The sequence below is a fragment of the Hetaerina americana genome, unplaced genomic scaffold, assembly GCF_022747635.1.
Source record: "Hetaerina americana unplaced genomic scaffold, ioHetAmer1.1.p SCAF_24, whole genome shotgun sequence".
NCBI lineage: Eukaryota > Metazoa > Arthropoda > Insecta > Odonata > Calopterygidae > Hetaerina > Hetaerina americana.
The window spans coordinates 7,282,805-7,354,893 of record NW_027286808.1 but is presented as its reverse complement, the minus strand read 5'-3'; the positions used below and the strand labels follow the sequence as shown (position 1 = coordinate 7,354,893).

Sequence of the window (72,089 nt, the reverse complement as noted above, 5' to 3'; positions counted from 1 at the left end):
GCCACTATTCGTAAATGTGCGTATTAATTCGTGTGATTTCTCCGCATTGAACGCAGTGTGATTCAGGATATTTTTGAAAATGGTATAACATTTTAACAACCACATGGTAAAGGAATTCTTACGCAAAGCTAGACAGCGGCATCCCTCTACTCGCTTCATGGGGAAATGATTAAAAATTCATGTCAGCACTATATTAGTAAGTCCTTGACATGTCCTTGATTATTTCCCCTAGGTTGGGCGCGGGGAAACCTTATGGCAAAACGGCTAAATCATGACATACATTTTATGAGACGGACCAGATGTAATGTGGGAAGTCTGTACACAGTTCTACACATAAATGAATTTTTTTTCGAAGTGGACCGTTTAGTGATGCTATTGCTGGGTAGTTAAAATAATCGTTGTATGTAATTTCCTCACAATTTCTCTAGGGAAGTCAACAAAATGATATGTACATACATGTATTAAATAGAACTTTTAGCTATGCTGAACAATCATTAACATCTCGTACTAATTTCAGAATTGGGTTTTCCAACATTTCCAAACTAGTGTCTTCGTTATTCTAACATGCGTGCAATGAAGAAGAACACGACAGCTGCTTAGTGTGATAGTTCATGGTCGGGATCCTCTTCAGTGGCGGTTAACAATGTGTTCATGCCGTATGTTTCACGCTGAATCTAGAAATGCACTCCGAACTGAGGCCACCAGCGATAGAGTCGAATAGAAACTTTACCGCTGAAGATCAGCACGACTCATCGCAATTCCCACCAAATAGCAAAGTTGGCAATTTATCCACTTCTAGTATATACTTTTTTTGCAATTACCTTCATGCTTGTCCATAAATTCCATGTTGTAACTTCAGATTCCGTTTTTTTACTTCACGTTTCATTTCACCATTTGTATTAACAGCAAACTTTCGTACACTTTGCCTACTGTGCAGTGAAAAAGATCAAAAAGATCAAAGAATAACGTGCTTACGCTTTTTTCAGGAATGTGACAATGTGTGAAGAGTAGATAACTGCTTTTTCGGCCTTGGGGAATTTATGGGAAAAAAGTTTTTAATATTTTTCACAAGTCGATAGAAAATCCTTTCAAGAGCGTGATGCAGGAGACTGGGTCAAGCTAGAAAGGCGATATCACGAGTTCATCGGAAGCCGTATTGCAGCAGGAAAGGAGAATGCAGATAACATGGGAAGCTGTAAAGGTGCTCCTCCACGCTCACGACCGCCTGCGTACCTTAGAATGTCGAGCACTTTCAGGATGAATAGACATTTTTTCGCTGGGGAAATACTTTAATTTGATCATCCGCTCCAAATAAATAAATTAATTCTCATAAAGGTGACACAAAATATATCAATCTGACTAAATGGTCGAAAGTGTAACAAATTAATTGAATTTTATTTAAGGGTATCCTCGCATATAAGGATATCGCCCGTATCCCAGCATTCAAAAGTATTTTCTCGACTATTTTGTTTCAAGTACCTTATGAGTATTAAAGACTGAGCTCTCTGATTCTTGTTACCTATCTGCCTCGCATCCCTTACATTCTCCAAATTTCTGTCGATCCCTACGCCGGGCACGACAAAACACGTTCTCCGAGAATATTATGTAAAACTCGGTTTCAATTTTTGAACGTGGTATCAGTACATTTACATGCTGAGAGAACGTCCATTTTAAAATATCAACACGTTTTTATATGAAAATATCAATTTCCTCAACCGAATTTGCTTTATACAGTCAATCACAAACTATTAGTATATAGTAATGAGACTATTTGGAGTATATGCCTTTCTGTTGCACTCGTACGTTGGATGCGCAGATTTTACGATCGAAAATCGCATGTCAGCGCCGATATACGACGCCGCCGTGTGCTATGGCCGTGAGAAGGAAAAAAACAGTTGCACCGGCTAATCGTTTCCTGGATTGATATTTTGCTGAAATTCGCGGGAACGCCTGTTAGCTGTTAGTTTCTTTCCTTTTACTTCTGCGCTCCTACTCAAACTGTCGCAAACACGCACTACAGCCATTATGTCCATCCAAGCGTTTCACCCTTAGAGAATTGAATTTCTCCAAACAACCGCACTCAATTTCCCGTTTTCGTTGCAAATATTCTCGGTAGTTGTTTTATCGTAGGGAGAACGCACGCATAGGGTCCATAACATAACGAGTGAATAAGAAAAAGCCTTAAAATACCTTTTTACTATTATTTTTAGATTCATTGGTTATATTTTTGAGTCAAACGCACGACCCATATTTACAGGTAATTGAAGTGTATATCATTTTTACGAGTGCATATCAACAAAGTAATAACATTGGTCAGAAAACGTGTGCGGAGTCTAAACACAGGGACGTGCAAGGAAGTGTTTTCCCTGTATAGGAGGAATTCCGAATCCGAACAGATCAGAAAAACAAAGCGCGTTGTTTGACTCTCAATCAGGGAACTCTTCCATCTTTAGTTCCATACCCGTCGCAGAATAGATTCACGTCCGGGTATATATGTGGTTCTTACCAAATATTCCACCCATTCCGTCAATAAGCCGCCATGGTAATGTATTCGAGTTCACAGAATCCACACCAGACATACAGCTCGAGCGAAATACTGGTCTCGGAATGGGCACGGAAGAAAATAAATAACTCCCCGGACCAGGTTGAGTTGGGTATAAGATTTTAATTGAGCCCACTTCCCGTTTTTGGATGTGAAGAGATCACCCGTTGCGCGGATATTTGTGTCTCTCAGCGCGGACTACTTCGTTCCTAAGTTCTTGCGTAAAAGGATTGAAGCATGAAAGGAAAAACGCAATAATTTCTCTTAATATGGGAAAGTTAATGAAAACCATCGTTTTCAATGGGAAATCCCTTTGGCAAAAGTGAGCAAAGATATTCAGACTCCGGCATTCCAGTTCTCCTTATACTTCCTGCTGTGTACGTGATCTAATGCGAATCAGTTGATCGTCGTTCATTCTGTGAAACCTTTCTTTTAGCCCAACCATGTTCAAGCTAAAATAACGCTTTTGAAAGATGCCTAATTTCGGAGGATAATGAGAAGATAAAAGTTTAGAAATACGAAGAAAAAACTGTAAATAATCATGAAAACTAGTTTCTTACATCTAGATGTTTTCATCTGTACGAATGCGGTACTTTATCAAGTACGTAGTTCCGACTGGTTATTTGCTGAATTGTTTTAATATTCTTCAACAAGGGTATTTTTATTTTATTTTTCATTGAAAGCCCATAGGTTTCCGATAGTTATAACATCTTATGTGCGTGATGAGATTGTTATTATTATTTATTTTATGAGTTTTTGGGAACTTAAAATTAAGACTATTTTGCAATATCAAGAGAAAGAGGGAAACCATGCATTAATCCCAAAATATTGTCAAGATGATAGAAATAGCATCAAAATAGGAAAGCATTTTATGAGAGTAAAATTTATGCTCCCGATACTATTAGTTGTAAAATGAAATAATCATGAAAATCAATTGAACAATAAATTCTTCAGGTTCCATATCAATTTTCATGCATAAATAATGCATTCAAAGTGTAGTAAAACGACACCTGCTTTCTGAAGAATATTTATTTTACGTTAGATCCGATTGTAATGCCCTTTTAAGGATGCCGCGGGAAAAGGCTCCAAACTAACACCACCTTTCAACAGTTCACCTGCATATATTTATGCAGGTTTTTTTCACTCTAAACGACAGTATTAAAACGCAATTAAAAGTAGAATTTATTTCAATTGAAATTCTGTTTTGATAGTTACCTTTTAACGTAACAGTTAAAATATCTAGCTGCTCACAACATCTCTTGATCCAATCTCAATGGTGCCGCCAAAGCTTTATTTTGGCACTCTGGCATTGAGCGACTTTTCAACCTTGAACAAAACGAATCTGAGAGGAAAGTCCTCGGTGAAAATAAAAGAAGAAAATAAACCCAGTTTATTTCCGTTCTCTGTTTTCATCTGCATGTAATTCACGTAATCTGCCGCGCTCTTGCATTCAAAGTAAAAATAATCAGGTGTTTAGTTTCCTTTTCAAGTAGGTGCGTACCTACTTTTTATGAACCTACCACTCACTTAGCCTTTTTCCTACCTGCCATCAATTTTCCTGGAGTTCACTGGTTTTTTCCCCCTCTCTTTCACTCTCATGATGATGTTAGTTCGTTCGATCACGTGAACGGAACTTCTCCTGCATAACTCCTACCATTTCTGGCATGCCTCTCTAAGCTTCTCCCCGAAATGCTCCCTATCCTCTCTGGTTTTCCCGCTCTTTTCAATCGGGCGAACGAGACCTTCCTCTTCGCTTCTCTCCATCCCCACCACGCGCCGCCTCCGCAGCTATATCTGTCGAGCCCCAGTCGGTGACGCTGATGAAGACGGATGGAAACAATGATGTTAATGTCATTCCATTCCATGGGTTAAAGTTGTAGGATTTGGTGATCGACAAACACTAGGCCCACCCCATGGCAACCACAAACACTGCGTGCGTTTCATAAATTTTCTTCCCTGAAAATTATCTCCTTCCATATCCTTGCCTTCTTCATTAGTCTTCCCCGTGTTGACGGTGTTCATCGGTTATTTTATTTTTTATCCGACCATAATCCATTCTTATTGTATCCCGCACCCATCGCCCTCCCCTCTCCTTCCGCCACTTTTTCATGGTCATTCACTCAGATCCCTTCTCCTCAATCCTTCCCCTCCTCGCCCCGCTCCAAAAGGGAAGCCATCCGTCTCGTAAGATTTCCCGCGCTTTTTCTGCGAAACCTCTCCACCCTTTCCTTCCCACCTCATCCTCGGCTGCAAGCCACGTTGTCGGACTCATCCTTCAGGCGAAATGTTCTCACTGACTCACCGCCACCACGTTGTCGGCTCGTTTGAGTCCGGATCACTTTGATTACATTTCCTTCCAAACCAATTCCAGTAGTAGGGTGTCTAGCAATTAACGTTTGGGTTCTCAGACTCCTTATATAAAGATCAGACTCTCGCAAACTGAAACTATTTAATTCTGAATATGGAAGATCGAAGATCACAAGACAAATTCATAGAAAACCTTTTTCCTTGGGGATATTTTCCAAGAGATATTTTTCCGAGGCATTAGTGGGGCGATATGTGTGCCTGCAGTTCTAGTTTGGTAAATTATAGCAAATAAGATGTCAGAAAAAGACGAATTAGGCATTTTTAATATCTTAAATGACACGTTCTCCTGAGAATCGAATTTTGGTTTTAACCATCTGTAATATGAACGGTCATGAGGACTTTCCTCTGATTTGAAAGACATGGAAAAAATATGTCCTTCCTTTAATTTCAAAGACCAAGAACATAATGCTGAAAAAGATAACCGCGAAGACGCTCTCAGAGTAGAATGGACTTGGCAGTGATAGTGATGGAAAAGACGTCCCCTGCGGTCAGACTTTTTTCCAAGGACTCACGTGCTCGGAGACAGCGTACTCCACCGGGTACCTTTCGGGACAAATTGGCAGCGATTTTGGAAGCAAGAAACCTTTCCACACATAATTCATATTTTGAACGTTCCTATTCGTTCGTGAAAGAAGTAGTCATGCGTGATTCATTTTCCGTCGAAATCTCATAATTAGTCAGAACCACAGGTGGCTAACAGATAGTTTTTTGGTCGAGCGTCGTCGACCAAGGAAAGACATTTTTTTGAAGTTGGCCTTACTTATTAACAGCACAAATTCTTCCAACGCTATCGGAATGAAAAGTTTCAAACCTCTAAGATCAACAAAGTTTATAAAAACTGGCGCTCTTAAAATTAAAATCGAAAAAGAATTATTTGCTCATTGCTTTATGCTTTTATTGTTATTATTGTATGCAAAACAAGATGATTTTCTTCTACGTGTACATCTACACCATACTAATCTAATGCAATCTAACCCCCCACCCCACCAAGACTCCCAGGAGCGTATGGCACTTACACCTTCCTTTCAAAATGCTTTTAAAAGTTTTTTTGTTGTTTCCTCTTGTTTATATTAGTTTCTTGACATATATTTCTCAAACAGAATTAATGTATCAATTATTTCAAATAGGATAGAGAGCTACGGGCATAACTTTTATAGGATTATATGTTATTATTTACATTAACCATTGCGAAATTGTGTCATTATGTCTCTGAACATTCAAAGCTTTCCAAATCTAGGACATCGATGCTCGTTGGATCTTTCGCTGTTGATTTGAATCGTTTGGTGTTGATCATACCTGTAATTAATAAATCTTCTAATATTTTATTGAACGTACTAAGCTACGGCAAATTTTGTGAACTGAGTGGGAAAATGTAAATTGCTTTGTTTAGAGTTGCATTAGGTAGTCTTACCCAAACCAAATGCAGAAAACAAACAAAATAAGCATGTGCTAGAAATGTATGCTTTCTTATTTGTGCTCGACAAGATTACTTAACCTATGTATTCACGCTCGAAGGCTTTTATTCTTTCCCTTTCAAGGCACAACCACTTAAGATATCATTATTCACTGGTGATACTATTATTGCTGAGTTACTTACTACTGAGGCTTGTATGATACTATTTATTTGCGGATCTTTAGAATTAAAGTGATTCAATCATTCATTTTTTATTTACCAGCTGAAATCTTAAATATCGTCCAGATAATGCCATAAATTTTTTTTTTAGTTTATTAGTGTTCCAGGTGGATACATTACCCTGACAATTAATTTTTGTGATGCAATGTATTCCTTACAGTTATTCCGGTGCAGTTACATATACGTAAATACCCCGCGATCCACCAAAAGGTCAGGGATAGCAAGCACCAGGTATTAAGGGTAAGATATAAGGTAGAGGAAAGATGTTTAAAGGGTTAGGGAAAGGGAAAAAATAACTCAAAATTCATGAAAAGACGGACATGGTGGTACAAACCCATACACATGTTAGCGGAAAAAAGTTCCAAACAAGTGTTGTTTTTACCCTCCGTTGAAGTCCTCGGCTATATTTAAAAGGAGGGAATAAAAATGAACCCCAACCACTTATACGATAGATCACTACCATACCAATACAGGTCACTGCCATACTATCTCTTGTACTTTCGCTTTAATTCTTGCACAATACCTCGATAACTTATTTCCTGAAATTGTGAATAGAGTTCGGAACTTAAATTAGTTGATAAAACACGATATTGAGGAATTGGGGAAATCGTGAGGTTATAATTTAAATTATTTCTGTCATATATTATCGTTCGCCTTTCGAACTCTTGATATACTCGTAGATACTGGCATGGGCTAAAAAATTCCATCTGATGGAGGCCAAAGCCTATGACATTGATAGAAATATCTTGGGCTGGATTAAAGACTTGATGTATTGTCTGGTACAAATAGTAGTCATAGAAGGTGTTAGCTCTAATGCAGTTGAAGACACTTCAGGTGTTCCCGAGGGAAGTGTTATCGGACTACTTTTCATCCTTCTTCAAGTTCACGAAATTAACTCCGTAGTCACTCGCAATATACGTTTATTTGCCTAAGATGTCGCGGTTTACGGAGATATCAGTACCCTGAAGATAAAGCAGCTTTACGGTAAAGGATCAGCATAAAATAAGGTTTGCTCGACCGCGCTGAGAGGGAAAGGGGTTTTGGGTCTAGTGTAGTTGGCCTAGTGTATCACCCCATGCCACACACTCTACGGTGGCTTGCAGGGTACAATGCAAATCTAAATCTAAAACATCTTTAAATTATCAATAGCCACTCTGTGACTACGATGAAGGATCAATCATTTCGGAAAGTGTCAGAAATCATTCAATACTTTGCGTTACCGGGATAAACGACGTCGACTCCATTCCAGCACAGAGCCGATTATGGTCTTGCGGAGAAAATTTGGTTGAAACCAACGATTATGATTTTTTGAAGAAAGGTTCGTCAGAATGCTTATGGTCCGTCTCTCAACCTTCCACAATTCCTTTTATTTCCCTCATTGACCACTCCATTAATTAACTCTCTCCTCCTCCATCGCTAATAGGTTAAAACCTTTCCCACCGCGGCATCAAGTTTTGTGCTGACGTTGGGTCGGATCACTAGGGCCGGTCACCAGCTTTCAAAACTAAACCTTCTGCCACTTGGCGTCCACGTTCCGCTCGTGGAAATATGGAGAGCCAGCGGACACATTACGTTATGGAGAGGCGGTTTCCTTCCGGGTTGTCGACTGACTGATTTCGCGGCAATCCCTCTTCGTCGGCGTCGCCGTTTTTTCGATCAACGCCTCGCGGCGCTCGAAGGCAGTAGGGTGCGGGAACCAAAGAAGAGAGCCCGACCAGAGACCAATCCACTGAGGCGGTGGAGAAACGCTGTCCGATTCCCGAACGGTGACATCGAGGCGGAACATGCGGAAGGCAACGTGAGTGTCCATACGGCTGCTTGTGTGGTGTCACGCCTGAAGCGAAAGTTAAAGGCGCACGCATGGAATACGCCCTCGATTGAACCGGGTTTGAGGGGAAAGGGAAAATAATATGGAAACGGAGCATGATATTTATATAATATATATTTCGTGGAAACTTTAAATGGTCGCCAGAGGGTAGAAACCAAAATAAAAATGTACGCTCGCGTCTACCGGACGCGGTATCACCGTGAGACGCAACAAGAATGTGATCCCGCCTAGAGAGAGGGAGAGCGCCGGGTGAGCACTGCTAAGCAGTAGTAGTTGAGGTGGTATCTTATTCTAATGCATGAGGGAAACATTTTTTGCGTGGGAAGAGCGTAGGATTGAGGAGTTAGGCACTTAGCACCTCGGAACTTCGTAACGCTTCCTCATAGCTGCCGTAGCTCACATGGGAGCACAGGATGATTTATTTGAAGACTGTTCTATGCTCTCATCGGTGGGAGACTTTGTTAGGCAATCTTCTGGAGAATAGAAATTTTAGCAGCGAGAAAATTATATTATCATATTTCACAGATTCCCTACTAGTTCCTTCTTCTGTTACCCTTGGTACCAACCTTAAGTAATTCTTCTATATGACAAAAGATAGGCGTCAGCTTATACTTGTACTTGAAATATGGTATATTGTTTCCTCTTTGGTGCCTCGAAAAACATTGGTATGGAAAGAATAAACCATAAACACAGTAATCAACCCGTAGGTCGGTTTGGTATATGATGCTATAGTTCACCCTACCCGACGGCGTGTGAAGTTCACACATCAGGGTAGGAGGGCCCGTTCCTTTCCCTGTGCCGGTTATGGTTTCCCAGGAAGATCTGGTACCCGAGAAATTACATAGCTTGGGTGTAGCTGCAGGTACCCAGAGACTTGCCCAGGAATCGAAACCGGGACCCTCCGGTCAGTAGGCCTGCCCCCTGAACTAGCGCGACCCACGGAAAGAATAAGAAAAGGCGAACAGTCTGTGGAGTAAGAAACAATAGTTAAAAGGCGTTTTTCACATTCGAATCCGTTTGAAAGATTTCTTTCTCGTGCCAGCTCCACGTCTCAATTCCTGCGAGAAACTTCATGCCCTCGTTAATTTGCAAACTGGAAGAAACCGCTAAAGCAACTTTAAAGGTTGAAGTTATTAACGTTAGGAAGAAACATATCTGGTGACTTCTCTAACATGTTACCTAATATGCCTAGGGAAGAGGTCCTTGGAGAAAGCAAATGAGTACGTAGTAGAGGAAAGAAAGTGTTTACATTACATTATATTCCAAAAATTGATTTGTCCCGATATGACGTATTAAGGAAAATTTTAGACATCGTTTTGACTCGTTATTTATTTAGACTGCTAATAATTAATATGAAAAATCCAATAAAATGAAATGGATTATTTTTTTCTAAAAACAAAATAAAATTAATTCAAATCGTACTTCACCAGGTGGCTTATTTTTTTATTCAATCCATTCCATCATCATCGGTTCATATGAAAACAAATTTAGTGTGGCTAAATCAAAGGGATTTATTGGCATTAAAGAAGGTTTAAAATTTTTTCCTTATGCGTTGACCGAACTTGAATCAGGGGGGGGGGGTCGTTCTCACATGTTGATGATTAATACTTTCGTCCCAAAACCATTTTGAGGTGTGGAAAGGGGAGAATGAGATAAAATCCTCTTCTTACTTTCTTATCCGAATCTTTATTTTTGCATTACTCTTTCCCACTAATGAGGGATGAATTATTTATTACAGCGAAGAATCAAAATCACTCTAACCAAATTTAACGGGAATTGTGAGCGCTCTGGATTCCTTAGGGGCAATTAAAACTTCTCTTACTCATTTCATTCACCTCAGGGTTCTTTATTTCAATGCCGAGCACGCGGAGCTTGAGCGGAGTAACTCAAGTTGGTCTTATTTTACCAGTTCGATGCAATTGCATTAATCCTTTATTTTTCCACTCAGCCGATCTATTTGGCGGGAGAATGCTGTGTTTTGTGATCGGAAAAGAAAGAATGCATTCACTATTCTGTTACTTTGAATTGTCGTTGAATGAACACCAAAGTCAGTACTTCTGTTTCTTCCGATGAAGACGGAGCTAAATTCCGTCGAAATTATTAAGAAATAACGTGTATGTGTTCTTTTTATGTGTTCTTATGTATATATATATAAATATATTATATATATACTTAAATATACATATATATATATATATATATATATATATATATATATATGTGTGTGTGTGTGTGTGTGTGTATATATATTTACATTTATCGGGAATATTACATTGCAATATTGTTAAAACAAAATGACAAAGGAATGGCTCATGGCTCATTCTTAATATCTCAGTTAGCTAGTCATTAGATATCATTTTCATGTATACATGATACCCTGTAAGCCACCGATAGGGTGTGTGGCAGGGGGTGAGTACACACCAGACTAATTTTGACATAAAATATTTTTCTCCCATTGCGCGGTCGGACAACATTATTCTGATCCCTTACCGTTTGCGTGAAAAATGAAATTTTTGATCTATCTGCTCTGCACTTAAACAATCTAATTTTATTTACATGATCTCACCTACCATGTGAAGATGGGATTAATAATACATTTTCAACACCATTGCTAAAGAGATGTCCATCCAATACGATATACCGATTCCTTCACGCTAAAGATTTTCTTCGGTCGAGGAAAGATCAATGAGAAACACCAATTTCTAATTCTACATAGTACCCTCCAAACCCGCGCCGGGGTGTGGCAGGGCATGGTTCAACACCAGGCATACAATATAAAAAATTAAATTTTGCTTCGTTATTAAGTTGCCATTAATATTTGTAATTTTTTTTCAAATAAGGAAGATGTTTACCACAGGTACGTATACTACAGTGCCTAAGGGTGAAATGTATGCATGCTAGATGAGTTGAAAGTAACTAGAAGATAAATTAAATAAAGGTTATGTAAAAAAATGGCATACTTAAACGGTTACTTAGAATTTAAAAAAATCTGTTTTTCCTATGGCGGTCATTTGGAATTATTCTGCTCCTTTATGGCTTTCGTGAATTTGAAATTTTTGTATAACTTTCATTTTGCCTAATATTCATTCTTAGCCAATGATGCACCATTCTCAATTTCTCCTATTTTAGATCCCTCGAGTTGAGTTTACCCGAATGTTCCTTACTCTCTTTCCACCGCCTTCCAATGCCCTCTACCACTTACCGGTTATTATAATCTTGTTATAATACAGTCCTACGTGTTTCACTATTCGTTCTCCAGCTTTACACCCTCTCTCTCTCTATTCCCCTTTTCCTTTGGCTTATCAGTATTTCACCGCCCCTCACACTCCCTTAACTAACCCCCCGCCACATTCCCTTGCGGCGGCTTGCGGGGTATTATGTAGATGTAGATGAAAATCGGCGATTCTTATAAATGAAGTTCTATGCTTATCTCGTGTTCCACTGTGACATCTCATTACCATTTCCAGCGTCCCCTCTCTCTTTTGCTTGTGCCTTCCCTGAAGAGAGAGAAACGAATGTGCGATCATGTTTGTCTAATAATGTTGTAATGCAACGGAAATTGGTTTGTTACAATTATATCGTGGCAAGGCTATGTGTTTTCACCGACTATGTTTCTTAACTATGACTGTGTTGCTGCCGATGGAGCAAGGGAAAAAAAGGGGCGTAAATATTGCGCCTCTCCAAAAATATTTGGATTAGATGATGAGTGATGAAATTAATTGATCGATTCAAATAGAATTTATGTATTGTACGTGAAACATTTTTATTAATAAAAACATTCTTGATTTTACATTGACTCTGGATAATCAAGCGTTAAAATAGTCGACTGAATATTCTAAATATTTTTAAATGGTCATGACTCGGGTGCACCTTTTAGAATTCACCCAAGTCGTTTAAGTGGACATTGGGGTGTAATATCGGGAGAAAAATAGGTCAGGAACTTGTCTTCCTTCTCTCTCTCTCTCTATCTCTCCTAAAAAACATACCAGAGTATGATTACGGATGCTCAGATTATTTGAACGTGATTGATTGAGCGGGAGGAATTTATCAATCATCTGACGACTGTCGAGAGCAAGTTCTGAATTTTGGAAATCCACAGCTTCGCTTTGACTCGGCCCCCACGGCATTCGCTACTCGTTCCCTTAGGGCGAACTTTGGCAACTGCCCCTCTCTCGGGGTGGTCCCGATGCGTGGGAGCGGCGAGTGCCCCGGCTCGCCCCTTCCTGTCCCGGTGAGGAATCAGGGAGTGGCGGCATTGAAACTGAAAAAAATAATCTCAAGGGCCTTCGGGGAAAGAAGAGTGGGAAGGGGCATGCCTAAGAAAAAGAGGGAGTGGGGAGGGTGGAGAAGGAGGAATGGATGACGTGAGGAGGGATCCTCTCGCCCAGTCACGATGCGGGTTAAGTGGGTGAGAAATGTAGGATGTGGGGATTGTACGGGCAGAGATGTTGACGGCGATATGCACCATCGTTTGGCAGGTATGCATCACAGATTTAACACAAGGCATGCAACATTAAAATTATACATTACACTTATATGCTACTGAAATGCTGGTGACTAACGGAGAAATTGTGTAGTTCAAAAAGTGAAAAATGTGGAAAAGATTTTTATAAGAGTACGTGTATTTATGAATGATTACAAATACAGAAAAGGGCATCATAACACTCCCGCTTCATGCTCTTGCGGTATCTTCGGGGTGTTGTGTGTTTGTACATATGCAAATAATGTCTGCAAACAGCTTTGCATTCTCTACGGCATCTAAACTTTAAGAGCATGGCGATGTTTCTGACTTGCCCTTGATTAATTTACTAAATTCTAGTATTCTAGCTCTTTAAATTTTTTCGGGCTCAGGTTTTATCCCATGAAACTCAGATACTTGCCGCGTATTCTAAATGCGGCCTGACTAAAGCGAAGTAACATCTCCTTCATACTTTTTCATTACATAACCTAGTTCCATGAAGGCTAACCCGCATATTCTTCCAATGTGTTTATCCTTTTAAAGGATTCATGCCAGTGTAGCACAGACGCCAGAGTGACGAAATGGGGATAATGCGTGCAATCACTTCCTTGACATCACGTGATCAGCGGTCAATCAGTTCATTCCAAGTACGTTTATAAAAGATAACACTGAACCTAGACGGTATTGCGTGGAAGTTAGAACATCAGTAAGACGTTGAAGGATATATCACGCCTGGATAAAAATGCATAGATTAATATCTCTAGCGACGAACAAATCATTCGCCATTACTAGATAACTGGGACGAATGCCAAGAAGGGTTCGGAAATCGATAAAGCTAATTCAAAGGGAAAAGTTAAATTACATGGTAAAATAATAATTTAAACGAGAATCCAAAATTATTCTGTTCCAATGTAAGGAGATTCAAAGAAATAAGTCAAGAGTTAATTCATCCAAAAACGATAAATCTGAAAAAATAACCAACAGTTTATTGAAAGCTAAATTATTAAATTCCTGCTTTCAAAGTATTTACACCAAATTCTCACCGAGCGTCTCCGACAAGTTATCTAATCATTTTTCAATTCGATGCTTGAATTTTCCACAACTTGCGTTTTTGATCATATTTTGAGTTCGGGAAAAAATATTCTAGTGGTTGCAATTTTTCTGGACTGGAAAAAATTAACGACAAAATGTGTCATAATAAGATACTTACAAAGCCAGGATTTGCATGTGTAAGATTATCATAGAATGGAGGCTAGTCTAGTGACTAGATTAATTTTATGGTCGCATAAAAGAGGCAGCCATGCATACTACTGCAGTCAAAGTCACATTACGTGTTTACCGAGGAGGGGCAGTCGGACCTCTATTATTCTCTCTTTAGATAAACGACATTTACTTTGAGGTTAATAGTAAAATACGCTTATTTTCCGAAGACGAATTGGTTTACAGAGATATCCGTATAGTACTTAGGATAACGTTGCTCAAGCAGATAATCTTAATGAAAAAGAGCGTTGGTGCAACACATGGGAATTCAAATTAAACAATTAAAGTGTACAGTGGTGAATTTTTTTAATAGTTCCATCCCGAACTTCCACTCCATCAAAAATACCAGTAGAGTAACTCCATTAAAATACTTACGCGTTATCCGCACTCACTATCTATTCCGAGTGAAACACGCAGAATATTTGTACATGCTAACATCAATTTTGGATTTATTAGAACAATAAAGGGGAATGTGACGAGAGGTTTAATGAAAAACACCATCAACAGGGTGAGACAGAATGGCCTCCCGGATTTGATGGGTGAATTGTAGGTAAACCTACAAAGATAATTGAAAAATGTTTTTATTCCTGAAAATCTCATCCAATGCCATTTTATTTTCATCAGGTTTTAAAAATTGTTTCATCCAGGTGACGACCTTGGTAAGCGATGCTCATGTTGAGTCATCCAAGTTTTCCAAAACTCTTCTTAGCACATCTTGCGTTATTCCAGCGATGACATGTGTAATTCTCTCCCTAAGCTTCCAAGGTCCTCGGTCGAACTTTATAAACCTCAGCTTTGAGATATTCCCAAAGTAAAAATCACATGGGCTCAAATTCGGGGAGCAAGGGGGCCATGAAACATCCCCTCGTAAGGAAATCAGGCGGCCGGCAAATTGTTCTTGCAGGAATTGGCGTGAACGACGGCTGGTATGAACCGTGGCACCATCCTGTTGAAACCATAAGAATTCTGTGTCATATTCCTCACCATGCTCTTCCTTTTTAGGGAGTAGAAAGTTCTCCAGCATCTCACAATAGCGCTGAGAGTTCGCAGTAACCGTTGAACCTCTAGATTCAAAAACGTAAGGCCTAATAATGCCTATGAAGGACACAGTGCATATGACATACTCACCTCTAGCGAGTATGTCGTGTGTCGTATGTCGTTTTCTACATAAAACATTCACTAGAGATTATATAGATCTATGTGGTAAAAAACTTAGGCCAACAAGCTTAGACATAGAGAAAATGACGTAGAGGAAAATAGCTGTGGTCCAGCCATACTCGACGATGAAATAGAAAATGCATCAAGGGAGATGAAATCAAATAAGGCCGTTAGGGTGGACAATATTCCGGCGGAACTGCTAAAAGGTTAAGGAAAATGTGGGAGGAATAGTCTATGTGAACTAATTCGTAGCATCTATGAGGAAAGAATCCGGCGTATATAGTATGTGGGAGAAACGATTAGAGGTATGTGCAGAACTGGATATACAAATGTCGGCGGGAAATTCGTAAAATCAGTTAGGTTTGCTAACCTAAGCTAAATAACCAGGCTCTAGCTCGTCAGCCAAGGGGTTGCAAGCATTGCTGAATGAATTGGAAATTCAGTTCGAGAGATATGGGATGAGAATCCATTTAAAGAAAACAAAGGTTTTGTGGTTTTCCAGGAAGAGAAGGGCTAAGCTTAACATTAAAATACAAGGGCAAAAACGAAAGCAGGGGAACTGTTAACATATCTCGGAAGTGTTTTGGACCAACACGGTCAAAGTAAGGGGGACGTAAGGAGAAGAATTGCGCTAGGCAAAGAGGCTTTCACATGGAGGAGGGAGTTGGTGACAGGGACATTGAGTAAGGATGTTGAGAAAAGGCTCGTCAAAACTTTGATATGGAGCGTAATTATGCACGGCGCGGAAACGTGGTCACTAACGCAGGATGTTAGAAGTAGATTAGTGGCTTTTGAAATCTAGGTCTGGAGAAGGTGAAGTGGACGGGAAGGAAAACAATGAGTAAGTGCTAGGTATGGTGGGGGACGAGAGGGGATTGTTAGGAGAAATCATGAGGAGGTAGGAAAAATAAATGAAAAGCATTTTGATCGGCGGTGGGATATTGAAGACTGTGATAGAGGGGGAGAATGTGAAGCAAACGAGGAAGGGGCAGGAATAGGATTGGGGTGTTGGCCGGAATGAAATTAGGAAGGAAGTATACAGAGATAAACAGGGACCTATTTTAGGGTAGGATGTTTGGTCATGTCTTGTTAGGAGAAACAAAATATTTATTTGATAGAATTGTCCATTCAAAACTTACCTTTACCGGTAGATTATCTAATAATAATAATTAAAAGATTTTGTAATTTTCACCAGATTTTATTTTAAGATACAACGTTTCTCCAAGTTGCCAATGACTTTTTGTCAATTGTGTGATTTTGAGGGAAAATTATTCTTCTTGATAACAGCGATCAAAAATATTTATAACAACAACATTTTTTTAGCTCTAAGTTCATAAATCGAATGCCCATGTTTGCTGAAATAATTTTGTTTCAAGAGGCATTCTTTCATACCTGCTGCATTCAAGGATAAACAAATGTATTCATTATATGTAAAAGGTTTCGGGTTTAGATTAAACCTAGGTTTTATTAGGATAAATACTTATTCATATTGAAAAAAATGGACGTAGAAATTTATATTTCTCTCCCTATTTGTAATTAGTGCTTGCTTTGAGCGCATTGCGATGTTTCAACTGTTAAAATTGGGCCATTTTTTGGTTTTTGAGTAATACCTTAATGAAGAAAATGACGGCCGTCATATTTATGCGTTTTAATATCATCATTTATGACGCTTTCCACAGGTAGACTGGAGGTTTACAGGATTTTATTCCATCGGTTAAAAAAGTTCATTTGTTCTGGAGGTACCTACCATATCCTCCTGTCGGTTATGTTCTTGGTCTGTGGTTTCTCCCAACGTGACTGAGAATACGTTTGGAGAATTGACGAAAACTTCGGCTGTATCAATATTTTTTTATTTCAAGGCTGGAAAAGGTGTAACCTCATTCACATCACCCATCTCACAATCTGTGGAATTAATATGAGGAAAATTAAATTTTGGAACAATAAAGTTAAGACTAACCGCAAAGATGGAAGGGTGCATTGTTATTGAATTCTGGATTTGATTTTTCTTGAGCAAAAAATAAGAACGCGAGAGGCATTTAGCGGAAAAGCTATTTAATCTTGTACAAATGTATTTACGGAACATGAACATTAGCGTGTGTACACGCGTCCATCCCGTAAGAAAAACACATTGACCTTCAAACAACCTTCGGGTGAACATGACCCACCACATCCCCTTTGCTAGATTTATGCGAATTAACTGCCGGGCCACGAACATGTTCCACTGGGAATGAGTTTTTGTCCGACTTAAATCCGCACTTTTGCGGTTACGCGGTCAGCCCTAGCTGGCGAATTGCGAGAAAGTTGAGTATCCGTGGACTTCACGCTCGGCAGCTGTCTCGCATGGGTGATTAATTAATGGGTGAGTGCAAAAACGCCATCGAGTTCAGCCCAAAATTAACGTGACTATCATTTCGCTCCAAATGTACTCCGAACTATTTATTTTGACACTGCCGCACTGGCGCGGAAGATGAACTCGAGGCTTATCAATGGGTCGCATTTATTAACTATCGTGAATATAAATTTTCGAGAAAATATCCTTCTCTTTAAGGAGAATTCTGGACAATTATTTTTATGGTGCAATCTGCGGTAGACTGAAGCCGCATTGCTGCTTGCAGTGCACTTAATTTTGTTAGAGGTCACTTGCTTTGATAATATTTGAATAAGCATTACCTTTCCTCATAGAGTGAGATACTAGAAATAGATCATAATGCTGATATCTAAACGACAGAAGCATAAAAAAATCTAAGAACTTACGCTCTATAGCATTGTGCATTAATAAAATAAAATGAAAACTCCTATAGCCGTAATAAGTTAGCCCCACTCGTCCCGCAATGAAAACAACATTTTTTGTTGTGATGGTTTGTCACTGCCGCTAGATGGTCACTGTCTTGGAATTTCTTTTCCCACCAACCATCACAACAAAATTTTTTTTTCATTGCGGGACGAGTGGGGCTAACTTATTACGGCTATAGGAGTTTTATTTATTTTATTAATTGACAAGTGTAGTTTATCGTTATATTTTTATTGCTACAAAATTACTTGCATTAAATTGCATCCTTTTAAGGCATGAGTTTACCGGTTCAGTTGTCTGATGAACTCACTTTAAAATGCTAACTAAGGCTCGGAAGTATGGGATTAATGGGAACGTTTTTATCGATTTAATTACTTTTTTAGAGTTTAATCAATAATTATACCTAAAAAGTGCTCCTTCACGGTGGGCAGTAATTTGGAGAGTGTAAGATTGAAGTCAATGTTTATATTATAATCGTGCAACGAATGCTATGGTACCCAACAGCGATATCCTTGCACTACTCGATCCTGATCTAGTACCATGCATTACTTTATCTCTACCGCATAGTAATGTGATTTCCTCTCGTACATTAGGTGTGTGTGATATTATATTCTCAATACAAAACATTAATATAAATATATCCATGAAGATAGTACAACACATCAAATATATCAAGGTTGTTCACAAAGGAACCTTGGGAGCAGTGCGAATCGGCATACCATAAATTTGTGTAACTTCATACTGCTTACATACGATACGTGATGTAAATGTGACCACTTAATTTCCATTGCAGAATGGGCATATCGAAGCTTGTGCAATATTCAATTTATTTGTGCATTTTCATATTTATACACCTCTGTGGATGTAGTTTTGCATGAATTCGTTGGTTTTGCATGTGGTTTTATCCTCTTTTAATGGTGTTAACCCAACATCCCCTGCCACACGTCCCTGCGGCGGCTTGTGGAGTAATATGTAGATTTAAATCACGGCGTTACATATAGATACGGCACTTCGGGCATTCTTTGCATAAGTTACCGTACCAGGAAAATAGAGAGAATGAGACGGAAAAGTCACAATCTTGGATTCCCTAAACCAATTTACCTCCTTTAAGTACTACTTTATTTTCAAATATAGACTAGGAGTTATACGTTTGTGTATCAATATATTTTCCCCCACCAGCCTATTCCTTAGATTGAGCTCATACTTATGATTCAACAACATTATTTCATATTCTTTGATATCCGATACCACCTGAGTATTTGCAGGGCTACTCTTACTCCAGCGCATGAATTCAGATTAAGCCGATAATGTTTACTTTTCATTTGCACCCGTTAAATACAAAAAAGCTAAAATTTACATGGGTTTTAATGCATAATGGAGCATTCCAACGGATTTTCATCATTTCGCATTCTCCCATTTCATTTCTATGCGTGTACACTGATTTGCGTGTTAGATTTTATTGCTGCAATTATATCTCTTGCGTGGTATGTGACTTCATCTGTTCGTTTACAGTGAATGCCTGGGATGGATGGACCCCCTGCTACGCACCATTTCGGCGGCTTATAGGGTATTACGTATACTACCTTGATCAAAAAGTTCCCGGAATAACCACCGTGTGGCGCTCCCATCGTTCCGATTTGAGTTCTGTTTTTTTTGTTAAATTGGTACATCTGTTGTTGATATTCCCTTTAAATCTTAGTGTCATAACTTGACATTTGCAAAAGTTACGTAGCCAAGAGTACATCTATCTCTGTGTGTGTTGGCGATTTTTTACAATTGCAGAAATGGATTTAAATTTGCAAAAACGAACTTGTATTAAATTTTGCGTAAAAAACGGATTTAGTGGCGCACGGACGTTGGAAATGTTGGAAAAGTGTTTCGGCAACGATTCTCTAAAAAAAACGGTCGTTTACCAGTGGCACGAGCGGTTCAGAAGTGGTCGTGAGTCAATCGAAGATGATGAACGCAGTGGCAGACCATCGACATCGAAAGTCGGTGAAAAAATGATAAAGTAAAAGAAATGTTGGTCAATAACCGCAAATTAACCATCAGAGAAATAGCGGAGGACTTGAACATTGCCTATGGATCCGCCCAAGACATTGTGGTTAATGATTTGGGTTTCCGTCGTGTAGCAGCAAAGTTGGTGCCAAAAGACCTCAATTTCATGCAAAAAAGAGACCGTGTTGACGTCGCAAAAGACATGATTTGCGAGGCTGAATCCGATCCCACATTCATCAAAAGGATCATTACTGGAGACGAGACGTGGGTTTATGAGTACGACACGCAATCCAGACATCAGGCAAGTGAATGGTGTTCACCAAATGAGCCGAGACCAAAAAAACCACGTCGTTTTCAGTCAAAAAAGAAGGCAATGCTGACGGTTTTCATGGATTACAACGGTGTAGTGCATCATGAATTTTTGCCAGAAGGCCAGACAGTAAACAAAGAGTATTATTTGGGCGTTATGAGACGTTTGCGTGAAGCAATTCGCCGAAAGAGACCAGAAATGTGGGCAGAAAACTCGTGGATTTTGCACCATGATAACGCACCGTCGCACAGTGCTATCATTATTCGTAATTTTTTGACGAAAAATGCAACAAATACCATCCAACAGCCACCGAATTCACCTGATTTGGCTCCCTGTGACTTCTTTCTGTTCAATCGAGTTAAAAAACCATTACGGGGAACGCGTTTTAGCAGCCGAGAGGAAGTAATGGAAAAATCGCAGGAAGCACTGATGGACATACCGAAAACCGACCGTAACTTTTGCAAATGTCAAGTTATGATACTAAGATTTAAAGGGAATATCAACAACAGATGTACCAATTTAAAAAAAAACAGAACTCAAATCGGAACGATGGGAGCGCCACACGGTGGTTATTCCGGGAACCTTTTGATCAAGGTAGTATGTGTATAGGTAATGAAATTTCATGGGTTTGAAACACGTAGAAATTTCTCCCAACATCCAGATTAATTTTTAAATACTGTTCTTCTATATGGCGAATAAAGTTCGAGTCTAGATCAGCGCTGATAAGTATTTTTAGCCTATATTTATGGAGCACAGATGGCTCGACTGTATACCAGATAAATTGGTCTTACTAAATGCTGAGTGCGCGGTGATCTGGAGATCCATTTGCGGTCGGGAGTTATGTCTGCTGCGCCAAGGTCAAATTCAATCGAAGGAAGGAGCATTTTCAGACTTCTTTTTCAATCCTTTCCGAGGAAATTCTTTCCATACCACGCGCCGTTTCTTCCTTCATATCTAACTCACGCCTCACACCATACTGCGAAGCCACGTCCAGAATAATTTCCTAAGAGTCCACTTTCACTGAATTTATGCGAAGCTGTCATATTTGTGACGCGAATGGCGTAATTACTCCATTTTCAACAGCTGTGAGAATCTCCACTGTCTCTTGATGGATTATCTTCTGGAATTATAGATGATCTAATGAGTAGAAAATGCAAGTCTTAAAAGCAACCATTAATTTTAGATTTGAAACCTATCGGTGTCTCTACATTTTTTATGCATTGCAAGAGCTCTTATTCAGCTTACGGGTTGAACTTAATAAATAACTCTCTAAGCGATGCAAATAACCTCGATATTTTCATCTAGTCACATCTGTAAATCGTGTTGAGGGGGCAATGGAAAAAATAGCAGTTACCGTTTGAGAAATACCAACCTCGAGCGGAATCTTAGGTTATTGCAGCATTCATATTATTTTAATTAATGCTTCCGAGGCTCTTACATTAGTAGAAATTTTCCACCAGCGAACTAAGTGTTACTCCTCATCAAATTAACATTAGGTATTTCATTATCAGACTTTTTATTATACTATTTTTCTCGCTGGTGAAATCAATGTGCTCTGTTCGTAGATAAAAAAACAAATGACTGCGACTAAATATTCCCATTATCCTTTCAGAGCTGTTTCTTTTCTAAACTTGCCTGAAGTGTGATTCCGAAATTTTAGAATATGCTAATTACGTGGAACATTATAAGCAATTGACGTCCAATTGAATTTACAGAGTTTTTTTTAGGGCTAAGAATGATAAAAATGCTAGTGATCGCTACACCGACTACCCCAACAACACAAATAAGGAAATCCATTAATAAAGGCTTTCATTTTCAACGCAGTCACTAATTATCAGGTATCATTCCACTCATGTAGGATAGAAAATCCACAAATAAATGAGGGCCACAGTTTATTTATTTACACGACACTACCATCCGGCCCAAGGTCGCGTGGTGGAGAACTAGTACGCCAGCCATGAGTTGGTTGAGGGATAATGTAGCCTCTAGGTTCCCAACTATTTTCGCCACTGCCTACCCATTGCCGTCTAAGTGTTTCTCCTTAAGTTGCTGTCGGTAATAGTGTGTGGGAAAAGCGAATACTTAAGTTTATCCGTTCGGCAGCTTATTTCCCTTATTTCGGGGCAATTGTCTGTCCTATGTAATTAGGGGGCTGAACCAAATCTTCTATGTTTAATGCAAAACCACACGACTGGTATTTTCGCATTAGGTTTCATCTTGCTCTAAGTGTTTGCGTCCCTGAAGGTTCCCATCCCAGGTCTATTAGTGAATGTGTGACGTCTTATGTTATTTCGTACGAATAGTTCACGAATCTGACGTACGAGTAGTTCTGGAATCCTTGTTCAATTCCGTAGTCAGTGTTTTTGAGGTGAAGCCCATACTTATGCTTGCCTCAGTTATCGTAAGACCCAATTATTCACCGATTCTGTGTTTAAAATATCGATTTCCTGTTTGCTCCCACTGTAAATACTTTCGGGTGAATTTCTCTCCCTCCAAATATTCATCGAAACATTTCTTCGAATTAATTATACGCTCGTTTGTGCTTTCTCCATGTAAGATCGGAGACTGTGATGACACCCAAGTATTTTACATAGTTTGCAATATTCATGCGAGTACCTCTGAATTTGTTTTTTGGTAAAGTCTGCTCGTATTTATTGTATTTTCTCTTGCTTATTTTAGGAAGAGCATAAAGCTACATTTTTTGGTGTTTAAATCCAAACCCCTATCAGTGTACCATTTTTAAATGTTTTTTTAGGCATTTGGTTTGTTTTTGACGATTTGTATTGCCTGCTTTTTCCCTGTAGGTTAAAATGTTAGTATGCAAACTTGCTTATGCTGTTTTAAACGTTTTTCGTTTATGTTTTTCATTTTTTTATTCACAATGCACAAACATCACAAGGGTTAAAGGACGGGGAAATCAGCAAAAGGCAAATCCCCGACCACGCAAGCGTGACATTTCACAACCTCCAGACTCAGGAGAGATAAAGGAAGTAATATTTCCTCATCCTAAATAAGCTCATTTTAAAGATCAGCGCAGAAAGGTTAAAGAAAAAGGAAGCATAAGGGCTCATGCCTCACGTTTAACTTTCGTATATTTGAGTTGAGTGGCTTCCTTAACTACATATTGGCTATGAGGAAAAGGATGTTCGCTAGAGAAAGAGGAGGAAATGGTCGGTGAGGGATCGGGCGGGTGAGTAAGGAGGGAAAGTAAAGAGGAAAACCCACTCATTAAACGCCTGCGACTTTTCACGCTGCTGAAAAGGCGAAGTTAAAGGCACAAGGATTATCCTCCGTCCCAGGGAAATAGGGGCCGATTGGGATCACAATGACTCTTCCTTCGCCGGTGTGATAAGCTTCTCTCCCATTTGGGCCTTATTTTTTTTCTCGTTGGAGATGGGTATTGAGTCGTAGTGGCGCCATAATAGCCCGGCTACGGCCTCGTCCATCGTTGACCGAAGACTTTTTGTACGCGACCATCATCTCTGTTTACTCCCACTCTTTTTTCCCGCCCTAGTTAAGTGGCCCTTCTCTCACTCATTCCAGCCTTTCTATTCCTTTCCCCCGGGCCTCCCACAAACCCCTTCGCTCTCTCTCTCCCCCGTTTAAACGCAGAAATATCTCCCATTTCTTCTTTTTTCGAAACCAACCACCCTGTCGTCCGTACACGCTTTCCTCCCCGCCACCTCTGTCGCCGATGGCCGTCTCCGTCTGGCCTGCATCCAAGGGGAGCAGAGGAGTCAGCGACCCCGCCTAACGCGGATCGCCATGGCTGGCTTCGAAGATAAATCAAGAGCTTTGAAACCCCCGCAAATATTTGACATTGGTGTTGGAAAATTTTCAGTGTGTTCCGCGATATTTGGTGTAACCCTTTTTTTGTTACGAGCTGCAAATTTAACTTTTTCTGCACACACAAAATACGCCACGTGAGGGTGTGTGGCGAGAGTGTTAGGTCACCAGCCATGCATGCACAATCCCAATCATGACACCTCTACACAGGTATTAGTTTGATCATGCACTAGAACAAAGTTTATCACACTAAAGAAGGTACTTACATGCAACAATATTCAATTGCAAGATACGTATATTCAAATCATGCGGGAGAAGTGTTAAAAAGATTGTTCTATTAAATAAAAAAGCATGAAGGATGTCGACAAAAAATATGAACTACCCAAGCTAATTATCTCCTTCGCGCCGGCGTTCATATCTACTTTGATCTCTAACGGTACAAGGAAAAAACGACAATTCAAATCCGTCCGTTCTACTTGAGTAACGAAAACCTTCGAAAAACTGCGAGCTTCAAAAATTCGCCAATAAACTGAATAAACGCTGAAACTAGGACAAAAGTTTCGCTAAAAAGATGGAGATGCCGGGAACGAACCCGGGACCTTTCACATGCAAAGCGAACGCTCTACCACTGAGCTACATCCCCTGATGTGTGAGAAATATTGCTGGGTAATTTCTCTCTCCCTGATTTTACGTGAGTGATCTGATATACTACAATAAGTTGGGGTATGTGATATATGTCTTTAACATCCTCAGAGAAGTGACCTTCTTCAAATATGCACATTAAATTTAACCTGTATTTAAGACTACGGTCCACTAGCGGCTCCTATCATAATTTTTCCAATAGCGTCATAACACTGCTACCTTGCTCATAACAACTTTTCACAAACCTAGCCGCTTTACAGCCTAGGTGCACTCGATTTAGTTCCAGAAGTAAGGTTACACCTACATCTACATAATGCCCCGCAAGCCGCCGCAAGGGCGTGTGGCAGGGGGTGTTTGGTCACCAACCGTAAAAAGGAACACCACCACATGCAAAACAACAACATGGAAAATTACACCCACAGCAGCGCACACGCTCATGCAAAAATCCCTTCATCCAATACTCATGCAAACACATATGCCGTAATTCAACAAACAACTGCACCCCAGGATGCAGCACGAAAGCCATCCAACACCACGCAAGCCAGGACACAACAAGCAAGAATGGGAACTCCAATACCACATGAACATGCACCATAAAACACTCTACCCCCCGAGGAGACTGTTAAAAGCAGGGCAAGAAGGTTACCTCATGAGGATCCCATGCAAGTGCAGCATACTCAAGGTGGAGCCTAAGTAACGTGAAATAACAAAGCTCCTTGATCCTTTTATTGCAATTCCCAAATATCCTTTTCATAAATCCTAACGTTTATTTGCTATCCCGCAAATTTCACGCAAGCTTTTTCCCCTGGACATATCTTCAATTATCGTTACACCCAAGTATTTTACGTGTGTTATGTTGGTTCCCTGTATAGTTTAAGTGTTTTTGAGTGAAATACTCTTCCGTCAATATTTGTCATATTACATTGATTCAAATTTAATTCTATTTCCTATGTCTCACATCACTTTTGGATGCATAAAAGAAAAAAATCGCGGACTGATAACACTTACTTGGGGGACACCTGATGCAACTCTTACTCTGTCGGTTGATACTCCATCTATCACCACCAATTTACCCGCGGCCTGTTAAAAATTGACGAATCCAGTCCATCGCACACTTATCTATCACGTAGCTCCCCAGCTTGTGGAGCAACTTCCTTCGAGGGACTTTGCCTAATATCTTTTTAAAATCTAGATAAATAGTATCTAATTGAACATTATTTTCACCTGAGAACGAAATATCATGAACACAAATTGCCAGTTGGGTCTCCCAAGATCTGCCCTTTTGGAAACTGTGTTGGTTTTTCTCTAATTAAACTCTGAGAATCGAGATATTTCATGATTAAACTTACAATTGTGTGCTCTAAAATTTTGTATGAGATGGATGTGAGAGAGATTGGTCGGTAATTACTCGGATCTTCTATGTCGCCTTTTTTTTAATAATGGCGTGACATTTACTACTTTCCTGTCCATGGGTACTAAACGAATATTTAGAGATTTATCAAATATTATTTCCAAATAAGGAGCTATTTCTGTGGTCATCGTTTTTTATACCTGAGCCGGGATTCGATCATGGCCTGACGTTTTGTTTGGACTGATGTGTTTATGTTGGCGTTCGATTCCAAGAAGACGTATCTTGATTTCAGACAAAGGGTCTTAGAAGCGATCGGGTAGCGACTAGAATTGTTCCTGTGAACGATTACTAAGAAAGCTATGACAATGGTGGTTTAGTGTACCAGCCTTTTCTAAATTTTTGATAAGTTAAAAAAAGAATTTAGCTAACAATCGTTCCGCTGTATCTCTAACGCTGGGACGAATGAGTTTCATCTTAAACCTAAGAATCGAAAATTTAGGTTCATATGCCCACTTTTATGATTACATTAAATGTTTGATTTATAGAATAGAGCTACTATTAGATTTCAATGAAATTAAGCATCGTATTAGTCGTACGGCATTAGCAATACATCACAGTGGTTTTCCTTAACTACGATATTGAATCTTTAAATAATAATTTATAAGAAAGAAACATGCATTCATAGGGGTAGATTTAACTAAGTCCACGACTTTCATGCTAACATATCATGATGAAGATGTTCTAATAAATGACAAAAAATAGTAGTACATTCTGTCGAAACGCATGGCTTCAATACCCGCGTCATATTTAAACAACGAAAACCTTTGAACAATTGCGAGCTTCAAATATTCGCCAAGAAACTGAGTAAATCTGAAACTTACTGAGGGCAAAGATTTTCGAGTTTCGCTAGTTATTTCGAGAGTTTCGCTAAAAAGATGGAGATGCCGGGGATTGAACCCGGGACCTTTCACATGCAAAGCGAACGCTCTACCACTGAGCTACATCCCCTGATGTGGTAGGGAAATCGCTGGGTTACCTCTTTTCCTAGACCAGATATGTTGAGGACGTAGCGGTAATTAATAGTGACTTTAATATAATTATGTAAGGAGTAATAATGATGAAAACTAGACGATACATTTTGTACAATATTCTATGTATTCATGTAAACTGATGGCGCCCACATTTTGTTGCAATTGAATTAAAATACGGCCTCACTATCGTCTCAGTGAATTTCAATACTCTGAAATAGGGCATCGATGGCATCTTTGATTGCTTGGCCTATAGTTTCATAGTAAGTTGCAGTATTTAAACAAGAATTTTTCATTCAAACTTGACGCACAAGTTATTCAGTCACCTCTGTATCGATTTTTGACCCAGGTGTGAGAGAATGCCACTGACAGTTGAATGACAAACTGGGCGTGACAGTTTTCCAAAATTTATTGGGCGGCAATGTAGTTTGGTTTAGAGGCATATGAGTTATTGTGCGCGCATTCATTTTTATTTCAATTTTACGCAGGGACGGTAGCTATTCGTTATTGATGGGCGCAGAAAAATAATATAAATTTAATCACGAAATATTCAGTTTTTTTTATTTTAATACCTAGGCATGTAATACCAAGTTTAAAAACGTTATTTTCTGTTCGAAAATAATCTACATTTATGCTTTACCCCGCTAGCTGCCGCAGGGGAATTTGGCGCAGGGTATTCTGGTACCAATCATTCAGCATCAATATTAGTTCATGTATGCATTTAAATATATATTTAAAACTGTGTGAATGAGTACTCGAAGTTACTAGTCCGCTGCTATTATTTCAGAAAAAGAGCACGTGAAGCGTAGTTGAGGCTTTTTACACGATATCTTGCAATAGAAGGAAAGGATAAAAAAATTAGATACGATTTTCTTGGACTTTATTGGCCTTGGATAAATTCCCACATCCTAAATTCATAAAGACTAGTTGGGAGGGTACGGAATAAACGACAAAGTAATAAATTGGATTCAAGACTTCCTTAGTAAATGCAAACAAAAGAGGGGAATAGATTCCTCAAGCTATACTTATACTATACGACTAACACCCAGGGTCCCACAGGGTAGTGTCATAGGCTCTTTTTTCTTTTTTAATTACATTAATGGTATCATTTAAAATGTAAAAAGTAACGCAAGACAGTTTGTATTTATTGACGATCATGGTCATGGCTTCTCCGCTGTGTGGCTTAATTAGGCCCAGATGACGACGGTCTCGCCACGCAGTGGCGAATCTATGGTCTTCAATAAATATTAATTGTTGGATTACTGTTTTTCGGTAATCTAACCATTGAAGAAATTCCACCGAGTAACGGCTAAAACAGTAATACAAGAGAGGAATTGTGTTTCAAGGATTAGGAAAAGAGAAAAACATTCACTAAAATACACAAAAAGTCGTGCAAATATACATGCTAGGGACCTAATTAATGGGCAAGACAAGCAATTTTCACAAAATAAGAGAGATAGACGGCTGAACGGAGAGATTCAAGCATTCGCTTTTCCTGCGCACTACTCGCGACGACAACTCGTGGGGAAAACACTGACATAGAAATGGATAAGCACTGGCGGAAATAGGTAGAAAAAAATTTACATTCTCCCGCAACTCATTCCATGGCTTACGTCCTAACGTCCCACATCAAGCACCCTTGGGCGGTCTCCGGGTGTCGTGTAAATACATTTTTAGATTGATGCATTTGCGAATTTTCCGTCCTGCATTGGTGGAATGCTACCTGCATGGTGACAGCGTTGCGTATGAGCCCGATCTATTTAATGGGTTTCCTTATATTTGTTCCTTGTACCCAATGGAATGGTTGATAACTGTATAACCATTGTAATGTGCATAACGAATGTGGCATAGATAGTGTGTTTAGCCGTCTCTCTCCAACGTGCCCTTTCGGAGGATCACGACAGGTTACCAGTGTTTGTGGAATTTTTGGAATAGATGTGGCATGGCTGATAATCTGACACCCCCTGCACATCTTCATCAATAAACCACACACTAGCTGTCGTCGGAAGAGTGCGGAGCATTGATTAGATGTAGGTGTAAAACTAACGAAACCAAGCGAATGCAAGAATCCGCGTATTTACTCTCCGGATTAAGTAGAAATTATGGGAAGAGGGGCGGTGGGGACAGGGTGTGAGCCGTTTAGCAGGTGCGTGGTGGGAGGCAGTGTGTATGTGTAGGACGAGAACGGCGAAGGGAGCGATGGAACCGCGACCTTACCCACTCTCGCCGGGTTTTATCCTCTTTAATAGCTTTCCGTACCCTGTCGCTGGTTGTCTGCCAGTGAGTCAGGAATCCGTTCACGTGTGGATAACCCGGCGGGGAATGGGGGGCGGGAGGGAGGAGGGGTGACACGTCTTGCCCGGACTAGTTTTACAACGAGGGGTGCCAAGAATCTGCGCAAGCTGCCGTGTGGAATTTGTCACGGGACGCGAAATCCCCTCCATAAGGGTTTCCCAATAACCCCTGGCACTTCTTGGAAACCTCTCGACTGAATGGTGCTTCGCAAGTGTTTTTCTTCTCTCCTTTCATAATTTCACCAACCGTTGAGTTGTTTCTGTTTGTACGCTCAAGTAAATTAGGGATGTCGCCCGAGTTTAACATTAGTCTCTTTATTCTTAGGCGCAACAGGGGTGATTTCAGTTGTAAACACTCTCTTCCTCTCATTTAAAGTTTCCTCTTGCGGGCGTTGAATGATCGCGCGCATCTTATGAATGCAATTAATATTTTAGCATCTCGAATTTCTCAGTGGGGCACTTATAGTTGCGCATGAATTTCTGATGACATGCCACCCCCACCACACACCCTTGAGGCTGCTCACGGGTAGTGTGAAGATGTTGTGGATAGTATGATCAGCTTACCCTTGGGTAAAATTCAAGGGATGTGATGAATGCTGGAAGGAATAACTTTCTGTTAAACCACCCTTGGACAAAAAACGAAATTGACCGCTAGAAATAAGGGTCTTCATCCATAAAATATCCCTTATAGCCTAACAATGTGCCCTTGCATACATTATTCGTATCGATTCCGTCAAATGTAGAATCACTCGAAAGTTAAGTTGCAATGTTAAGTTAATTAATGAAATTAAGTTGCGTTTCAAATGAAGAGGAATTCAAAGTTATTTGGAATAATTTGTATAGAATACAATAAAAAATATTCACATAAGTAATTATAACTGCATTATCTCCGAGGATTGGTCATAAAAACCACTGAAACCTGAGATATATTTACATTAAAAATTTCATAATCGACAATAGCTGCAAATCAACATTGTTCTAGGATTGAACAAAGTCTTTAATTTTTATGACCCAAATTATGTTGACATAAACTCTGGAATTATTGAGGACAAGATTCTCAAGAACAACTTTCGAAATACACTCATTAACACCACATTGCATTACGGGAGAACAACCATAGCATAATGGGACCGTAATTCGATAGTCATACAAATATTACCCACATGCTCTATCTCAACTTTCTCTCACTGATGCGCCACCTAGTTATCGCTGTCATACTTAACAAACAGAAAGCAAAGCATCAGAAAAGAAAATAAAAACAAAAACCACTTTGGCTATAATTACCAATCCGGCCAATTTATGTACAATCCAACTAAATATCATCATCATAAGTCTAGGTTTCCGCATTCGTCAGGTTGAAGTTCCACCTCGACGAATTTCATCTCACGTTTGTTAACGTGGATGTTTAGCAAGGCCGTTGTCTCTACTTCCATTTTGCAATAAACTAATTTTAGCAACATTTCTAATGTTATCGAGCACCGAAAGGGAATGCACCAGTGGGTCAATTCTAAGATTTTGTCAACATACTCGTCGCAAACGACCTAAATTTGTGAAAATATTTTTGTACGAGCGTGGACCCAGAGGTACCCGACCCAAAAAAGAAAACACAAACATTTTGGAAAAAATGTATATATTTTTCAACATAACCTCCTTTTAGCTATATACACTTTTCCCAGCGATATTCAATACGTTTGATGCCCTTTTTATAATAAGACCTGTCTTGGTCCTCAAAGTATGCATTAACTACCAACATCACTTTTTCACGTTTGGAAAAACTTTGACCACCGAGCCATTTTTTCAAGTTAGCGAACAGAAAATAATCCGAGGGGGCTAAATCTGATGAATAGGGTGCCTGCGTTAGCAGTTTAAACTTAAATTCATGCATTTTGGCCATTGCAATAACGGATTTATGAGCTGGTGCATTTTCTTGATGAAACAAGGCTTTCTTCTTAACCGAATTCGGCCGCTTTTGCTTGATTTCTTCCCTCAAACGTTGCATTAAGTTCGCATAATACTCGCTGTTGATAGTTTTTCCTTTTTCAAGATAGCCAATGAAAATCATCCCGTCCCAAAAAACCGACGCCATGACCTTGCCTGCAGATGAAACGGTCTTCGCCTTATTTGGAGGCGGTACTCCCTTTTGAATCCATTGTTTTGATTATTCTTTTGTCTCGGGTGTGAATTGATGGACCCATGTTTCATCCATGATTATGAAACGGCACCAAAAATTCTGCTTTGTTGCTGTGAAACTTTGTTGAAGACTCCATTGAGACATCTTCACGACACTGGGTTTGCTCGAGTGTGAGCAAACGCGGCACCCATCTTGCACGCAGCTTTCTTAGGTCCAAATTTTCAGTTAATATGCGTTGTACCGAACTTTCTGAAATACCTACTATGTCGGCCAGCTCACGCACTTTCAGTCAACGATCATCCAGTATCACTTTGTGGGTTTTCTTCACTGTTTCTGGAGTCGTCACCTCATTTGGCTGACCGATGCGATGCTCGTCTTGGCAGCTCGTACGGCCTCGTTAAAACTCTGCTAACCCATATATTACTGTTGTAAACGAAGGAGCAGACTCACCCAGATTAGAATCCAGTTCAGCTTTTATATTGGTTGGGCTGAGGCCTTTCAAATAAAAGTATTCTTTAACATAACGGGGACCAATTTTATCCATTTTCACAAATTCACTGAAAACGTTCATTATTGATGGCTGCCAAATGAATACTAAACAACGTGGCTTCTTCAAACTTGAAACATATGCTTTAAAGATTGCGTACTTTCTAATCCAGTGATATTTTTCAAATAGCAACCGCCATCCCTAGGTCAGGCCGGGTACTTATGGGACCACCCTCGTAAATAAACCTGTAGAGTGATCAAATTGGCTTTGTTCTTTAATTTAATTTTTCATAGTCAAATTAATTTTGTAAAAAACGTTGATCATGCATTTCAACGATCCGAAATTTAAAAAAAATCTTGCATTCAGGCATTCCTCATAACTGCAGGCTAAATGTAAAGATAAACGAATGCGACCGAAGGTAGATCGAATGACTGACTGATAACATTGAATTTACTTTCAATAAATTTTTCAAGAGGATTCAACGAGAATAACGCGTCAGATTCTTAAGTAAAGCCTAGCTTTTAAGTAACGAGACCGGCATTCCGCCAGTCAAGCGCGAGGGCCCATTTCTACTTTCATCAAGGGCGAGGATACATTTCCTCACCCACCGCTTGAAGTGGCACGCCTCTTGCCATATACTGAGAAAAATAATAAAAATAAGAAACGAAAACCTGTGACTTTTTCTGCATAAAGAGATCTTTGGAGTATATATACCCTGCCCATAGAAGGCATCCTACGTTGGTACCCTACAACCAATCGTTTGGATGTGTGGTAGGGGAGTGATTCCATCCACAGGCATGCAGCATCATAATTTTTTCTATGAATGTAATGACTGATAACCATGTTAAATAATTCAAATAATGGGAATGATTTACAAAAAAAATAGCTTACCCGAACAAAGGTATCTAATTGTGTACTTAGAAAATTTTTTTGCCTATATTTGTCGTTTGCAACTATTCTGATCACTTATGGTTCGCAGGAAAAATTACACCTTCATCGGTTGATCACTCTAATCTTACTATGATCCTAGCCTAGTACAAGGGATCTAGTAGTACATTTTTAACGGTAAATCACGCATCATTAATAATTTGAAAGGTCAGCCTGTGATGCTGAATATTTGTAACGTCCAAGCTTCGAGCTGCATTTTCATGGATACGCACAGCTGTTGAAAAATCGAGGGCGGGCATTTTGAAAGGTGTCCATTTTCCCGCAATGCAATGGTGTTGGAAGCCGTTACTTTTGAAGCGGTAGGGTGGTTGTCCACACCGTTGCGCTCCGTAGGAAAGCGATATGATCTTTGAAAACGTTTCGGTGATCACCAGGTGACGTTGTGTCATTGACACAATGACCCGCTCTTTTCGCGGAACTTCACGCGAAACAGTGGAACATAATAGCGGAGCCGATTTAGTGCTGGCGTGGGAGTTGTAGTAATAATTAAGAGTCACGAATTCACTTTGGTACTCTACGGAGTTTACTTCAGGTATCACGAGATGTTTTTAAAACCTGTAGTTCTGAGAGGAAGTGAGACATTCCCGTTGTATTGAGCAAGAAATATTCAACGACATGCTTCCTCGCCCTTCCAATAGCCGTCAATTCCCTCGCGTAATTTAAAATGTCGAGGCCACATTTAAGATATCGACATCTACAAAAATATCCCGCGGCCCACCAAAAAAGTTTGTGGTAGGGGATGCAAGCATCAAGTGTAAAGGCTAAGGGATAAGGGAGAGGAAGGGTTTATTGTTTTGTGTATGGTTACACTCTATTTTACGGCTGTTGTCCTAACCTCCCCCGCCACACGCCCTTGCAGTGGCTAGCGGGGTATTGTGTTGATATATAAAGGCGCTTAAAGGGATAGGGAAAAGAAACTTACTCAAAATCGTTGAAAAGACATGCATTGCGGTGCAAACCTATTTACATGTTAGCAGAAAACTTAGTTTTTAACAAATGTTAGTTTTACCCAGCACAAAAGTTCTCGGCTATGTTAAAAAGGAGGGAATAGAAATGAGTCACAACCACTTGCGGCAAATATTTGGAATGCGTAGATGATATTATTTTTCTGGGGGTTAGTATCTAGGGAATGAAAACTAGGCACTGGCATTTCGGTGCTGGTACAAAGGGGAAAACTATTCGGTAAATGAATAAAATTCGGTAAATAATTGAATTTTGGGCTTGATTAATTGAGTATTGCTTGTTTTACATTGACATAGAAGCCAAAATCAAGTTATTTCTTTCTTTCATATGCATTTATTAATTTACATGTCTATCGAAATACATATATTGTTCACTAGAGTTTACTTCTTGCAACTAAGTGCCCCATAATATATCGATGGATGAGGTCAACTGGTAAAAGAAGATAAATAGAATTCTACATAAGTATTTTTGTTTGATCTCTCCACTCTCGAATTACTGGTGAAAATGTCAAAACCACAGTTCTACATCTACATCCAAATCTACACAATGTCCTGCAAGCCACCGTTAGGGTGTGTGACAGGGGGTGATTGCATACCAGACTACCTTTCACGCAAAATACGTTTCCCCCTAGCGTTGTCGGACAACATTTTTTCTGATCCCTTATCGTTCGTATGAAAAATAACCTTAATTAGTAGTTCTACCTGTTTTACACTAAATCTCTTTCATTTTATTTGCATGATCTCTCCTACCGTGGGTAATATGGGGCTAATAATACATTTTCCACATCGTTGCTAAAGAGACATCCTTCCAATTAATGCTGGGAAATTTAATCTGAAATTTAACCTTTGCTCCGTGAATGGTTCTAAAACTAGACCCTCCATTAATTTTGATTATCTACTCTATTTTGATTAGCTGCTCGTTTATGGTTAAGTATTATACGTATTACTTCAACATATTTACTTCATTTACATCTACATACGTTGTACGCTGCAAGTCAGCGATGGATTATATGGCAGGAGTTATTGAATATGAAACATTAAACATCAACAGTTAGATTTTACTCAAATTTTAGCTGCAATATATGTGTAAATTAATTTAAATAATATAGATCTTGATAAGTATTGGTATTAAGTGAGTGGGTATACTACGGTATAAAGTGAGCTATACTTCTCTACGCATGAGACAGGAGTTGTTAATAACAAAAGGACGATAAATTGATCTCAAATGAAATAAATACCGCATAAATGGTTACTTTGAAGTAAAAAAACTCTTTTTACCCTCTTAGCGGAAACAGTTACTACAAGCCCTTATTTTTCGTGGGACATATGGCATCTTAAATCCGTCGGTTCTACATTTGACCTCTCAAATTTTATTGAAATAATTTCTCCCACTGCAGTACGATGGTGTTAATAATAATACATTTTTTCTGTCATCGCAAAGAGATCTCCTCCCAATGTACGCAAGCGATTTAATACGAAGGTTATCCTTGGCTGAGTGGGTGATTTTCAATCTAGTTCCTCCAATAATCTTGATACGCTGATCAGTTTAGCATGGTAAGGTTTTTATATATCTGACTCCTATACGCTGCACGAGATCTAATTCGGCAATCAATCCATCTTCATGAGAATCCTAAATTAATATCCAAGTGTAGGACAAGTACTCTTACCGTTGCAACTTGAATATCAACATGGCTTGTTGGACTTCATTAAAGGTCTTCTCAAAATCCGAGAAAATCGCATCTATTTCAGTCCTCACTAATTAGAGGAAAACATTTCATGATTTAGTCAATTATTGTATGATGTATATAGGCATGTTTATGTGTACAGGTCTTAGTACAAATACACTCATACACATACACCTATATGTATATGAGTGTATTTGTTCATGAGCTAATATATACTTGTATTCATTGTATATGTGGAATAACTAAGAATTTATTTTCTTTTCCGAAATGAATCGCTTCCACAAAGTGACGCCTGGAACCATTCTATTTACTCGTATTCAAATGCATGTATGAACTAATAGCTGTGCATGAATGGCTGATGCCCTTTTTGTATCTACTTTGTTTATATCTACTTTGATCTCTAACGGTACAAGGAAAAACTCGTAAATCCATCCGTTCTACTTTAATAATGAAGACCTTTGATTAACCGAGAGCTTCAAATATTCGCCATGAAACTGAGTAAACGCTGAAACTAGGACCAAAGTTTCACAAAAAATATGGAGATGCCGGGGATCGAACCCGGGACCTTTCACATGCAAAGCGAACGCTCTACCACTGAGCTACATCCCCTCGTAACTTATTGAAAATTCCTGGGTTAGTTCTTACAAAAATTAACCAGGGCTGTCAAGAATTAACTGACCATTCAAAATGGCCGAACTTTTCAGCATAAGTGAGAGATATAAATACCAGCATATCGCCTTAAAAAAATTGAAAATCGACTATACGTAACGTGCGAAAATTCAAAATTCGCGACTCTATTTGAACAGACCTCGTTGGATAGTGTAGACGCTTTATTCTCTCTGATTTTCGCAAATACCTTTCTCATATCTAAAAATATGTTTTATCAATGAAAACAATACACCGACACTTATGGTTCATATTTTGTTTGGTTTGGTTTTATTAGAAGTGTCCGGCATTTCTGCATTGAACGGTTTCCTTGAACTTTCGTCAATAGCACCCCATTAGCTGAATGCGCAGTTTACGGAAGGAATGAAAGTACGATTTAAAAGACTTACGAAATTGTACATCACTTAAACCAGCCTTTTTTCATAAACTCTTTTTTATTAGCTTTGCCATAAATTTTAAGTCTGCGTATACTTAAAGATATCTTATTTTTCCATGATAATTCGTTCAAAGCATGCAACTTGGAATTTAGTGTGATTGACCTCAAAGAAACACGCAAGTGTTCAGCGAGCAAGCCCGGCGGAAGAAAAGGAAATCAGAAGGGGAAAAATTTTCGTCTACATAAAAGATATGATTGACAAAATTGAGGGGTAATCATGAAAGTACAACCGAAATTAATGGTATCCAAAACCAAAGAATAAACTATGGCATCACGGCGTCCCTTTTTCCGCAAAGGTTCGGTGACCTCTTGTTTGAAGAATTGAATATTCCCTTCACAATCGTTGCCTCCAGCAATCATGTTTTTAAATGTTAATGAATACTTTCCACGATCCGGTTACCATAACGTGACGTAATACGTAATATAAACGTATTTACTCAGTCCCGATAAAATTAAAGACATTCTTGATGCGAGTTTCTAGGCTCATTTTTTTAAAGAGTTTGAAACCTCTACGATGGTCGAGGTTGGTTAAATCTCATGTCACTTTCGGCTTCTACGGTTAGCCCGTTGTTGATGCCTTACCCCTTAAAAATTGAGGTTCTCTCTCTTAGCCATATTTAAAAGAATCTCAGTCTTAAGTTTTTTAATCTATGTAATGCTGTATAATTGAATCGTTACCATTCGTAGAGTGAGAAATGCTCCTGATTATCGGACAGTTGCTAAGATTTTATTGTGCCACGGTCTTTGACGGGGAAAAGGAATTCCCTACTTTTGGTATTGGTCAGTAAATGTGTTAAAATTAAAATTACACGTGAAAATTCGATCGGAGTTTACCTTTGATATTCTTAAATTCAACCTGTTCAAAGAAAAACCTTTTCATAAACTATTTTACCAAAAATATGGTGAATACAATTTCGTAGAAATAAATCTGTTCTGTTGGATACACGGACGATCAGAAGGACAGGACCTGGACTCATCTCACATTTTTCATCCCATAAAGCCTTGAAAAAACTTTCGAAGACTGTTAAAAAAAGTTGCTAGCGTTACCAGTCAATTATAAATATAAAAACAGCATCCACTCTCAGAAGCTCTTCTCACCTTTTCGAAGACTTTTTCTTTTATTTTCTGTATTGGTTATTATGGCTTGGAACAATTCGAGTATGATCGCTCAATTTAGGAAAATTGCAGGGTGGTTCATTGAAATGCTCCCTGATATTACAAATGACTTATCTTGCCAAAGAGCTAAAAAAAATCAGCACCAGAATACATTTACCCGCCTGCAAGTGTACGCGGTTGACATCAAGCATGCTGTCGTTATCAACGAGAAAAGAGTATATACACGCTCCGAACCACCCATTATGGGAGGTATGGTAAACCTTACCATCATCTAGAGCGTCTTGTGAGGGTGGTGAATAGCACAAATACATCAAAAATTACAAAACCAGCACTTAATATTTTAGAATATTTTTGTTCGTAAAAGGATAGTTTAGTCATAAAGATGGCCTCGTGGAGATGAACAGTAAACTAGTCCTAGGACCAATATCTACTGTAAAGGTATCCTGGATAAAAAAAAACCTTCGCTATCTTTAAAAATAAAGAGTCCTACTATGTATTTCAAAATTCAAACTAGTATTTACTGCATAAGGGAAAAAGAGAAAAACGAAATACCGTCACCTCCGAAAGCAGATATTTATTGTAAAAATAGGGCTTTTCCACAGCTAAAAAAGAAAAACAGATGAAGTAAACCTATTAAGCCTATTCTATCCGATGATTTAATTTGTTCAGGTGATGGTGATTGGATGATCCATCCTTTGTAACTGGAATCATTCACCCGTGCTACTTAACGATCGGCAATGAGTCTCCTTTATGAGATACAGAATTAAATTTCTAGATTTGTTTATGCCTCTGTTGTTCGTGTGAATATGCTCAATGATGTTAATGCTCATGTGTGAAAACACTTTTTACCCTTTTCCGTGCGGTCAGTTATCGGTCCAATATGCTCAAATGGCCTAGAATTGATTTTCGGAGTCGAAATAAGCCTCTGAGGCTTCCAAGTATAGGCACTTCAATTAGTGATAAACCAATTAGAAAAGCAGTCAAATGTAGTAACTATCAGCAATTATATGTCTCCGTCCTACGTCATACGGTCGTTCTGAGGATTTTTATAGCAGTAGCCATTAATTTGACGGAAAATGGAAAATAAATTGTTTTATAACGTATGGTTAAAGAAATGAAGCTAACCTTAATTTATCGTCTCCAGCACTAATCTTAGAGTCACGTCGGGGGTACCTCAGGGAAGTGTGATCGGGCCGTTGCTTTTCTTGATTTTTGTTAACGATTTGAACCGCGAAGTGAAAAGTAAAATTAGGATGTTCGCGGATGACACGGTGATCTATCGGGAGATATCTGGGGATGAGGATCGTTTTATTCTAGAGCAGGATTTAGATTGCATTACTAAATGGTGTTCTAACTGGGGATTGACTCTAAATTATAATAAATGTTCAGTGGTAAATTTCTTTAAAAGATCAACGGGATTTGCTTACAAATTAGCTGGAGGTGACCTAGCAGTAGTTGATACGGTAAAATACCTAGGTGTCACATTCACAAAAGACTTAACTTGGGGGACTCACATACGTAAAGTCTGCGGTCAAGCATATAAAAAATTGGGATTCATTAGACGCATTGTCGGCAAAAGTGACTCGAAGGTCAAGGAACGTTGTTACCACGCTCTTGTAAGGCCTCATTTAGAATACGCATGCAGCGTGTGGGATCCGAGTGAAAAAGGTCTCATTCGGGAAATTGAGAAGGTTCAACGCCGGGCAGCCCGTTTTGTAAAAAATTCCTACGATAAAACGCAAAGCGTCACCGAAATGCTCATGGATTTGGGGTGGGAATCATTGGCTGAGAGACAATTCAATGCAAGATTGAAATTATTAAATAAATTTAGATCCGCATGTTTCAGCACCGAGGTCTCGCAAATTATTCGTACTCCTACATACATTGGTCGCTTGGATCATGCATATAAAATTCGGGAAATAGATGCCAGAACTAGCCGACTCAAGGACTCCTTCTTCTCACGGACAATACGGGATAGCAACTGCAGGGTTATAGATAGGCAAAATTCCACTTGCCACCCTCAACGTCTAAAAAATAATTAGTTGTATTTAAATGCATGCTCTTCCACTAACCTTATGTGTTTTGCTATAATAACCCATTCTTTCCGAATGACCTCATTCGTGTTCTGTTCATCTGTTTTTAAGTCTCCCTTTCAATCCCTCGTCCCTCTCCGCGGGGGCAAATTCCTGCTACCTGCAACGTTGGGTCGCATTCTGCCCTACCTTTTACAGTCTCTTCGGGGGGTAGAGTGTTTTGTGGTGCATGTTCATGTGGTAGTGGTATTTCACATTCTTGTTTGTTGTATCCTGGCTTGCGTGTTTTTGGATGGCTTTCGTGCTGCATCCTGGGGTGCAGTTGTTTGTTGAATTACGGCATATGTGTTTGCATGAGTATTGGATGAAGGGATTTTTGCATGAGTGTGTGCGCTGCTGTGGGTGTGGTTTTCCGTGTTGTTTTTTTGCATGTGGTGTTTTTCCTTTTTGCGGTTGGTGACCTAACACCCCCCGCCACACGCCCTTGCGGCGGCTTGCGGGGTATTATGTAGATAGATGTAGAATCTTTCGAACTAACAGTCTAATTTGTTCTGCGCTCAATACTGTACACGTTTCTTGTCTAATCATAACTTTCGGATAATGAGCATTTTAATGGTCCAATTGTATATTTTGTTCTAGAATTACAAAACACATGGTTGATTTAAAATGAAAAGAAATAGGCTGACGTTTCCTATAAAGTATGTAGGGAGATTTAAACATATATATGGTTGGGTGTAAAAGGTTTCATGGTTTCATTAAAGATGCAGCCCCTGAGATGTTTTCAGTTAATAATGGGAGATATTAAGGCATTCATCTACATCTACTCAATACCCCGCAAGCCGCCGCAAGGGCGTGTGGCGGGGGGTGCTAGGACACCACCCATAATTTAGAAAAGAAAAAGAAAAAAAACCGCATGCAATAACGACAAAATCATATATAAAAAAAAACATGGCATACATTCATGCATGAACACTTACACCCCACACACATGCAAACACTCAAACTACCAACTAACATACACATGCACCTGAAAGTATACCTAACATCTCTATAGTGTTTAATTTTGTTCCGACTTGTAAATTCAACGTTTTTAATATTTCTAAAGTGACTTCGGTTTCTTGCTATTATGATTACTGATTGTTCGGGGAAAGAATGAGTATTTGTACCTATCTGTCTTGGAATCTATCTCCCTTAGTTTATCTTTGTGGTCTGATCTACCTAAGTAGTGTGGGGCCATTATAATTCCTTCAGTGTCATATTTAAACTCGTTTGTTCTGAACTTTTCTAAAAGTCTAAGCCTCGCTTGTTCTCTCCGCACTTCAAGTGGTTCCCAGCCTAAATCCCCTAAGAGACCTGTCACACTTGTGCTTTTATCATAACAATTTTTAACGAATCTAGCGGATTTTCTCTGGACTTTATCTAATTCTTTTTGCCAAATTTTCTCCCACGGATCCCAAATACTTGCGGCATATTCCAAATGAGGTCTAACTAGAGCAAAATAACACCTCTCTTTAACTTTTTCATTACATTTCCCCACCACCCGTTTTATGAAGCCAAGTTTCTTTAAAGCTGATCCGCATATTGTCCTGATATGTGCTCCCCATGAAAGGCGTGGTGTTAGAGCAACCCCCAAATATTTAACTTGATTTGCCGTAGTCAATACTGAACCCTCTATTTTGTAGTTTATATCCTGTTCCTCGCTTCCTTGGCATTGGTCGTATTTAATTCACCAAATATGGTGCAATTAATTAGTTGGTATCTATTTATTTAGCACACCACAAGAGAATTTCCAGAGTTAATAGCGAAACATAGTTGGCTACATTCGGAAATGGTACCCGGCATAGTGATAATACTCCCTGATGCACCTCCCGTTTTGTAAATGTTTCCTATTGGCAAGGAAGATCACGTCCTCCGAGCGCGTTTCACTTAGCGACGATAGGGACGAGAAAATTATCCTTCGATCCGTGAGCGAAAATGTTTCTGGTTCGTGGAAAATCTTGGATAGGGAACTTAAAACCGTGGTTTTAATGGTTGAAACAGTTACGTTTTCGAGTCACCTAGTAATTGATTGTTTTTCCCCGTCGGCATTGTCATTCACCAATAAATAACCCAATTAAGTCCCTCTACCAAGCTGTGTATCGCCTTGTGACAGAGAAAAAGTGCCTTTCCTCTTAGCGAAATCGGCGTATAACACGATATTCTCGGGCCAAACACCTGCGAGGGCAAAAAAAAACAATAGGTCTCCGCGCCTGGTTACGAGGTGTGTGGGATTAAATCCTCTATTTCACACGCCACTCCATGAAAAGCCGTTACGCAGCCTGGAATAAAGATCGCTTCCTTACAAGACGCATGGGGGTACACAAAAATTTGTATCGGCGTTCAGAGCCGCTCTCAATATATTTCACATGATAAAATGTTCACATTTCAATCCGTGTTAATCTATGGACAAGGCAAAAAAGTTTTCCAAACTTCTCTCTTTGCCTGCATTCCTGGTAGTGTCCATTTGGCCAGCATTCGCCCCCACTTGTTCTCGTATCATTCTTGATCGGTGTCTTTCTTTCCTTATAATTTTATCGGCGATTTTCTTAAAAGTATCGGCGATATTCTTTAATTATCTCTTCACTTCTGATTTATTCACATTGAAAACAATATTCTTAATTATATGCCCAATTTACTTTCTTAATTTTTTATGCAGTCAAGGGTCGTAACTATTTCTGAATGTATTATTTGATCTCGATTAGGAGTAGTTTGGTCTCAGTTAATATTATTGAGAGTAATGTATTATCATTGCCAAAAACTAACACTTAAGAGAATGAACTAAGTACCAATATTTTTGGTTATATTTAATTTATATGAACATTGATTTTCAATTAATTGAATGACAATAAAATTTTATGTGCCAAACATTAGCTGCCGTGATTTTTACATTAATTGTATACGACAACTTTTAAGTTATGAAATGGATCAAAAATAACTTTCACTTACAATTTGTCTTTTATTATTACTTAAATATGAATTTTTTATGTCCTTAAAAAAATTGCATTTGATTTTTGATTTGTGCACAGTTTTGAATACCCATTTTTAGGGTCTGCGGCTTGATTATAACTAATTATATCATTAAATCGCTCTACAGGCGCAGTTGGAATTCCAGCATTCCATCTAAAATATTATAACATTTTTAGAGGAGTATATTAATTCGGTAAGGTGTTCTCTGTGGTCCTTTGGTTTTCAGGGAAATTATGTATAGTGTAATTTCGGTTGTTGATTATATTGAACTATAAAAATAATGATGTGAATCAATAGTAAAACAAGAGAATATTTACTGTAAAAGGACAATTTACGTGAGAATTAACACCGTTGATCGGAGTATTTCCATCCCTGATGCCATTATTTGGTTATACATTCCTGTTTATTCTTAATGCAGCTTCTCTCTGTGATTTTGACATTCGTTGACAGTTTGACAGGCGTCAAACACTTTCACGCTAAGATCTACGTTTCTAGTCCAGGCGTCGAGAACGCTTATGCAGCGTTTAAATGCATTTAAAAGCAACGTGCTTTTAATTCAGGCGAATTTGCGTGATAACTCTCATTGTTTCCTTTTTATCGTCTATGAAATTAAGGTGAATATTAGCTCTTACTCAACGACTTTATTGGTAATCCGCCATAGAAACTCACGGAAACGGGAACGATTTATTACGCCCAATTGAGCGGGATAATACTAAAATTTCTGTGAGCGGAATATATTCAGCCCAACTATTGTCTCTTTATGGAGAAAGTCTCACGCTAGCCGGTAAACACAAATTCGAGCGCAATAGACAACCAGTTTTTACCGATATGTGGAGCAAACTTCAGTGCGGAAGGAGAGTACTTTATTAATTCTTCTCACTCTGACTCACGCATTATACATTCATATGACTCGGTCTTTCAATTTCCGCTGTCGGCTGGCCACCTTCCGCTTTCGCTAATATTTTGCGTGAAGTTATAAAAAATAAGAAAATGTATCCGCGGCGAAAGAAATCTCCCACTTGGCGATGCCCCAAGTTTTATTAATTTCTCGACAGGAAAAAAGTGTAAAACGGGTCATGAACGAATACATGGATTTCATTGTTATCTGTTACGAGTAAAGGGTCTAATGCCTGCGAGACTGGTCTGACCTGACGGGTCGGCCAATCTACTCCTCAAAGTTTATGGTGAAAATGTACGTATAATGTGTATGCCTTGATATACAAACATGTTTTCAGAAGATTTTAAATTAAAATAGACATATTTCGTTTTCCCTGGAAAAAATACGAGTATGTACGAGGGTATGGTGAAACGTTCTCGGCCTGCAAAGAAAGACTGCGAATTTTAGTTGCAAAATCATTTTATTTTTCCACATAACCTCCCTTGACTTCAGCATCTTGGTCCGGCGTTTCTCCAACATCAGTTTCCTTCCTGTAGGTGAGAGTCGGGAAGGCTGTGGAAATATTCATCTACGGCTCTCTCAACTTCTTCATTGGACGCGAAGCACTTCCCAGAGAAAAATGCCTTCATGTTTACGAACAGATGGACGTCTAAGGGTGATAAATCAGGAGAATAGGGTGGATAGCCGAGCACATTGTAACGCAAATCGCGTAGTTTTCCCATCGCCAACGCACACTTGTGAGCAGGTGAAAGCAGCTTGTCCTGGTGAAAGATGATTTTTTTTTCTTCAAGCCAGGCCTCTTCTCGCGAATTTTGGCATCAAGCTGGTCAAGAAGGTTGGCACAATATTCGCCTGCAATTATTCTGCCTTTTTCAATAATAATCCTGCCGGGAATGAATTAACAGGGTCCCTTTCGCATCCCAAAACACAATCTCCGTGACCTTTCCGGTAGATGCAATCGACTTTGCTTTCTGTGTTGTTGAACCACCGGCTTCCACCCACTGCTTCGACTGCTGTATCGTTTCTTGCGTGTAGTGATGTACTCAAGTCTCATCCGTGATGAAAAATTGCCGCACAAAATCGGTCAGTTCCCTCTTGAATTGCTCCAAACATTGATGCGAAAATCGTTTGCGAATTTGCTTTTGATCGGCATTATGCGAATGCGGCGCCCTCATTGCGCAGAGCTTTCGTGTCCCGAATTCTTTGTTCAAGATGTTTCGCACCCTTTCTTCCGATTACCCACGGCCTTATCAATCTCACCCCCCTTCACTCACCTATCGTCCAACACGATATCGCCAACTTTTTAGATGGTTGCCAGCGTGGTTGCGGTTTTTGACGGTCCTCCCCTTGATTCATTTTCGGCGGATGTGCGACCACGTTTAAATTCAGCTGCCCACTTTTTAACGGGTTCCAGTACACTTTTTTCAACTTCGGATGAATTTCCTTAGGGGTTAATCCATCCAAGGAATTATATGACCGCACGAAATTCAAGCTTTTCCATTTTAACGAAAGACATCTACTGCAACAATACAAGTAAACAAACTACTTGAAAGATCAAGTTAAAACTTGTCTTACGAACTAATGACACGCGCACACAGGCAGGAATCATTAATTTTCGCGGATTGGAACGATATCTCTGTGTCATACCGAGACCTTTTTACCTTACCCTCATAAACAATGAAATGGTCATTAAACGATAACACAGTCATTGCTTAAGTTTTGTCATGATTGAAAAAATATTGTTTCATTTTTTACCCGACTCAATTGATTATTTAAATCTTTGTTTTTCCTTCTGCTTAACTCTTGTGTTTGCATTCTTCCATTTCCTTCTCTCATCCATCTTTCTAATCATCTCACCCGTCATCCATGGTTTCCTTTTCCCATGCGTAGTTTTTACAGTTTCTCTTGCGGCTTTCGATATCCCTTTTTTGATTATCTCTATTTTTCTCGATAGCATTCAGCTCTTTATCTTCATCCATGATTTTATCTACAGCCTGCGGATACTTTTTTCTTGCAAATCCATTTTATGCTTCTACATTCCATTTTCTAACCCACCGCCCCTGCCTAATCCTTTTGAAACGAACGCTACACTTAATAACAATTAAATTGTGATTAGAGACTGCATCCACTTTAGGGAAGAATTGTAAATAGATCTCACTGTTTCTAAATCTGTGTCTAACCATAATATAATCTAACTGATACTATTCTGAGTCTCCCGTGCCTTGTCACCCGCGCATTGTCCGTGTGCCTTGGTCCCCCACTCCTAAACAGATAACTTACCTACCCGGCCGTCAATTCCAATTCCTTAGCACTATCAAATATTTCCCTGCAGGAACGCATGCGATTATGTTCTCTAACTGATCGTATATCCTATTGACTTCTTCCTCCCTCTGATAGCTTAATGGCATGTACACTGAACACACCTGAACAATTACCAAGTTCGCCGGTTCTGCTTTTATCTCTATTAGTAATATTCTATCCATTGCTTGTTCTATGTTGACTCCTTTTACTCCTATTTTTTTATTAAACATTATGGCTTGTGTATATTTCCATGTGAATTAGTAATATTTCGCCATGTGGCGGTTTTTCATTTTTGAATGAGTATTTGGCCAATGTGGCTTGTCTCTTTCGTCTGGCTATGCGTGCCACGAAACGCACTGTTCCTATCCATTATGACGTCTGATTGCTTTCCTACCGTCCTTTCCTCTTGGGTGTCTTTCCTCTTATCTTCTTTAGTGAATGAAACAGCTCCCTAACGCTATCTCTTGGCAAAAGAATCCGGCCACTTGGTTGCATAAACCTCTGGCAGATCAGTGGAAAGTATTTTTCCTCGATAGATCAAGTGGTTAGAGCATCGGCCCGGCAAGTCGAAAGATCCAGTGTTCAAGTCCTGGTCAAAGAAATAGGTTTACACTTGTGATCTGCTCGATTCTGCCGACCCATCATCTGTTCACATCATTTTTGTGTGTTCCTATCCCTTTTCCTATTATCTATTTCCTTGTGATGAATATTTGGTCACCATATGGTGGGTTTCCGTGCTTGAAATCTTCGAAACAGAATGCTCTTCGGTGGCGCATAAATATTCAAAAACATTGATTGAGATTTTTTAAACACAGAAACACAAACAAAGGGTACTCACATATGTGAGTGTCCTTTCTTTTTGTTTCTCTGTTTACTCTTAATAAATAGACCTCCTTTTGGAAAGTTGCCCAAGTCAATCACCATATAATTTGAATCAATATAGTTTTTATTCTTTAAATCTGCCAATACATAAACTGAAACTTAAGTTTATAAGTTTTTAAAGTACAGAATATTGTTGCCCCCCACTCTTTAATGCTGCTCAGGGGTATTTCAAACGAACCAATTTACATATGCACAATGCCTCGCAAGCCTCCGGAAGGGTGTGTGGCGGGGGGCGTTCGGACACCAGCCTTAAACACGGAAATATTATTTCATTCATGAATTTGAATATATATGATCTAATATAAAAGCACTGGAGCACATACGCACGTAAATTTTTGGGTGAAAAAAACCATAAACACTGTAATCAACCCGAAGGTCGGTTTAGTAGGTGATGGTAGAGTTCGCCCAGTACTAAGCCCGACGGCGTGTGAATATTCACACATAAGGGTAGGGGGCCAGTTCCTTTCCCTGTGCCGGTTGAGGTCTCCCATGAAGATCTGGTACCCGAAAAATCACATAGCTTGGGTGGAGCTGCAGGTGCCCAGAGAGTCTTGCCCGGGAATCGCACCCGGGCCCCTCAAGTCAGCAGTCCAACGGTCTACCCCCTAGACTACCGCGGCCCAAAATCTTATATATTAACGAAATAATTGAAATTGTAGTCTTTTATCTAATATTCGCGCGCTTGGATTCGAGTTTTTTTATAATTTCGTATCTGGTAAGAGAACACTTAGTACTTGAATTCAGCTTTGACGATGTTGATCTCTCGTATTTTTTCCTGGTGATCGTATCTACAAATATAAGAATTTGAATGGTTCTCGGAATCACCACCAGATGTCAGCGCTAGCGCCACGAGTTTCCCACGTAGTAATGGGCAATCCTTTATGAATACATAAATACGTTGACTGTCAGTGGTCTGGCAAAGGATCTGTGGTGCAGACGCTTCTCCGTTGTTCCCGTTTAGAGATTTGTGAAGATGGTAAAAATTGAGATTGGCGCAGTGATTGAATACTTCGTTAAGAAAGGTATGAAAACAAAGGAAATTCATGTCAACTTTCAGAACACTCTTGGTTACTCTGCTCCTTCATATTCAACTGTTGCCAAACTGTGAACAAACAATTTTAAGTTTGGTCGGGACGGCTTAGATGATGATCTGCGTAGTGGTAGGCCAAAATGTGCCACTACCCCAAAAAGTATTGCAAAAGTGCATAAAATAGTCATGTAAGATCGCCAACGGGAAGTGTGAGAAGCTTAAGCTGTGGGGATGTAGTTTGCAGGGGCATATCACATTTTAAAAGTGGAATTGGCTATGAGAAAATTATCTGATAGATGGGTAACGCGACTCTTGATGCAGGATTGCAAACGCATTAAGGAAATTACCGAAGCTCATAATTTGGCATCATAACAAGAAAACTCAGGTGTCTTTAACTTTTCAAAACGTCCGCCGTTTCTGTGCTCTCTTCGTGAATCAAGACTTTTCCAACCAAATTCGTGCAGCAAACCTGTAACACATAATTGTTTCCCATAGGATTTTGAAACAACCTTTTCGGATTTTCCCTAAACCATATCTAATTCCTTAATACCCGTTATAACTCATGGATTCCATATGCTTGCCATGAATTCAAAAATTTGGCTAAACTAAAGAGTAACGTAACATCTATCTTTTATGTTTTCGTTGCATTTTCCTACAAATCGTCTGGTAACACCTAGCTTCTTTAAGACTGACGGTCAATGACAAGCGTCAAACGGAGGATACTTTAATTCCGTGATGTTTTTAATTCATTTTTGAAAATGAGAGATTTAAGCTCCAAGAGGAAATGGATTATTTTCCGTGTTATGCAAAACATTTTCGAAAACGTTGCAATTTTACCAAATGTAGGTAACGCCAGTTCCCCCGTTAACATATTATACTTTTACTGATGAGTGTCAAATTTACGGTGATAATGGATTCTGCTATTATAAATAGAACTATGCTACAAAAGTGTACATTTTTGGTGTATTTGACCAAAAAGGAACTCCGTTTGTATCTTCAGGGACATGATGGATAGAAACAAGAAATAAGCCAGAAGGGATAAGACGCACCGTCGTATGAGAGAAGAGACTGACAGACACGATAAATAGCTTTTTTGTAATAGGTGCCTCATGTCTTAGACAATGGTTGCCATTTGACCACTTTTAAGTCTCTATTATGGGTGCATTGTTCTACAGATAAACTACCAGTCTTAAGTCTTTCATTTTCCATTCCTTTTTTTGACGCATGTGAGAAACATCGTACATGCCCTCAGCAATCCCATATGGCAGCTATTTGATACTATTCGTAAGATCGCTTGGAATAAACACATGATTCAATATTTGTTAACACTTGAATTCTGCTTCCATTTGTGGTACAGCTGAATTCATGACGTAGGCAAGACTCGTTTATGAAATGGACAGACGGAACTGGTCAAAGTCGTTCTCTTTGGAGATTATTTAGAGACCAATTGCCCCTGACGGCATTTATATGGGCTCAAAGTAAGCCGGTGCCTTGACCTATATTGGGACCAGAATTTAAGCTCCAGATAACAGTATCCTGGGTGCGCGGAGTTTATCTGAGCCCTCCTGTGAGAGGAGAGGAATGTATTTCTGTTTATACTCCCAAACTTTCAGCGACTCAAGCCGGTGTATTTCATGAAGATGGACTCCAAGGAGGTGGTGTGCCCTGCATCGTATCCATAGCTAATTAAAATTAGTTTATCAGTAAATTATTGAACAAATAATAACTAGACTTCAATGACGGGAACAGCTTCGCTTTTTCATATTCGCCTATCCTCTATTGGTAGTCAGGCACATAACCCTATGGAAGCGGTGGGGTTCGAATAAACCGATGTCTTCTAATAACTACCCCAATCACCACATGATTGATTGTGTTTTTATCTAAAAGGAAACGCATAGCCTCCTGTATCGAACGTGATGGTCGAGTGGAGGAGGTCTATCGGGTATGGTCGTTAATCCAGGCAAGTGTGAAATGACAGGATAGTGCTGCTCTCTGACCTTTTCACCGAGACGTCTTCAGAAAGAGACAAGTGTGCCGGAAATGTTGGGGACGGCGTTGGCAACTCGCTTTAAATCGCTTTGGTTCGCCCCGCGTGGGGTTCAACCTGCTCATTTCATCAGGGCAGGCCGGGAGAGTCTTTCAATCCACCTCTCAAGGAGTCGCGCGGGGTGGCGACTAACGGTGGAGGGCGTGGCACCGTCTCGAGGAAGAGGGCGAGGAGGAGCGATTTCCTTCTGTTTTATTGATGGTAGGGGCGAGAAGCGTGGCGTTAGTGGATGGGCGGGAGGAGGGGAGGGTTTGGGGGGCAGGAAAGGAGACGAGGGAAAGTTGGAGGAAGCCGACTAGACGCCCTTGCTGCAGGAAAATGTGTGCGTGTGGGTGGGGGGGATGAGCTTCGAGAGAGGGAAAATTATCTCTCTCCTTCCCTTCCACCATCCTCGCCTCGATAATTTACGTCCGGACCCGAGGATATTCGTCCCGTCCTTCCCAGGACGGCGTTGGGCCATGTGGTACGTGCCTCGTCTCCAATCGCAAATTCATGTCCTTCCACTGCCGACACTGATAGAGTTCATTCTTCGGAGGAGGAGAGGCCTTTGGGGAAAGGTTAAATAGGGAAATCTCACCTCATTTTCTTTTTTCGCTACCATGATACGGAATTGAAAAAAAAGTCCTCATCTCGAACACCTCCCTTGCCCGCGTGTCTCTGAACTCCATGCGCCTTCCCTCGGTTTTTATCACTGTGCCCCCAAATGTCAAGGGTCTGGTGGAGGTGAGACGACATGGAATTTAGTGTTTTGGGCGTGCGTGCTGGCTACGAATTTTAATGAGGTTCTCAGGAAATTCTGTTTATTTTTTCGGCGGAGGCGAAACGGATGGCCAAGCGACCGAAGACATTGCCACACGTGCGTTGCCCATTTATCTGAACAATTCGATGATACTTCATAATCTTTGTCTATAGAATGGGGAATCAAGCACGCAAACGAATGGTTTGCATTTTTACACTTAAACTTTGATTTTTAATCGATGATATGTCGGAAGAAATAGATTTTTTGGCCAAGACAGTTTATATTCTGTTCTGTTAAATTTTAGCCACAATATCACGATGGTTTGAGGAAAGATTTCGAAAAAAAGGGAAGTTAATTTCGTCCAATATTCAAGTCAAATGGCCGCTAAAAGTGCTATTTTTGTATCGTATGTGGAACAATTTTTCGCAATTTTTTATCACAAATTACTCATCGAGTGAGAATTTTCTTGGTGCCATTCGGTTACGAAGAAAAACGTTATTAAATGAATGCGAAAATTAATGAAAACTTTGTCCTTTTTGTTTAAGTGTGTCTCATGTTATTTTCCTACATGATAGGATTGTTGAAGCAAGATGTATTTAGATATAATCATGAGGTATCTTATGATGAAGTTAGTTACCAATGATATCCAAAGAACACGCTACTTTAGAAGTGATATAATAAAGCTTTGGGAATGACTGGTATTACAGGCAGCTTTACATGCACTTCAATATATTTAATTGTTACTCTAAACTAATGAGAAGAGATAGTAATATATTTTTTATAATTAAGCTATAAACATAATGATGACTGAGACCTAGTTTATCTAATGACGATAATAATCCCCTGCTTGGCTTCAATGGCAGCAATTTCTATACCCGATGAAGAATAGGGATGAGTTACATTAAGCCTGACAATTCTACACCCATATCTCTGGTCCTATGTTCATGATCCCACCTATAATATAATTATTTTCAAATGGAATATTTTATTTAAATTTTAATATGAAATAAATTATATCAGATGTGTGAATAAAATGTTCCTGTTATCTAACCATGCTCTCTGGAGCCTATTCAAACTTTTAACTTAAGGCTTATCCCATCATATTTCGGGATAAAATTGCCACCCATCGCTTCTTTCTATCAGGAATCAAGAATGTATCCTTCGAAGGATAAGAGGATATTAAATCTAAATAACCTCTAAGAAAGGAGGGGTGTTTTCATATTCTAAAAAAAATGTATCAATTTTTACAAAGGCAGTTGAAAATCATGTAGGATTTTGAATCGTACTAATGGAGATACTGTTGTGCATTCTGAATTAGATAATTTTATGTTCGCTTGAAAACAGGTTTTAAAATTGAGTGTCAGGGATTTAAGTATTATTAATTTTGAATTTCATAAAAAGCAAAAACTCTAAATATTTAAATAAACTTTTTTAATACCCCCAGATCATTTTAATAAAAGAAACGTGTCACTAGCTCCTCCCGTTGTGGCATCATCAGATACAATTTCCGCGACAATTGACTGTAAGCCTGTAACAATAAAGTATCATCTACCGGTGTGAATCATTTTTTAAAAGTCAAAGATACATTCCGCAATGAACGACGTTGCCCTATCCCCTTGCGGAATATTCTTTGCTTTCCCCTGCTTCCTCCCCCCTCCCTTTAGGCAGGTGGCTTGCATCTCGAACAACATAATTTTCTAAGTTTCATATTTTATGACCTAACATTGTATTAAAAAATTCTTGCTTGCGTTCTCAACACATTTCTCCCCCGTCTTTTATATAAATTCTAATTATCTTTAGCTTGACTAGACAATAAATTTATTTAGTGCCAGTAAGATGAGCAATTATAACGGTCATAATATTTTTTCTAATAAACTTGCTGGTAATTGGTTGCACGTGAGTCATATACGTCAAATCTATATGCATAGTCTACGTGTTCATAGATTTTCCGTGTACATTTTCCCCCGAAGGTTGTGTTGTGTAATGGCTACATTTAAGTGTTACTAGTTCAATGAGTTTAGTGAAGTAATAGCTAAAGGGAAGAAATATTCTCTGTCCAAATAATGTTATTTACACATTTCTCAAGTTTATTTCCAATTTTCAAGTTTCGTGTTAACCTTGAATCAGAAATAGAGTTCCCGCATGCTATGAATGCATTTGACTGCAATTATCGCCGTAAACCTCTTCTCAGTGAAACAATTACATAAAAGGAATTAAATGGAATTGATGACATTACTTTGGCAAAGTACTTGTCATTTGGTTAAGTATATTTGACTCCATCAAAAATCACCTTCCGTGTGATATTGCTTTAAAATAGTCTAATCCACAATATAATATTTTTAATCTTGAACTGTTGAACCATGTGATCATTTGCTATTACATAATTTTACAAAAGTTATGGAAAAATTTACTCCAAGAGTGGAAACCAGGCGGAAAAGTTGGGAGAAGTTATATTTAAGTAATATGCATACATAAATGCAATAAGAGCTACCTATTTTAGGTATTGAAGGATAATAGTTCTTTTAATACTGGAAAACGACAGAAAGACGTTGTTCGGCTGAAAATAATACGGCAATGTTTTAATTTACGGCCACCCCATTAGAGAACTCTTTGAAGATTTGAAGCAATTTTGTAAAACTCTTCAAATCATTTGTAAAGTATTTTGGGCTACATAATTCCCTGATCACGGTTTAAATCACAAAAAGCTGACTCTGATTCAGAGTTTTTAGGTATTTGATTATGAAAAATTCGCCCTTGAAATCGCGCACTGCCTTTCTTGATCGAAAGCGAATTGGAAGAACGGTGCGTTGTACATAAACTCCAAGTGCAGTACACGCATTTTAACTCTTCGTGCATGAGGTATGCTGCTTCTTGGGCACCATATCAACGGATCGTAACTGCCTAGTTAAGAGGGCAGATGCATTTTTCCCATCGTTTTCTCTCGTTCCACATCTTTCCTATGCTCTCCGATTTGCACGTAATGGGTTCGCTTTAAAACCCGAGTATAGACTATGACAAAAAGAAACCTCCCCATCCATTTCCTTCCAACCCATCCGACCGCGGTGTAAACTCTCCGACAGTAGCAATCCTCCTTCACTCCATCCTTCGTTGACGCATTTCTGTTCGAAATATGCAGCTTTCTCCTGAATGAACTGACGGAGAAGAAGGGCAAATTTCACCGCTTCTGGATAAAGGCTTGAGTTGCATCACACGCTCTCCCCATTTGAAAAATCTGGAGCAGGGAAGGATTGTTTAAAAAAAAACTATCAAGAGCGACTCTGTCGTTCTCACGGCAGAATCAAAAATATTGACTTCCTAAGATGGGGAGAAAATATGTTCTGTGGAGGGAACTTGTTTTCTCTGCTCTGTATAATATTCACTGTTGACTACGTTGTCTAGTCAATCTCACTATGAACGCTTTTCGTAAGTTATCAGGAAATTTTGCTAAGCTTTTTCAATGTACATCACGTGACAAATGCATTTTGACGCATAATATATTCATCTACAAATTATCCCGATAGCCGTGGCAAGGGCTTGTAACAGGGCCACCAGTCATGCATATAAAAATATCGGTTCATGCATAATTTTGAATGTATGTACGTTATCTCATATGCAGTTCTCGTGCATATACACGCCTATATACGAGGGTCATCCGGAAAGTAGTACCCGTTCGTGCCGCATGAAGTGCTGACGACGCGAGTAGCCGCTGGACGAGGTCAGATAGCTTCAGTGGCTTGTCTGCCTTCTCTGAGCCAAGTTGCGTGACGCTAGCATTGCCTGTGTTGTTTCTGTGATTGTTTACAATGTTTAAAAAAATTGAGAACGCCGCCAGTTGTGAAGTGAGGGCAGTGATTAAATTCCTCAATGCAAGAAACGTTCGCCCATGTGATATTCATCGCCAATTAAAGGAGGTGTATGGAGACAATGTAATGGACGAGTCGTCTGTTCGGCGGTGGTGTCGCAACTTCAACATGGGGAGGGGGAACACACACGACGATGAGCGTTCGGAGAGACCGTCTGTCATTACAGACCAACTGGTGAGCTCAGTTGACGAATTCGTGAGGAACGATCGGCGCGTCACAATTGATGACATCTGTGAGCATTTTCCCAATGTTTCTCGAACAATTGTTCATGAAATTGTTAAACACCATCTGCATTATGCAAAAATTTGTGCAAGATGGGTCCCTCGCGTATCTCAATGAGCTGGCGGCGAAGGACTATGCAGCAGGAATACAGAAACTTGTCACACGTTATGACAAATGCCTTAATTTGCTTGGAGATTATGTTGAGAAGTAGTTTAAAGTATCCTCTTTCAAATAAAATTTTTTATGTTTGTTAATATTTACTTTTGTGTCTTTATTTCACGAACGGGTACTACTTTCCGGATGACCCTCGTGTATATATATATATATATATATAAACCATAAACACAGTAATCAACCCGAAGGTCGGTTTAGTAGGTGATGGTAGAGATCACCCAGTACTAAGCCCTCTACGGCGAGTGAAAATTCACACATCAGGGTAGGGGGACCAGTTCCTTTCCCTGTGCCGGTTATGGTTTCCCAGGAAGATCTGGTACCCGAAAAATCACTTTAGCTTGGGTGGAGCTGTAGGTGCCCAGAGTGCCTCGCCCGGGAACCCGGGACCCTCCGGTCAGCAGTCCAACGCTCTACCCCCTGGACTACCGCGACCCATATATATATATATATATATATATATATATATATATATATATATATATATATATATATATATATATATATATTTTAAATCAATTGCAACAATAATTGTTACGTTTGGCTAATTCATCAAATTCTAATAGATTCTTGTATTCAAGTCATTTAAATTTTTGGGCTCTTGAGTTCGGTTTTGTTATGTTTGCTTGTCGTGGGAGGGGAACAGGTTCTTGAATCTGTCAATGACCATGTCCATCTCTCTTATTTTGTCCCTGAGGTCGAATTCACCAATATAATTCGGCGTCATAATAAGAAAACTCAGGTGTCTAAGTCTTGCCCGGTCAATTCGAGAATCAAGAGGTTTCCAGCCTAATTCTTCCAGCATGCCCGTAACACTTGCTCGCTTCTTGTAGCAATGTTTCAGAAACTTAGAGGATTTTCTCTAACACTCAAATTTTCGTTACAGTATATATGTATAGTATAGCAAATAATGTAGATCATGATGGCTGTAGGCACATAAGTGAGATATACTTTTCTACGCATATGAAAGGAGCTGTTAATAAGAAAAAGAACAATAAAGTAAGGATAGATGAAATAATAGCAACACACTAGACCCCTTTGAATGAAAAAATTCTTCGCCGATTCTATAAAGCGGTCGGATATTGTTTCTCTGATCCCTTACCGTTCGTGGGGCATCTTCAATCCGTCGTTTTTACAATTTATCTCTCAAATTGTATTGCAATTATCTCTCCTACTGTAGTAATATGGCGCTAACAATACATTTTCTGCATCATCGTTTAAGAGACTTCCTTCCAATTAATGCCAGGTATTTAATCTATAATTTTACTTTCGTTTCGTGAGTGATTTCCTAGTTTCTCTTTTAATCTTGATACACTACTCAGTTTATCGCGACAGGGTTGTCCAAACCTATCTCCTCTACGCTGCACAAGATCTACTTCGGAAATCAATCCCACTTCATGATCCCTTATGCTAGCAGGAAGATAAAATATTCAGTATGGAAATAATAACGGAGCTGTTGGTGACGTGTGTCTCCTACAGCATATTTCCAGTGACACTGTTAGCAGTCTTACATTGGCGGAAAATGAAAATTGTGGCGGAGAAGGAGTTGCTCAAAATAGGCTATGGTCCGGGTATGATCCTAGATATGATTTTCAATCTTCATAGGGATTCAAATGAGAACTTTATATATGTGTACCTTTTAAAATGCAATTCATTCATTATTTAAATTTCGGATTCTAAGGCAAGTCTGACAAGATCTCGTCTTTGAAATGGACAAGTATCTCGCACTTAAAGAATGAGCGTACATTTTTCTTCGAACGCTTAATGATTTCGGTGAATTTCGCTCTTGTTTCGTGCCTAACTTCCTTATTAACCTCCCTCGGGGTTAACCACATTATTGAGTTAATGTGAATTTCGTCGAATATCCCCTTAAAAAAAATGGTGAAAATTCCTCAGAAAAAACAGCAGTTTATGGACAATTAGCTCTTCAACCACCTCCGGAACAATTGCAAAGTCTAATTTTCTTTTTGCCCCCGACGGCATCACACTGTGTTAATTCTCAGCAAGCGCGAGCGCCGCTGTTTTATTATCCATTTAAAACGACATCAACGTGAGTCCTGCTCCCTCCGAGAAGATATGCATCTCAATTTAATTCTCGCCGGCCACACCCCCCGCCATACTCCGCAGCAGAAAGAGGATTATTACCATAAAAAAGCCACGTAAAAATCAATCCCGTTCCGCAGTCTCCGCGAGTTTATCGCACTCAGGAACGCAAGCGCCGATGCAAGAGTTTAAACTCCTCCGTTTTAATGGCCGCCCGTACTTTTTTTCGGCGAGGGAAGTATGATTGAGGGGAAGGGGGAGTTGTGGATCAGGAACTAGGACGTTGGAGCGCAATCCACGCAAGCGCCATTTCGACACCACCCCGAAGAAAATCGTATTGTTCGTGTAGTAACGGTCTCTCTTTGAATCGCAACAGGGTCATATGAGTATTGCAGTTGTTGGCTTCTGCGGGAATATGATTATTTGAAAGAAAGTGCACTACCGTAGGATCAAGGATTGAAGGATTTTTTATATGCCTTCTTTCATGGGTTAAAAAAACCCTATTCCAAAGAAATAAAATTCGTACCTAATTACTCCTCGAAAAGTCTATTTTATTATAGCGGATATACTACCTTGATCAAAAAGTTCCCGGAATAACCACCGTGTGGCGCTCCCATCGTTCCGATTTGAGTTCTGTTTTTTTTTAAATTGGTACATCTGTTGTTGATATTCCCTTTAAATCTTAGTATCATAACTTGACATTTGCAAAAGTTACGGTCGGTTTTCGGTATGTCCATCAGTGCTTCCTGCGATTTTTCCATTACTTCCTCTCGGCTGCTAAAACGCGTTCCCCGTAATGGTTTTTTAACTCGATTGAACAGAAAGAAGTCACAGGGAGCCAAATCAGGTGAATTCGGTGGCTGTTGGATGGTATTTGTTGCATTTTTCGTCAAAAAATTACGAATAATGATAGCACTGTGCGACGGTGCGTTATCATGGTGCAAAATCCACGAGTTTTCTGCCCACATTTCTGGTCTCTTTCGGCGAATTGCTTCACGCAAACGTCTCATAACGCCCAAATAATACTCTTTGTTTACTGTCTGGCCTTCTGGCAAAAATTCATGATGCACTACACCGTTGTAATCCATGAAAACCGTCAGCATTGCCTTCTTTTTTGACTGAAAACGACGTGGTTTTTTTGGTCTCGGCTCATTTGGTGAACACCATTCACTTGCCTGATGTCTGGATTGCGTGTCGTACTCATAAACCCACGTCTCGTCTCCAGTAATGATCCTTTTGATGAATGTGGGATCGGATTCAGCCTCGCAAATCATGTCTTTTGCGACGTCAACACGGTCTCTTTTTTGCATGAAATTGAGGTCTTTTGGCACCAACTTTGCTGCTACACGACGGAAACCCAAATCATTAACCACAATGTCTTGGGCGGATCCATAGGCAATGTTCAAGTCCTCCGCTATTTCTCTGATGGTTAATTTGCGGTTATTGACCAACATTTCTTTTACTTTATCAATTTTTTCACCGACTTTCGATGTCGATGGTCTGCCACTGCGTTCATCATCTTCGATTGACTCACGACCACTTCTGAACCGCTCGTGCCACTGGTAAACGACCGTTTTTTTTAGAGAATCGTTGCCGAAACACTTTTCCAACATTTCCAACGTCCGTGCGCCACTAAATCCGTTTTTTACGCAAAATTTAATACAAGTTCGTTTTTGCAAATTTAAATCCATTTCTGAAATTGTAAAAAATCGCCAACACACACAGAGATAGATGTACTCTTGGCTACGTAACTTTTGCAAATGTCAAGTTATGACACTAAGATTTAAAGGGAATATCAACAACAGATGTAACAATTTAACAAAAAAAACAGAACTCAAATCGGAACGATGGGAGCGCCACACGGTGGTTATTCCGGGAACTTTTTGATCAAGGTAGTATGCGTTTATGGGTTTACACCGCGGGTTGGCGAATGGATAGCCTAGCTATATATATTTAATTAGTATGTACACCTTTTTACCTCCAGGAGCCCCCTTCCATGCCCCTTGGGATCATAAGGGGGATCGAGATGGTGCGGGGGCTAACGTACTGGCTTCCCACCCTGAGGGCGCGGGTTCAAATCCCGGCGGTGTTGAATATTTTTCAGAGGTATCTCGATCCCTACTTGAGGTGCTTTGTGGAGGGCACTCTGTGTGAGTACGCCGTCCGTCGGATGGGACGTTCAGCTGCGGACTCCTTGGCGCCTTTCGTAAAGAGTAGGCTAATGCCGACGCCGGGTTTCTCTCCACCCTTCATCCTTTCCTGTCCATCCCCTATGGCGCAAATGACCTTAGCTGTCGGTCGCCTCCCCTCAAAACTACTACTACTACTTGGGATCATAATAAGTCTTTGTCCTATCATCAGGTGTGTCCCAGAGTTGACACAGCACCCATACCTATGCAGGACTCGCACCCGCAGATTTTGGTTAGCAGGTGAGAGCGATATCCACCGGGCAACCCGGTCGACATTCCTAGAGTTTATCTTGAAGGACTATCTCCGCTTTCAATATTTACATTATGCGTTATATATATATATATATATATATATATATATATATATATATATATATATATATATATATATATACATACATACATATATATATAAGTTATGTATTTGTATTTTCCAAGAATCAGTTTAAAATTCTTATTTATATTCATTGGAGCAAGGATTTGTAAGGTTTTGCAAGAAACGAAACGATGAGCATGATTGAGCGAAGAGATCGTAAGAAGATTTTAGGTGGAAATTACCCCGAGGACTAAAGGATAAAATGCGAGCTTACTCTCTTCTGATTAATTGAAGATGTTAGAAGCATATTATAATTAAGATCTAGCTTTGGGGGCTGGGATCAAAAGGAAAAGGAGAAAAATTGACCGGATATTGTTTAAATAACTTTTGGTCACTTATGATTAGAGGTTAGAAATTTTTCATCATAGATTTATAAGGAATATTTTTTTGCTATGCAGCCTCATATGCCTTCCAGCCTTTGTATCACTTGGCCTTTATATCCCTTCTCATATTTGAACCGCTATTGAAGTCTTCTCGGTTCATTGCAATATTAGGTCGAGCCTAAGTTTTGAAATTATTTTTAAGCTATCCCAATTAGTCTCAGAAATCAGTATACAGCTCCACTAATACTCTTTGTTTGAATTCTATGGTTGCTTTCTTAAACGCCTTCTAGCTTTCCCGCAATGCCATGAATAATGCGTTGCCTTGATGTGGAATTACTCTACACACTCCTAAGATGGTATGCAGAGTAGCCTTTCGGAGTAGTTTCATTAATAGTAAGCTTTTACTATGCATATTTGATACAGTTATCACAATTTTCCATTTTCTCACCTTAAATTTGTAATTAACATATTAAGCACAGCAGCGAAGTCTTTAAATCTGAAATGAACTGAGGAAATTACAAATAATCTCACAACCCATTCCCATTTCGGTCATATCAGCCAAATGCTTTGACTCAACGCCTCTGAGTAAACTGCGCGGCGTTAGGGTACATATTTACAAGTATATCTAAAAAAATATAATTTTATCTTTTTAATTATTTCTCCTCAAACTTAAATGAGAAAGTAATAAGCATTACCATTTAGCCTTCATTACATGTAAATTGCGTCTTCGTTTGCAGCTCTTTCGATTGCGCTTTTCTCATTTTTTTTGCTGAGCCAAAACATCTAAAAGTCATCTCTAAGCATAAAATCTATTAATTTAAAGGAAGAAAGAAGTCGTAGTTGTTTCACAAAACATGGCGTGACATTGTATCGAATTGTTCGTCGATAGAAGACATGTTATTGAGAGCCTTAGGCCACAATTTTTATGACGAGACATCTAATAATTAAAAAAGTATAATTTACCATTAAGTTCAAATGTTATGACTCTTAGAATTTATTTTTACTCGTAAAAAATACTACATTTTTGCGGCGACGACCCGAACTCCAATTACTTTCACAAGCCAAACGGGAATCAAAGTCTTGCTTTGGAATATTAACGTGTCAAAGCACTTCCACCTGCGGCGTGACTATTAAGAAAAGGGAGAAATTAGCGCTCCGAAAATCTTTACCAGCTGCCAGGTGGGAAGGTGAAATTTAAAATAAGGAAATCAATGCGAAATCTTTATGGTTGCGTCAGTCATTCAGAGCGCAATGGAAACTCTCGATTATCTGGCAAACATCCTCATACCTTTTGGGATAGAAATGTGATAATTAATTATTTATAATTCATTGCACGTTTATCAGGAATAACTTTGATGATTATCATTGCTTAAAGCCGATCTCTAATGATTTTTCTTGATCAAGAAGCTAAGAAGCCTAGTGCTTACATGCCTGGGAAGCTTAATTTTGCTATAGAGAGCAGAATTTTTCCGTTCTCTCAAGTCCATTTCTTCCGGCAATCACTTCTTGGGCAAATTCACATAAAGCGGCACTTGATGTGTTTAAATTTTCTTATTTTTTGATCCGGAACTATGAGTGTGATTCTGTGTCTATCGTACCTGGCGTATGGGAATCTATTGCCATATCCCTAAATCTAAATGGATTTCGGGCTAAACACGACGTCTGAAAAATTGGTGTCATTGCATTTCGGTATTTAATTCATAAATATTTTACTCATCCTGTACTAATCACAACTCGGTTTAGTATTTATCTCTCAGTTCAAGTGTTTTAGCATTATAAACCAATCTCAGAGAAATTGTACCCTCGGTCAACTTCAGAATAAACTGACACGAGCTTTCGGTTCAGGTCGTAAGAGATGACATATGGGTGGATGTAGTTCGTTTACATGATTTAGATTGACCGATTAATCCTTACCGTTTTAACATGAACTACTTTGCTATTGATACGAGGGTCATCCGGAAAGTAGTACCCGTTCGTGAAATAAAGACACAAAAGTAAATATTAACAAACATAAAAAATTTTATTTGAAAGAGGATACTTTAAACTACTTCTCAACATAATCTCCAAGCAAATTAAGGCATTTGTCATAACGTGTGACAAGTTTCTGTATTCCTGCTGCATAGTCCTTCGCCGCCAGCTCATTGAGATACGCGAGGGACCCATCTTGCACAAATTTTTGCATAATGCAGATGGTGTTTAACAATTTCATGAACAATTGTTCGAGAAACATTGGGAAAATGCTCACAGATGTCATCAATTGTGACGCGCCGATCGTTCCTCACGAATTCGTCAACTGAGCTCACCAGTTGGTCTGTAATGACAGACGGTCTCTCCGAACGCTCATCGTCGTGTGTGTTCCCCCTCCCCATGTTGAAGTTGCGACACCACCGCCGAACAGACGACTCGTCCATTACATTGTCTCCATACACCTCCTTTAATTGGCGATGAATATCACATGGGCGAACGTTTCTTGCATTGAGGAATTTAATCACTGCCCTCACTTCACAACTGGCGGCGTTCTCAATTTTTTTAAACATTGTAAACAATCACAGAAACAACACAGGCAATGCTAGCGTCACGCAACTTGGCTCAGAGAAGGCAGACAAGCCACTGAAGCTATCTGACCTCGTCCAGCGGCTACTCGCGTCGTCAGCACTTCATGCGGCACGAACGGGTACTACTTTCCGGATGACCCTCGTATATGATATTCTTATCTATTAATTAGTTACTTTTCCGCAGATAAAAGCGCGGGAACCTTAGTGATGTTGGTTATTTTGAGACCATTTCTGAATGTCTAGGATTAAAAAAGCGTCAAAAAGAGTATAATTAAATTGGTTTTGAAATGAACAAAAATTTAATTCCCACCGAAAAATATGGTCTTACTGACTAGGAAACTATTTCTTTTACCAAAAGATTTGCATTTTAGTCAACATTGGAGAATTTTTCTCTTGACTGGATGTTATCTCATGATGACACTCTTATTACTCAAAAACACGTTGGTCATCTGTAAGTCCCCGAAAAAATCCTTATTGATCTCAATTCTGCATTTGCTAAATGAGATTAGATTCCTACCTCAAATATTAAGACTTTTACTAGCCCCTCCATGAGAGATCGTTTAAATAGTGATATAGTTTGGCTTTAGGCACGAGAGCATGGTTGGAGCTTTTGAATACTCACCTGAGTGCCCGGGTCTATTCACGAATACTTTCAGCACCTCCACATTCACTCAAGCAGTATGATTTTCGGATGTCAGGTCTTCTTTGGAAATCACAGGCGTCGCAGGGAGAGGAATTCCTTCTCTGGTGTGTGAATTTCACGCGCCGTCGGGCTTAGTAGGTGGTTAGCTCTACCCTCGCCTATCAAACAAAAATTCGGGTTGTTGATTGAAATACATATGATATTCCGATGGACACTCGCCCTTCAATCTTCCATGCACAGATCATGAGAACCGGCAAGCAAAGAGTGTGTGACACAAGTCACACACTCTTTTATTCAATAATGCGTATTTCAAATTCTCATTCTTTCTCGCCTTCTCATTCTCTCTCACCTTCTCACGTCAGGTTTGGGCGTGTTACTAGTAGCACTGCCACACGGGTAACTTTTGGGTCAACAATTAGGGGTATGAGGTAACCTACTCAATGTTATTCTGTTTTTTTTTAATTTGCTGATAAATTTAATAGGCAGATATTTAAATGATTTTTCCGGAAGTTAAATTTTCATTTATATGTCGCTGTCATATGTCGGCGTAACTCGTATTTGGGTTGCGAATTCTATCGTGTATAGGTAATGGGCACATCTCATCATCTACATCTACAGAATACCCGCAAGCCGCGGCACAAAACACGCATAAGTGAGAATGGTTTTGCGCGTCATAGAAACGCGAAAATATTTACTTTGCTTGTTATTTCTTCACGCAAGCCATTTTAGTTTTTCTACCATCGTTTCCAAAAGAGACTTTTCATGCCATAGACACTTCACTTTGCATTCACAAGCGGCAGCTGCTCATGAAGCATGAGTCATTACAATTTGGAGCATGCATTTTAACCAAGACTATTTTCATGTGTTAAAAATATATTTGGGTACAAATAAATGGATGTATTGGGAAAATATGAACTCTAATGATAATGCTGAGACATTGTGATTCATAGTTCCAGAGGATTAATTTTCATTCCAGCTTCTTGTAGAACTATTTTGGAATCGTACTTTTATGTTGTATTAAGTGATTAATTGAGTCACATTCTTGGATGATTTATTTCTCCGCTATACTATTGCTAGAGTTTAGCAACTTCAGCTTTGACTTTTTTTTTAAGAAGTCTGATGCCTAACTCTCTCTTCCTTTCGCGAAAGCACTTTGAAAATAATATTCCTGCTTCCTTAGCGCTCTCACCATAGCACAGAGTTTGAGAGCCCTCTTTGACCCATTTTATGACTGCTCGAACAGCATGCTATGCACTAAATCATTATAACGAGTAAGGCGCTTTTCATCTGTTATTTCATTCTTGGGAAGAATTTAATATTTTATCTTAGATAACTCCCGTCATAGTTTTCCAGTTAATCATTTATAATCAGTTTTACAATGCTTGAATGCATAGTTAGTTTCTATGGGCTTGAATACATAGTGACCTTGCCTATTACTGCTTGCATACTGCTAGTAGTGCTGTTACACTGGTTTGAAAATATACTCTTATGAAAGCACAATGAAGATTTTACACGTCAATCGACCTACAATGAGTATATAAGGACAGTTCATAAAGGTTTATACTTGAAATGTCGCAGATATTCAGGACCGCTGGCTGAGTGACTGAAGTTATGGTAATAAAAATTATTTGTTAATAAGTAGAAGCGTTGTTACCTTAATCCTGATGTAAGTAAGGGATATTTTCTTTACCCACAGCGCTGCGGATTCAAGTCATCAGCCTCGGATGATGGTTTCCGAAAGAAAAATCGCTTCGTTCAACTTTCTCAAAGTGCCCGGATTCGTTTCTAACCCCGCCCAATTCTGCTCACGATGTAGTGTTGCAACCGTTCCATGCGTGAGTGCCCTTTCTGATCCTTCCTTCCCCATCCCGCCACAATCCACGTTCGATATCGTACGGAAATATTGCCGACCATCGTTGCCAGCACACGACATTTGAAGTTCGAGGTCGTCGAAATACACGATAGTGTACTTGCCTTCAGCGGCACAGACATGCTCTACCCGCTTGGGGCGAAGTAACTCAATTTTGTCATCCTCTGCTGTCAAATTTATCGGGCCTCCCTCCTTGGCTTGGCTGGTAACCTAACATTCCCCACCCGACGCCCTTGCGGCCACTCAAGGGGTATTATGTAGATGCACATAGATGTACTTAGTTCGCTCTTACTCATCCTCTGGGTGAAATATGAAGAATGTATCGCTCTTCTTTTTTATTTCCCTCGCTATTGTATTTCATGTATTACCGTCATGATGCCCTCTTAATAATCCAGGATAAAACATCCAAAGCTGAAGTAAACTGGGTGTAAGTACATAAAAGAATCTCTTCCATGATTGGGTCACGTTAGCGTTGAATATCACCCATCGCCAACAAGTTTTTGGAATTTCCTTGCCAATATTTATTTCCTTGGCAATGAATTTTCTAGTGTTGAATCATCCCCTGCCACACACCATTATGGTGGCTGACAAGGTGTATGTAGGTAAAAGAAGTGTCCCCTTCTCCGCTATCTTTCTCATATTGTTCGCTCATTTTCATTAATTCTAAACTTTTTCTTTCATACAAGTGCCGATAATTCACCATAGTTCTTATATTTTGCTTATCCTACCCTCCTACGGGACGGCAGCTTTTGGGAATAAGTCCAAAGAATTTCTTAACCCTAACTGCCAAATATGCTTTATCTTCATATGAAATACAAAACTTTTGTTGAATTTTCCTCGTTCTTTTACATGCGCTGTCGTGTTTCCAATTCCGTATACTAACCTTGTCTCTTACATTTATTGCTTTATTTAGGATTTTTGCATTTATGAGCAGCCATCATTATAGCCATTATGATAACTGGGATATTGAATATATAATTTAAACTGTACATGAAAATTCGCCATCAAATTTAAAATGGTTTAGATCATGTCACATCTTATACAGATGATCTCTTTTGCATCAGACAAAGTGTTGCCAAAGAATTGACGATGGACGTTGATCCCAAGCGTTCTAAAAAAATTTACTCCTATCTTATAATTAGAAGCACCTTCCATTTTATTCATGATTCTTGGCACTATTATTGTATGCAGCGTTATTCTTAACGTGACCTTCTGGCAGGAAGCTCAGTATATTTTCATTCTAGTTATTTTTAATTATAAAAGCTATTTTTACTCTATTGAGTCTTTTATTATGGAACAAAGATACATCTGTACACCATGTTCAGAGCTCATGTGGGAGATAATGTGTCTCATCGAAGGCGCCGTGAGAGGAACACGCGCTTCAAACAACGACACGTTCTTAAACTATTACTCAGGCGAAAGTTTTTCACAGCCATTTTCGGCTCAGAAGAGTCGAGAAGAGCGCACCTTAATTAGGAGCGCGCTCGTCTTCGCAGTCACTTACATGTTTTGACAGTGTTTTCTCGCTCCGAGACCGGATTCTTACGTGTTTCGTTATATAGGGCCCGCCGCTCTTCCAACAGCCAGTCTGCCGAAAGTTTTCCGCTCGGCCCCCAATTGTGGCGGTATCCAGAGGTGGTACCACGGTTCGCGCGTGCGAGGCGTGTCACGGAGGTGGAGGCGTACAAATGGGGCCGGCGGGGGCGCTTTTCCTTTCCGAAGGGACGACTCCCACTCCACGGGAGTGTGAGGGATTCAGGCGGCACGCCATCGCAGTGAGTGTGGTGTTGTGGCACGGGGTGGTGGAGGAAGGGGTCGTCGATGGAAAGAGGAGGGGTGGAATGTGTATTTGGTGGCTTGCAAGGTGGGGCGAGGAGGAAGGAAAGGGCCGGCACGCGTCCCTGTGAGCATTCCCCCCCCCCTTTCCTACTCCTTCCCCATCGTCTGTCTCTTCTCCTTCTTCCTCTTCCCCTTTTCAGACACGCACGCCTCTCGCAATTTTCACTCCCGCCCCCATTGCCTCTGCGAGTCGACCGACCTACCCCCCATGCCCCCACCCGCACTTTCTCTTTCTTCCATCCATCCACCCATCCATCCATCTCTTCCTTCCCGTGAAACTTTTTCACGTCATAAAAAGAGCACCTCCGTCCGCGCTTCGTTCTCTCCTTCTCTTTTCCCTGCCTCTCCTCTCCCGGAATCATCGGTGAAAGGAATAAAATTATATTATACTGCCAATACACTGTAGCTCGACTGCCATGAGAACCCCGCCTGGGGGGGGGGGCAAACGTTGAGCGTCTGGAAGTAATGCATGATATAAAGTCGTAGACCAAAGAGGCTGATCTACTCTTACTCAATGGCATTGCTTCCCAAAGCGTGAAGTGCTCCTATTTTTCCAAAGGAGGTGTTCTTAATGTATGATCAAGAAAATACGAGTACTCGTACTGCCACAGAAAAATTCGCTGAGAATGGTGCAAACTAATGTTCCATTTCTCCAGTGATGCGCGAACTAAAATTCGAGATCCATCGTGCCATGGTAATATTTATAGTAACTTCCAGTGAATACGTACTGTTTTCACATTCGTACAATATTTAATTCCTTTTCGTTCGTTCTATCAATAGATTTTTCTATACTGAGTCACGGTTATTAACTTTTTGTCATTATATTGTGATCATATGCAAGTCATTTAGTGTTCACGTAAATATTTACCTGGTAGCTATTAAACCATGAGGCCAATTGTGAATATGGACAAGAAATGGACTACAATTTTGCTTCACTGCGGAAATGTATAATTGTGTATTTCTTTAACAATCAAAAAATATGTACTCGCAATTTGAACATATCTGTATGGAAAGGATGAGTTCAGTTATTTTTGAAAGTAGGTATAATTTACGTGCTGAATTAATTCCTGTGAATATAAATGTAGTTATGGCGACATTGAATTTCAAGATGAATTAACAAGTGATATTTTACTACTTCAGCGACGTAAAGTATTTCTTTTATTTATTTTTTCAATGGATTATTACCAAACATAAATAATTATTACATCATTTACATGATAGATGTAGCATGAAGCATCAATTTCCACTGCTGAAAGTATTTTAATTCTAATGTCAAGAGAAAACAATACTCCAGCTTTCCTTATCAATCCCTAGCTCAAGCTACGGAAGGAAAAGAGATGGCATCAAAAGGATAGGGAAAACATATAAGTTGCTTCGAAGAAATCAGTGAAACATGAATCATGAACATACCTAAACAAATTAAATGCATGAAACTCATGATATCTACTCTATATTCATGGAGGGAAAGGAAAATAATGCAAAAATATCGCAGTAACTAATGGGAAAATACAGAAATAGAAAAAAGATGGAAGGAATACATGAAAAGACCTTATCAAGAGAAATACCTCTGGAATACGACGTGATGTAAAATGAGCTTGAAGTGGACGAGGCCAGCAACAAGGTTGACTCTGGTGTCACATTTGTAGAAAATACTAACGCTAATTATATGTTGGAGGGTAGAAGAAAACTTAAAGGAAACCTGTCATAAAACCAACGGAACCAGTATTGTCATAAGTACGGATTCAGTAGAGATCGGGAAACTTGGAAGGCTATAATCTGCTTAAGGATAATGGTAAAGGTACATTTCAACAACCGTTGTATGTGACATTTATGGACCCTTGGTAATGCCGAGCGAAACAAGGTGGTAATGAGTTAATGGAAAAGCTTGGAATGGATTATGGAAGAATAATCCAGCAACTCTACAAGAACCAAGTCACTACAGCGCTCATGAAATCCGAATGACAAATAGGTGTCAAAATAAATAAAGGAGTTAGACAAGGATGCTGCTCTTTAGCATTAGTTAACGTGTACTTGGACGAGCTAGTAAAGAAGGATAAGGAATGGGCATTAGAGGGACTGAGGTGAATGTGGAAGAAATAAACGTTCTCCTCGGATGACTTCGCAGTTATGATAGCAGGGAATCGAGATTACTTGTCGACACTCTTGAGCGTAATGGAGGAAGTAATTCGAGGTTGTAACGTGAAAATAATAAAGAGAAAATAATAACCTGTATACCGAAGGGAGAAGCTGAAACTAGGTAATGCATTACAATGAGAGAAATCAGAAAAAGTTGAACCTTTGTTTTACTTTTGACTAAGCGTGAAATGAAATAGTCGACGGCCACCAAGCGAAGAAGAATAGTCGAAACTAAGAAGATTATAATGGAGATGAACTGCCATGCTCAAAGAATATACGCATACAAACACAAAAGCAAAACGTGAAATTTTAGCGATGAATATGGAACTCTAGGGATCAGGGATAAGGGGCATTGAGAATGCATACCAGAGAGGAAGAGGAGCCTCCGAAGCCTGTCGATGGCGGTGGGACTCAAGATCAAATGGGCGTGGAAAGGGAAAGCAAATATACAAATATATACTACAGGGTTCGTCCGGAAAATAAGTGTACTGAGCTCAGGAAATAAAATTTATTACACCTTTACATATCTTAAGCTAATATTCCTCAAAATAGGACCCTTGTGAGTCGATACACTTGTTCCAGCGGCGTTCCCATTCCTGGAACGCTCCCGCGAAGGCATCATCGGGAACCTCTCGAAAACTCGTCGTCGACCTCTTCTCTGCCCTCCACGAACATCTTGTGCCACCGAAAGATCATGTTTCTGGACATGGCTGACTCCCCGTGAGCCTGGTTAATCATACCGACAGTTTCGGTAGACGATTTCCCAAGCTTTACCGCAAATTTGATGAAATAACGCTGCTCCAAAAACTTCGGCATCGCGTTCCGTGACGTGGGTCGAGCGTGGAGGTTCGCGTTAACAGAGCTCCTCACTACACCACAGCTCAGAGCCGACTGCCTTTTTCAGCGTCGCTTGCCAACATACCCCCCTCCAATCGCAGCCCGTCAGAGCGGTGCTGGGCGCGCCTGGAGCGGCGCGCCCAGCCCAGGAGTCAGTACAGTTATTTTCCGGACGAACCCTGTATATATTATTGTGGGACACTCAGCAGAAAAGAAGAATGGGCTGTATTAGTTGCACTTTGAGACTCAATGAAATTATTACGGAGGAGGCGAAATGTATTTTATATTATGATTCTGTTCATAGGTTCTATGCCACAGAGCATTAATTAAATTTATAATTATCAACATAAGGGAAAGCATAAAGGTAATTACCAATAGAAGTGCTCTTATTACACCTTACTCATTTTGTCTTCCGTCTTTTTAGGCTCACTTACATTAATAATATATATTGGTTAAGTGATCCTTGAGGGACAGAATAATGCTGAAAAGCCATCAGGGCAAAGAAAAAGCAGCATTTGCTTGAGGTGAATGGAGGACTCAAACGATCTCATATTAATGAACTAATGGCTAACTCATGACAAAACCGAGCCACATTAACCACCTAAAGATTGACTTGATAAATGAGGGTGGAGCTCACCTAATACTAGGAACTAAGGCGTTAGAAACACCAAATAGGGTAGAAGTCCTCAGCTCGCAGGCCGGTTAATTTCCTCTAGGTATCCGCCACATAGTCGGAATTTCAAGTTAATGCCTCAGGTAGATATAACTACAATCAATTTTCTAGGAATCTTTTTGCTCGCATCCAATAAAATCAGTTACAGTCAGAAACGATGTTCCTCCATCTCTCTAAATCTCTTCCAGCATCTCCTTGGCCCTCCCTTAAAAATCCATCTGATGCCTGTTTCCTTCCCGCGAGTCCTCTTTTCGAAGTCTCCTGCTTCGCCGCCTCCTTGAATTGAATCCGCCCAGCGGGTCAGGCGGCTCACGCTCGATCAAATAAAAAAATACAAAAGGGCCTCCTCCTCAATCCATCCATCCTACCTCCACGCCCGTTTTGGTGTGAGCATATAACGCCCATTTCAAGTATTCCATTACATCCATTCCCTTCTCTCTGACTAATCGTCTCGCGAATCTACTGGGAAGTTCGCGAGTAGAAAAGGGGAAAACTCTATCGGGGAAAGTACTACTAATTTTACGGGAGTAAATTACGGTTTAAATCAATCAAAAAGCGTATTTAGGTTTAATCAATAAATAAATTCCGATTATAGCTCCACTCCAGAGGGCTTAAGCGTTTGAAATGTTATATAAATACCGAGCGTTATGATGTGACGAGTGAATACTTCATCGATTGATACTACACAATAAAAAGTACAAAGGAGGGGAGGTGAAATGAGGTAGAGAGTTGAGGGAATTCCTTTAAAGAATGCAGTCCATCCTGTTTACTTTCGGCTTCCTTAAATAACAAGCTTAGAAATAAGGAAATAATGCATAAAACACATCTGGGACATGTTATTATACGGTTGGGCAACTTGAGCAATAATGGTGGATAAAAAAAACATGGAGAACTATTGAAATGTCTTTTCAATGACGAATGAAAGATATGAAACGATCGGTGCAAATCAATGACAAAGAAATCACACAAATAATAGGGGAAAGAGTTCATTGAAAATGCTGCTGAGAAGAAGAAACTTTGAAAAGAAGACATACTCTGAGATGAAACAGCCTCCTGAAGTTGATAATGGACGGAAGAACTAGGGATTAAGGATATGGATGAAGATTAACGACAAATAATGGGAGAGGAAGATAAAATAATGGAAAATAATATATCGTACTTACAGACATATAGAACTGAAATACACCTGAGCAGTACGTGGACACTTGTCGCTAACCAACTGTTTACCATTAACGGTGGCAATTTTATCATTTATTTATTTAATTATCGCCAAAAACAGCACTAAGGCCTTTACATTGGGTTATATATATATATATGTATATATAAAAAAATGTTCTTCCTCTAGTAACCTTATTTCAAAATATCCTTCCTTCAGCTTCCCTGTCATCAGCGACCTAACCTATTGACTCCCTTACAAGCACACGCCTAGATCACACAGTCTCATACCCGCTTGGTCCATGTTTCAGCTAGAGCAATTATCCACTGTGGAGAAGAAGGGACTGGAAACCTCGTCAAACTAACGTAGTGACCTCAAC

General features: G+C 39.5%; 3 non-coding genes across 3 annotated transcripts; all 3 read right to left on the bottom strand.

Moving 5' to 3' along the window:
* Nucleotides 1–24,704: 24,704 nt before the first annotated feature.
* On the bottom strand, nucleotides 24,705–24,775 carry TRNAA-UGC (transfer RNA alanine (anticodon UGC)). Its single transcript has one exon. It is a non-coding gene; the product is annotated as a tRNA-Ala (tRNA).
* Nucleotides 24,776–27,061: 2,286 nt separating this feature from the next.
* On the bottom strand, nucleotides 27,062–27,133 carry TRNAA-UGC (transfer RNA alanine (anticodon UGC)). Its single transcript has one exon. It is a non-coding gene; the product is annotated as a tRNA-Ala (tRNA).
* A 9,064-nt stretch (nucleotides 27,134–36,197) lies between these two features.
* Nucleotides 36,198–36,269, bottom strand: TRNAA-UGC (transfer RNA alanine (anticodon UGC)). The gene has a single exon. It is a non-coding gene; the product is annotated as a tRNA-Ala (tRNA).
* Nucleotides 36,270–72,089: the final 35,820 nt, after the last annotated feature.